Consider the following 65,082-nt stretch of genomic DNA (forward strand, 5'->3'; position numbering starts at 1 on the left):
AATAAATCTATTATATCCCATGTAGCTTAATAGGTTGGCTTGTCACCTTGTCAACTGGAGGTTCTGAAATCTTCTGGGATATGGATTGTTCATTGCTAGATTTAAATTGCTATACCTGGACATATATATATATATATATATATATATATATATATATATATATATACCTGGACATACGGTATACAAAAAACAAACACTGAGGTTTATATCTATATAGATGTAACTATGCAGTTGTTTGCGTATAAGTAAGCAAAAAAATAAAATGATATTTGGACCGCATTTAAATAAGAAATTCAATAATCCAAGTTTATACAATAATTATAAACTATAGCTAAATCTATCCTACGGAACACTAGAGCCTTTTTGAGAAAATGACTATTACTTCTGCTAGTTTCACTACAATTTAGATAACTTCTAATCCATATATGATGACGTTAATGCTTAGGTAATTTTACTGTGTTTAGTTGCAAGTATATTCGCACATCTAACTCCTTCCCACAGAAATGAAAAAGTTGATGAACTGTTCTCCTGTGACCTCCATATTAAAAACATTGCATTCAACAGATTTGATGTATCCCAGTGTATATATAGATACATTAAGAAATAATGTACCAACTCAAGACAATAACACCATCTTTTTTTGTCTCAACGTGTACACAAATAGTTCCAACCTTTTTGAAATTTGTATGATCTGCTGTTAATTAAAAAATGCTGTTAAAGTCATCTGGGCACACAAATGTTGCAGAAGACACTCAACCAATGTGGTTTTCGGTTAGCGCTAACTAGCCGTTGCTGAAATTACTTCCAACTCAACATGATCACCTCCAAAGTCTGCAGAAGCTATGAAATTCTTTTTAAAAACTGTTGTCAGGGGCACACTGGTGGGCTGTAGCTGCCTGTTTTGCACTATCAAAAGTGCTGTTTTTATGCATAAATGGGCACTTGAGCTAGCATCGATTAATATTGGAATTAGGAAGTTCAACTGATGTTCGGCTACCGGTTAAATTTGTGTATTAGTTATAAAACTTGGGTTTAAGCTCATGACTAGATGTTTTTTGATTCAGCTTCCACTTATAACATAGTCTAAAATTACTGCCTTGCCTGCAACTACTGCTACTCATGCACCAAATGCAGGAGAAATTTATTTCCAGCATTCTTTGTTGTTTCCTAATCTTAACCTTTACAATAGGCCGAATTGCAAAAAAATACATTTTTGTATTCATGTGGTTATGTTTCTTAATGTTTCTCTATTTGTTTATATGATATCACATAGCATATCAAAGAAGAAATACTAAAGTGTTGGTTACATAATAGTTTTTTATGTATGTGTCCGGACTTTTTGTTGTCTGCCTTTTTCCTTTGTCTTTGTGCGCTTTGTCTAGTTGCACTTTTGGACCTTACATTTTGTGTGATTTTTTTTCAATTGTTGCATAAATGATATATCGCTTTTTTGCCAGCTACAGCCAAGTTGGTTCAGTTTGAGTAATAAACCAGGCATTTCCAGCTAGCAACTTCAGCAGGTTATGAGCCTAGCTGCACTTTTATTGCGTTTAAAAAACTAAACTGCCTAAATCATGGATAATAATAGCTGGAAAATCGAGAAATTGAAGGCTGGCAATTATTCTGAATGGAAATTTAAACTAAAACATCTTCTCGTCCCAAAGGAACTATTTGAGTATGTAGGCTGATCAACAATGCTAGCAGATGACGCAAATGCTGCTGCTAAAGTTGAATACCGTAAGAAGGCAAACGCGGCTTTTTTCACATTGTGTTATTTGTGAGCAACAGCCTGTTATATTGTATAACTGAAACAGAAGACCCAAAAACTGTCTGGCTTAAATTGAGAACTCATTTTGAGCATGACAGGCTTGCTAGTAAACTATATCTGATGAAGAGATATTTCAGAACTATCATGAAAGGGGCACACTTATTGAACAACATATGAAATACATGAAGAACATAATGGACAAGCTGGCAGCCATAGCTGCGCTAGTAGCTAAAGAGGACCAGGTGGCAGCACTACTGGTCAGCCTACCCAACAGCGACTCAACCCTGGTAACTGCTCTTGACCTGCGGTCGGACACATTAGTGCTTGAAATCGTACAGCAGGCTTTGCTCAGCGAAGAGCAGAAATGAATAGAACATGACAAAACTAGCAGCAGCAAACTATCTAATACTTTGGAAGCTGCACATGCAGCACAGAAATCGGAGAGGAAATGCTATCGCTGTGGCAAAATCGGCCATAATTTACAACACTGCAAAAAATAAGCATGCACAACGCAGTGCTCACCAAACCAATGACAGTAATACGGAGGAGCTTGCATTCGCTACTCTCGATAAGATATCGACAACTCCTGACAAATGGTTGATCAGCTATGGTAGTTTCTCGACTCATGTTGTTATAAGTAAAACTCACAAGTTATGTTAGCAGAAATTACCAAATATGTCACTCTGTTACTTCAAACTCATCAGATAGTTTATGAGTTGGTAATATATTCTATTTTGCGAGAATATAAGGAGGGTAATAACTGAACACTGCACAGTGATTATAGTGAGCTAATATAAGTCCTGTAGTCAGGTATCTGTACAAGCAAAGTAAAAAAGGCATTCGCAAAGTTTAGTAAACTAAGAAGTATTAAATTTACCATAGACATTTAAATATTGCTGATGAGCCACCATGATGAACAGACTTTATGAACAATCTTCAAAGGATGATAACCTTAAAACTCTTGTACAAGTAGGGATTTAGTTAGGAATAAAACTATACAAGTACAGAATCAGCTAGGAGTAAAAGTGTACTTTTGCGTAATCAGCCAGATTGGTATAAGTGTACAAGCACACAATTCGTTAGGAGAGAAAGTGCACTTTTGCATCATCAGCTACAGGGGTCAAATGGTTATCACCTCCCCTTTTACTTTCACCTTCTCCACGACACTTTAGGACGACCAGGACAACTATGATGAGTATGATTACAATGGGAATGATAACTGCTATAGCTATCACCCATGGTTTAGTCTTTCCTACAACAATAGACAACAGATAACACTTCAATTCATCACATTCACATCATCTCAGTTATGGATTTGAAGGATTCTGCTTTTTAAAAACATGTCAAATCACTTCATGCTGTAGTTGAATTGTACTAGCTCTATGAGAAAGTACAGAAACCGTACATTAGGTCCTTAATGAGCTGATTATAGGATGGCAAACGGTGTAAAAATATAACTTTTAATGTCATTGTAACAAGGATTAGCGAAAAGGGATGCTCAATGGTAGATGCGAACCAATCAGCAAGAAGAGCAGCGCCGGAAAAGCTCACTAGCAAAAAGTAGAAACAGATTGAACTTCATAAAGCCTGAATTTTATGACCGTGTGAAACACAGTCTAGACTATTTTTCAACTTTCGTATGGTATACATAAATACTTCCGACATAGCATGTGAATTCTGCCTATGCTAAACATACTCATTTCTTAGGCTGCAAGTTTACTCTTCCGACTCTAATTGTATAACACTTCTATGCCAAATATACATCAATAATATCTTCCTGTTCAACACAGATACGATTTAATGCTTAAGTAACATATTTTAACCGCTCAACCTTTTTCTTCCTCATGCTGCATGTACACCTTTCAAGCTACAATAATTCCTGCTCCCCGTGTATACTAGCATTTAGCATCATCTCAAGTGTACAACAAGCAGCCTGTCTATAGTGTATATGTTTCAAGTAAGGCATATACATGTATATATAGTATAAAAGTCATGAGTATGCAGGGACTTGAATACACCTAGACTCAATGTACGCTGCTTAACATGTCATACTGCAACAGCGAGGAGTAAGCATGAACTGTATTATTTATAACATGAGTAGACTAGGAAATTACCATTAATGAACATTGCTTGACCTACAAAATATGAACAAGAGAGATAGTCCAGTTGGTACAACTAGAAGACACCCTGTACTAATAGTAACAAGGGTGAGAGATAGTCCAGTTGGTACAACTAATAGACACCATGTACTAATAGTAACAAGGGTGAGAGATAGTCCAGTTAGTACAACTAGTAGACACCATGTACTAATAGTAACAAAGGTGAGAGATAGTCTAGTTGGTCTCAACTAGTAGACATCATGTACTAATAGTAACAAGGGTGAGAGATAGTCCAGTTGGTACAACTAGAAGACACCATGTACTAACAGTAACAAGGGTGAGAGATAGTCCAGTTGATACAACTAGTAGACACCATGTACTAATAGTAACAAGGGTGAGAGAGAGTTCAGTTAGTACAACTAGTAGATACCATGTACTAATAGTAACAAGGGTGAGAGATAGTCCAGTTAGTACAACTAGTAGAAACCATGTACTAATAGTCATTAGGAACACAATAAGCTTCACTTATTGTTCACACAAAACTACATGCTCTCACTGACACCAACCATTTTTCAGCTTCTCTTTTGTTGACTGCAGCATGTAAAGGCCTGTCGTTGTCTCTACTGGAGGCGTGAACTCGTACAGAATAATCCTTGTCTGAGAGATGGCCTCCTCATCTCCCAAACTCCTAAACACTCTACATTCGAGGATGGAGTCATTTTGAAAAACAGCTACAAATAGAGGTGGTGTACTTTCTAAGGGTCATTCTATACTGTAAACAAAGTGTGCATCGGTCAAGGTTCTTACACTAAATAAGTAGCTCACAGACTCATGAGGTAAACTTGTGTCCTTTAACTATCCTCGCTCACTATCTTAAAGCTAATACCATAAAGTTTTTTGAGAGATTTGTACCTTTCGTAGACCAGAAGACAAACACACTCTAGCTCCACCCTAGCAATAAGCAATAAAAACAATTATTTGTATTATCAAGCCAATATTTTAGTAAAAACGTTCACAAAAGTAGTTTTATGGTTATTCATAAATCAGGGCATTAATTTTGATTATTAATGCCCTGATCAAAGGTACTCCCCATCAAACTCTACTATAAAACTGCAATCCAGAAGATGCAATACAGCCAAACTCTTATTCTCCAAATGCTATCCAATAAACGTCAAAGCTCACTTTTCTCTTTAATTAATTTCACTTTATTGGAGCTTTAACACTCATTCGTCTTAATGACCTTGATGACCTTAAACAAAATTTGTGTAGATTTCATCAGAATTATAATATTTTTCTAGCATTTACGATTGTTTTGTTGTTTTGGATGTTCTGAATGCCTAAGTGTTTCAAAATTAAAATTGATAAAACTTATTCGTGACTAAAATGCTCAGAATATAAATATGTGCAAAATGACATCATTAGTTGTTATCATTGAGATACTTGATATGGGCTACTGGGTTCAAGTTGAATCGTTACATGTTTCTATTCTGTCAATTTCTCTGTAACTATAGACAACATAATTACATTTTTGCTTGCTCTGAGTGTTTTAATGCCGATTAATATTTATCGATTTTAATTTTGAAACAATCTGGCAGCATCACCTCAAACATCAAAAACAATCACAAATGAGAGAAAAATACCGATCCGATGCTTTCTGAGAAAATTTGCTAAAATTTGTGTGCAAGTTTATCTTTAAGCAAAGTCTATTTTACAGCTCAAATACTTGATTTTATTTTACACTGTTGATAGTATTATTTAAAAAAGTTCTTTTCGGTATTATTGGGTGTTGCATTTTAGTAAGCAATTGGACTAATTCAGAAAGGTTATAAGTCACTCTATCTATAGATGTTTATGGCATCCTTCACAATGCATGTTAATCAAAGCTTAGTAGTTTCACAGCTTACATAATTACTTCAAACTGTTTCTGGTTAGACTTAGCACTGGTGTTTATAGAATATAGCTTCTTGCTATAAATAAAGAGTGACAGTTTTGTTGCTGCTCAAGTTGTTGTGATAAAAACCTTTAAAAACAGAATGAAAAAGGGAGAACCCAGCTGCACGGCGTCTCAAATTTTAGCAAATTAAACAAACGAGAAGTGGCATGATGTGGACTGATCACCTACAGCTTGCTTTCTGTCACAATAAAATAGAGTTATTACCTTTGTCACTAGTTATTATTATTAACACTTTAGTGACTAGAAATATAGTCTTTTAATTATGTTTATGAATTAAAAGTGACAAACGGGAGCTGGCAAAGCTACCCTGTAACCTGAAGCTCAACGGGAAGGATCATGTTTTTTGTCACATAAGGCAGGCCACTTACAGCTCACTTATTCTGACATGCATGTATATCCGCAACAGAATGTAAAATATTTCATAAGCCTTGAGAAGTCTGAAGATGAATTACCCATCTCCAATACCAACATTTTACAGTTTTTTATAGGATTTACCAAAAATAATCATTCCTTGTATTTTGTAAAATAGTCGTTCAAACCTAGCTAGTTGGGCTAATCATTGCAGCCAGGCGGAGTCAATGAACATGGGCTATTTGTAAAAATACTAGAAAGGGAAAATAAGTAGGCGAATGTACCAGAGCCATCTGTCCTACCTGTCATATTGTTGACGACAAAGCTGGCCTTATGTGAATTGACATCGGTACTGAGGACATCAACCTCATATTCAGTAACTCCGGGTGTGTTTCCATCAAGAACAACTGATTGAAGCCTAAACTCTATTCGTTCTGGGAAAGGATATGACAGAGCCTCACAAGTGAACTTCACTCTCATCTCTTCTATGCCAAAAACAAACTTACTGCGTTTGTTGTTTATCAGAGTGGCTTGTGGGAGGCCTACAATCGAAGATTGTTTGTGATGATAAGTACAGTATGTACATATATATCTATATCAACATATATAGATATACATATACACACATATATATATATATATAAATAAAATTTATTCATGTAAAACCTTAGATAAAAAGCAACTTCATTACTATTAGTTTCATGTCTGTTACGCAGACAATCATCAGATAAAATTGTTTTGGTCCAACTGAGTTATATATAAGAAAGGTGTAAATACTATAACGACTGATAGCTATGTAATTGCATTTCGTAGTGTGTATTTAGCAGAATGTCGGCATGTGGAAGCTAGCTCATTACGCTTGTTGAGTGAGCTCATTTCTGGCTTTGTGAGGATGATATACTTTTCTGATATGCACAGGTTACAACGCTTAGTGGCTGGGTCGTATGGCCTTGCGTGTTGAATGATTTTCCATTTAATCGTATACGGTGTGTTCAGGCCTTTTAGCTGCCAGATGTAGTTACTAAGCTTTGTGGCAGATTGCTTGTCCTGGTGCCTGAAAGATGATATGTGGCCGCTGAATCGTGTCTTAAAGGAATTTTCAAAGGAAATTATTATTATTAAAGGAATAAAGGGTAGAAATTGACTACGTCAATTTATAGAACAAAGATAGAGCTACCTTTATAGAGTTTGACGTAGTCAATTTCTACCCCTCTATCTCAGCCGAACTCCTCCAATCAGCATTAAAATTTGCATCGAACTATAATAACATTACACCTGAGGACACAGACATCATCATGCACACCAAACAATCAGTGTTATTCAACGGAAATACAACGTGAGGCAAAAAGGGAGAAAACTCCCATTTTGACGTGACAATGGGGAGTTACGACGGAGCAGAAACATGCGAATTAATTGGTTCATTCTTACTACACGAGATCAGTAAAAAGCACAGCATCAACCTAGGACTGTATAGAGATGACGGTTTAGCAGTAACAAGATCTACACCCCACCAAGCCGAAAAACTAAAAAAAGACCTCTGCCTTATATTCAAGAAGCACGGACTAAACATCACAGCCGAAACCAACAAAAAAGTGACACACTTCCTAGACGTCACATTCGACCTAACAACTGGGAAATACTCACCGTACAACAAACCCAATAACATCTCGTCATACATCCACACTCAATCCAACCACCCACCCTGCATTATAAAGCAGCTACCTCAAGCAATCAACCACCGACTATCAGCAATCTCATTCGATGCTAGTGAGTTCAACCGAGCAGCACCACCGTACCAGCAGGCATTGGCAACAAGCGGATATACACACCAGCTGAAATTCACACCCCATGAAACCACTACACCAACTAAACAACACAGGCGACGAAGAAAAATCACATGGTTCAACCCACCATATAGCAGAAACGTGGCAAATAACATCGGTCAGACATTCATCAAAATATTAAATAAATCTTTTCCGAGCAATCACCCTCTAAGAAAGTTATTTAATAGAAACAACACAAAGATTGGCTACAGCTGCATGCCTAATATCAAACAAACCATCAACAATCACAATAAGAAGCTTTTGAGCAACACCTCGACGCACCCAGCAAACAACAAAACATGCAACTGTCGAGCACCAAATGAATGCCCTCTTGAAGGAAACTGTCTTAGCAAGTCGCTCATTTACCAAGCTGTAGTCACCGCAGACGACGGTAGCAAACCTACAGAAAGTTATATTGGCCTCACAGAAAATTCCTTTAAGACACGATTCAGCGGCCACATATCATCTTTCAGGCACCAGGACAAGCAATCTGCCACAAAGCTTAGTAACTACATCTGGCAGCTAAAAGGCCTGAACACACCGTATACGATTAAATGGAAAATCATTCAACACGCAAGGCCATACGACCCAGCCACCAAGCGTTGTAACCTGTGCATATCAGAAAAGTATATCATCCTTACAAAGCCAGAAATGAGCTCACTCAACAAGCGTAATGAGCTAGCTTCCACATGCCGACATTCTGCTAAATACACACTACGAAATGCAATTACATAGCTATCAGTCGTTATAGTATTTACACCTTTCTTATATATAACTCAGTTGGACCAAAACAATTTTATCTGATGATTGTCTGCGTAACAGACATGAAACTAATAGTAATGAAGTTGTTTTTTATCTAAGGTTTTACATGAATAAATTTTATATTTAAGCTCTGATCACTATTTGAGCACTATTTGGCAGCTTTAACACACTACTTTGGAATATATATATATATGTATGCATATATATATATATATATATACATGTAGATATATGTGTACAGGATACATGGATACAGGGCGGATAGCGCAGTTGGCAAGGTGTCGGGACAGTGATCATTAGGTACTAGGTTCAAACCCCAACAACTGCCCCCTTCTGGCAATCCTTAGACAAGACCCTTGCTTGTATAACATCTACAACCTCTATGATGAGTGCAATAACCAAAGCCATGCCGGCTCGGACGTCGCCCGATCAAACAAGATCAGGAAAATGGGCTACTGGTTCAATACGGATGAAATGGACTCGGACTGATATCACCGACCTCATGCAGTGCTACTTTATGAGTGAGCCTCAAAGGTGGGGCTATATGGAAAGGATGCGTCAACTGTGGATAAACATGTGCCCTGAATTGCCACTAACCGCTAAGCAACTTGTAGCTCAGAGGAGTAACATATTCAAGCGGCACCTCATATCAGAACTTGAGGTAGATGAAATTAGGGAACAGTTTACCCAAGTAACCTCAACCAACGAGGAGTGCATATCATCACACACTGTCACACATATACGATCTTGTGTTAACTCACAAGTTGAAGAAGACCTTGACCCAAGGTTGAAGGAGCTTGCGGAAAATATCATCAACAAGATGCCAGCTGCTAATGATTATGGATGCAGGGTACCACTACGGAGAGTTAGCAAGACTATACCCAAGGAGCTGTTAGAAGACATTAACTTGGCACTGGAGTCGATCTCAACTAAACCGATCAGTGAGACTAATACCTTAATCTACAGTATGGCAACCGTCGTTTTGGAGGAGATGGGTATTAATCCACTGTCAACAAAACTTCAAGCCATTCCATCTTGGCAGATGAGGCTACAAATTAAGATCAAGGATTTGCACAAGAAAGTTAGTAGGTTCAGTGAAAGATCTAACCACTGTTTGGAGCGTCCAAAAAGGGAAGCCACAATAGAAGCTCTAGAATCTGCCAAACAGCATCTAGTAGCACTCTCGGCACGACTGAAGCGGTACACCAAAAAGCGGGATAACAAGAGAATGAACAAACTGTTCATCAATAATCCATCTAAAGTGTATTCTCAGTTCAAAGGTGAACTGGGGAGGTCAATGTCAGATCCTCCCTGATCCAGCACCTTAAAGTTCTGGAAGGAAATCTGGGAGAAAGAGACAACTCATAACACCACTGCAAATTGGCTGAAGAGGCTTAAAGAAAGTAACCAACACATTGTGGCTCAGCAAGGACTCACCATCAGCGAAGTGGACATCAAGTGCAGAGTGCAGCGTATGAAGAACTGGGCAGCACCTGGCCATGACATGATTCAAGCCTTCTGGTTGAAAAAATTGACATCACTTTACACTAGAATGGCTAAGCAGATGGAATGCCTAATAGAAGAAGGCGACCATCCGGAATGGCTGACCAAAGGACGAACTGTACCTCTGATAAAAGATCCAAAGCAGGAGCCGATTCCCAAAAACTATCGACCAATACCGTGCTTGCCCACCACCTGGAAACTGCTTTCAGGAATAGTTGCAGACAAACCAGAAGAGGATGGCATCTCGCTCAGTCAGCTCACTACGAAAACCTCTGTCTTCACATCTCTCAAGCGGATAGTTAGACAGATTATTCCGTAGAAGGAAAGCCGTGTTCCGTCAGCCAATAGTCGGTGGCTGTCACTATCCTTGAGCCAGTCCTGCACGGTTCCTGGCAATCGATCAAATACCTGTTTATTGATCAGATTGGTGGTGCATCCGGTGTCTAGTAGGAACTGGATGGGCCGCCCCTCCACTTTTCCTGAGAGGAAATAGCTGGTGGAGGGCGGTCGGCTGAGGGCTTGCGCCCTAGTGGTGTCTTCCAGGACATTCTTCGTGAGACCTGGAAGGCTTTCTTTCCGTGATGGGGCGAGGTCAGTACCTCGGGCCATCCCATGCCCGGAGCAATTTTGCTGTTCTCGTGATTGCCTCCCTTAAGGCGGAGAAGGGGGTCAGCCCTATCGCTTTTAATGCAGGCTACCGCCTGTCCGGTCCAGTGGAGATGTTTCTCAGTGTCTGGGATGGAGGAAATTTGGGAGTCACCCTCCGGCGCTTCGGGTTACGTCCCTGCCATTCGCATGAAGAGGCGTAGGCAATATCCAGGACAGAGGGCTGTCCAGAATAATCTCATCCAAAGACTGGTAATAATTCCGTGTCACCACAGGTCCTTCCTGTACACGAATTCTCCTTGGCCTAGTCCTTGCTGGTTGAGAACAGCCATCAGCCGTCGTATAGTCCCGCGAAATCCTAGTATATTTCCGTGTTTGCTTGGTCTTGGCACAGCCAGTAGTCGGAGCTACTGCTGTGGCCGTCCTTCATTTTTCGAAGCCAGTCTGGTGTGGCGAGGGCAATTCTTTGGTACATGCCCCGGTTGGCCACATCTCCCTGGATTTGGAGATAGTCATTTCCGGCTTGTACAGCGTCCGCCAGCGTGGGCGTAGGTATGGCCAGCAGATGTCTCTGCCGGGCAGGGTCCCTCAGCAAGCTGCAGAAAGTCTCCATAGCCATGCTATTTCGGTGGCGATTCGGCAGGTCCCCGTACGCAATGCGCACCAGCCTTTCCACCCACCTCCATAGCATGCTCCTGCAGCGTCGTCCCTTCCTCTCGCCGAAGGGCGTTGAGCTGGCTCAGCGCCTGCCTAGCGGATAGTCCGAGCCTTGCCCAGAAGGCATTGAAAATGACCTCCTGGTCCTCGGCTCGCCCACAGTTCTCAGCCTGGTTGGCCAACGCTTCCCGGAGGTGCAATAAAGTTGCCCCTTCCGTCTACTGGTTGGCGTCGGCTACTTCTGTGAAGCGAGCAATAAAGTATTCCACATCTCCTTTCTCAGTATACTGGAGAGTCCTGAAGCGCGGCGCCCGTTCCTGAGCTCTCGGCATCAGCAACACCCGCTCTAGTGGCACGACTAGTCGGTCGGGTCCCGGGTCAGCGCTCCTGGCTCTCCTGTTAACCATGTCTGGCTCCTAGTAGGTTTCTGCTCCTCTCCCATAGCAGTGCCTCTGCTGTGTCCGCGGCTGATGGTTTCTTTCTGGGTTTCTTCCCGTAAAAAGTTCTTCCAGTAGAACTACACCGCTTCTTTAAGCAAGTCCCGCCGGATCCCTTAGTAGGTTCCTGCTCCTGAAGCAGTGCATCTACCGGATCCGATTGGCAGGCTTTTCGCAGCTTTTCCTGGGTTTCTTCTGGTCGAAAGTTCTTTCAGTAGGAGCTTGCTGCCTTCTCAGATAAGTCCTTTTAGTAGGTTTCTGCTCCCGGAGCAGTGCATCTATTAATCCTGTAGGGCTTTCCACAGCTTTCTCTGGGTTTCTCCCAGTAGGAAGTTCTTCCAGTAAGAATGGTTTTGCCATTTTTCAAGCAGCCCTAGTTTATCCAGAGTCCAATGATCCAATGCAAGTTCTGTGGTAGAGTTCTTGGGATTCTACCAATCCCACTGCTGCCACCAGTGTAAAAGTTTTTGCAACCTTTACTTTCCTCCACTAGTACAAGACTCGTGCATGAGTACAATATACATATATTTCTGCTTAGTTCATGAAGGTGTACAAGAAAGAATCAAGTAACAGGCAATAAACAGGCCCAGAACAGCTCTGCTCTCTACTGCAAAGGTTCGTGCTTATATAGCTGCTAAACTTCACCCTTGTTCTGCTTGGTTAGACCTGGCATGGCTTGGCCCAGTTTGGTACCGAGTCGGTACGGCTCTGGCTTGGCTGTAGCTTGACTCAACTTGGCTGTACATCGGCTTGGCTTGGCTAAATGTATGGGGGCGCCATCAACCACACTATATTGCAGCATATGTACAGAGGCCCTCATGTAACTAAACTACAGCATATGTACAGAGGCCCTCAGGTGCTACGAACTACTTACATATAGCCAAGAAGTAGTTAACAAGAGCCACTGTGCCATTTATTAAACTACATATTTTCTGCCACAACAGATTCAATTGTGTTAAGGAAGACACAGCTAGTCTTTAGAATTTATTTACACTCACCGCCCTGACATTTGGTACCTTGCAGCATGAATTAAATGTAGCCCAAAATTGGCCCAAAGCCCTTGTCTTGGCAACTAAAAGGTATAATAATTTTTACTTACTATTGACTGTGAACCTCTCACTCAAGAAGGATTTGGGGTACCCCCTTACAGTAGCCTGACAACGGTACTCTCCACCATGCTTGACCGGGTTGAAGTCTTTAATAGTTAGAGTATAGTTGGCTCCAGTATGTGCCAGGCTAGATATTACTGTGTCACTAGTTAACAAGGGTCTCCACACTCCCCTCGTCTGCCTCCCGAGGAATTGCCTAAGAAAGGCATAAGATTTAGACATCTGCTAAGTAAAGTGAACCTCATTTTCTATACTTTGCTAAATGTGAGAGAACAGAACAATATAATCTTCCTCCTGAAAGTGCAGGGTGGTAACTCATAATATTTGCCTGAGCAGGCCCACTTTTTTATTCCAATGTGTGTTCAATCCTTTACAAAACAAGTATGATGTTTACTTAGCTTACTGCAAGCAGAGGCTGCGATGTTTTTAAAAACATTGATGCACAAGCAATGGCTCTATGATCTTGGCTAGAAGTGTCAGAGTCCAGTGGCAAGGAAACTTTGTCTACTTGAGACATGTCCAGTTACAAAGAGTGGTTTAAGGTTGGATGTCATTCCTGTCACCACCAGTAACCAGATGTCATTGTTGTCACCACCATTTTTAAGAGTTGAATCCGCACCAGATGTTTGCAAGTCAGGCATTCTACCCTCATTAGGTCACAATGCTTGGGGCACAAACAAGGTTCACAATTCCACCTAGCAAGGTGCCCAGACAATTAGCTACAGTATACTTCTGATTCGCCATTTGTTCGCAGATGGATAGGAACATTACTATGCAACCTTAACATATAGATATTCTCATTGATCACACATATAAGATCTTTCTAAAGAGTAAAATCTTTAGTGTTATGCTAATGTGTTGTCAAGGGTAACTGCTGACTTTGAAAGATTAGTTTGTTCAAATTTATCAAATTGTGTTTGTTCAGTTTCATAAACAAAACCTGGCATAAATGTTAGTGTTACAAAAAATTCATTTTTACTCTGACACAAAGTTAGGGCATGATTAAAAAAATGTCACTGAATGCATAACTGCTCAAAACTAAAAAATTAAAAAAATGGATTATAACTACTGCTTAAAGAAAAATCAGAAAAAGGATGACAATTCCCAAACAATAGCAATTTAAAGAACACGCTAGGCATACCAATCAACGCTGAAGATGTTTATGTAAGAGATGTCACTGGGTGTCATATCTACTGAGCAATAAAATTGCTGCTCAGTTCCATAGGCATTTCTGTCGAGATCTTTGTCCGCTGATACATTCAGCACTAAAACACAGGAGGGCATAATTCAACTACACTAGCATGTTCTCACAGCCAAAATGAACTTTAATGTTATCCTGCTTATCAGATTGCCACTGCATGTAATGAGCATGTAATTACTCATTTACAACTACCCCGACAGGAATGCACAGAGTGAGGATGGAATTTGTAGTGCTTCTCTCTGTCTAACAAGCTCAAAAGTTCAAAAATTAATCAGCTGCAGTTAATGGCTCCAAATACAAACAATTAGAAAATTGAGACGAGTGCCAGAGTTTTCATAGGTAAAGTAGTCCTAACATTTATTATCATTTGGTGTTTGTGAGATGTAACAATATTTGTATATGTACATAGTGTATATATATATATAAATATATATACAGGACAGATAGCGCAGTTGGTAAGGTATCGGGACCGTGATCATTAGGTCCTCGGTTCAAACCCCAACAACTGCACTTTTCTGGTGGTCCTTAGACAAGGTCCTTGCTTGTATAATGTCTACAACCTCTATGATTAGTGCAATAACCAAAGCCATTCCGGCTCGGGCGTCGCCCGGTCAAACAAGGTTCGCGCTGCCTGTAGCTGAACCAGGACAAGGCAGTGAAAAATGGGCTACTGGTTCAAAACGGATGAAATGGACTCGGACTGATAACACGGACCTCATGCAGTGCTACTTTATGAGTGAACCTCAAAAGTGGGGCTACATGGGAAGGATGCGTCAACTGTGGATAAACATGCGCCCTGAATCGCCACTAACCGCTAAGCAACTTGTAGCTCAGAGGAGTAACATAATCAAGCGGTACCTCATATCGGAACTTGAGGTACATGAAATTAAGGAACAGTTCACCCAAGTAACCTCAACCAACGAGGAGTGCATATCAACACACACTGTCACGCATACACAATCATGTGTTGACTCACGAGTTGAAGAAGACCTGCACTTGGACCTTGACCCAAGGTTGAGAGAGCTTGCGGAAAATATCATCAACAAGATGTCAGCTGCTAATGATTATGGAAGCAGGGTACCACTACAAAGAGTTAGCAAGGCCAGTCTGTCTGTCAATCAGTGAGACTAATGCCTTAATCTACAGTACAGCAACCGTCATCTTGGAGGAGATGGATATTAAGCCACTGCCAACAAGGCTTCAAGCCATTCCACTCTGGCAGCTGAGGCTACAAAATAAGATCAAGGACTTGAGCAAGAAAGTTATTAGGCTCAGTGAGAGATCTAACCACAGTTTTGGAGCGCCCAAAAAGGAAAGCCGCAATAGAAGCTCTAGAATCTGCCAAACAGCAGCTAGTAGCACTCTCGGCACGACTGAAGTGGTACACCAAAGAGCGGGATAACAAGAGAATGAACAAACTGTTCATCAATAATCCATCTAGAATGTATTCCCAGTTCAAAGGTGAACTGCAAAGGCCAATGTCTGAACCTCCCCGATCTAGCACTTCAAAGTTCTAGAAGGACATCTGGGAGAAAAAGACTACTCATAACACCACTGTAAATTGGCTGAAGAGGCTTAAAGAGAGCCATCAACACACTGTGGCTCAGCAAGGACTCACCATCAGCAAAGAGGACATCAAGTGCAGAGTGCAGCGTATGAAGAACTGGGCAGCACCTGGCCATGACATGATTCAAGCCTTCTGGTTAAAGAAATTGACATCACTTCACACTAGAATGGCTAAGCGGATGGAATGCCTAATAGAACAAGGTGACCATTCAGAATGGCTGACCAAAGGACGAACTGTACTTCTGATAAAAGATCCAAAGCAGAAGCCGATTCCCAAAAACTATCGACCAATAACGTGCTTGCCCACCACCTGGAAACTGCTTTCAGGAATAGTTGCAGACAAACTGGGAGAGCACATGAGTCACTATATGACCAGTGCTCAGAAAGGAATTTGGCGCAACACCCGAGGAGCAAAACATCAGTTACTGGTAGATCGGACGGTCTGTCAAGACAGCAGGAGAAGGCAAACCAATCTTGCCATGGCTTGGATTGACTACAAAAAGGCCTATGACTCAATTCTCCAGAGTTGGATACTTGAGTGCCTCAGTATGTACAATGTTCACCCTGCTCTTGTGGCATTCATCAAAATGTCAATGACCAAATGGAAGACGGAACTGGAGGCTAATGGCAAAAAGCTGGCGAGTGTAAAAATTAAGCGAGGCATCTATCAAGGTGACTTCTTATCACCGCTGCTCTTCTGCATATGCCTAAACCATCTAAACAATATGCTGGAGGACACTCAATATGGGTACCAGTTTAAGAGTGGCACCAAGATCAACCACCTCTTCTACATGGATGACATCAAGCTGTACGCTAACAAAGAAAGGTACATTGATTCGCTAATACACCTCACTCAGGTATACAGCAAGGACATCGGAATGACCTTCGGTATTGAAAAATGTGGAAGGATAATTCTTAAGAAAGGCCATTCTATGCTCACAGATGGCCTGAGAATGCCAAATGGTACCATCAAAGATATAGAAGAAGGGTACAAGTACTTGGGGATTATGCAAAGCAACATCAACCACGAAGCCGAGGTACGTCACAAAGCCATTACCGAATACAAGAAACACCTTCCGCAGGTCTTACGGAGCCAGCTCAATGCCAAGAACCAAGTCATGGCAATAAATACCTACGCACTGCCAGTAATAAGATATCCATCAGGCATAATAAAGTGGACTGAGGAAGCCATCAAAGGAACAGATATAGCAACTTGTAAACTGCTGACCATGCATGGAGCACTCCACCCAAAATCTGATACTACTAGATTGTATCTTGATAGGAAAGATGGCGGTAGAGGACTCAAAAGTGTACAGCAGACAGTAAAAGAGGAGGAGCAAAGCATCAAAGCATATGCAACCTCCATGGCCATTTCAGATAAGTTGCTAGCTAAATTTCAATCGGCTGCTCTTACAACGGACCTACGCCCTGATGATGAGGAAATTGACTGGCACACGAAACCTCTTCATGGTGCTTACCACCAACAAATATCTAAGGTTGGTGATCTTCACCAGACATATATGTGGCTGAACAAAGGAAACCTAACGGCCAATACAGAGTCGCTAATCATGGCAGCCCAGGAGCAAGTGCTCCCAACAAGGCAACTCCAAACGAATATCTATCACACTAGAGATGATCCTAGATGCAGACTGTGCAAAGATGCACCTGAGACCATCCAACACATCATCAGTGGATGCAAGCAGCTAGCAGGAAACGCATACACTGAGCGGCATAATCATGTCGCAGGAGTTGTGTATAGAAGTCTATGTGATGAGTATGGCCTTAATAAACCACAACACTGGTGGGAAGCTCCTGGTAAGGTCAATGAAAATGACCGCGCTAAGATCCTCTGGGACTTCTACATCCGAACTGACAAGCATGTTCTAGCAAACCAACCAGATATAGTGGTGGTAGACAAGGAGAACAAGAGGGCTACTATAACAGATATAGCAGTACCCAATGACTACAATATAGCCAGCAAGGAAAAAGAAAAGGTAGAGAAATATCTCCCTCTGGGAGAAGAGATTGAAAAATGCTGGAATGTAAGAGCAACTGTAATCCCAGTAGTCATTGGGGCACTGGGCGCAATAACACTGGCGCGTAAAATTTGGTTTGCACAAATACCAACAACAATCAACTCAGGTGAGCTGCAAAAAAGTGCGCTACTGGGAACAGCTAAGATCTTGAGGCGAGTGCTCAAACCCCCAGGTCTCTGGTAGGAGACCCGAGTTAGAGCAGAATTTACCACCCATACGGGGTATCCGGGGTGGGGAAACAATTTTTATATATATATATATATATATACTATATATAAATACTGTTACATCTCATAAACACCAAATGATAATAAATGTTAGGACTACTTTACCTATGAAAACTCTAGCACTCGTCTCAACTTTCTAAATGTTTGTATTTGGAAAATTGTATATATATATATACTACTGAACGTCTGTCATTGCTTGGGTAATAAAAAAGTGTTTGTACAGACAAAATATTTTTATTTAACGTATAATAACAGCTACAATTCTAACTTTTAAACTTCATATTATAAGAAAATTGTTCAGTATAGCTCTAATAAATTTAGAGATAAAATAAAAAACTGGAAAGGTTTGCAAATTTTTTCAAGAAACCAACATTTAAATTTCATATCATGAGAAAATGTTTTGTACAGTTGAAATAAATTAAAAGAAAACTATAATAACTATAAAGCTGTTTAAATATGAATGCAAAATAATTAACAATTAATGGTTAAATAAAGTTTGTTTTGCTACGATTACCATAAAAAATTAATTCGTATACAACTATCGTAAAACCTCTATTTGAACGCCACCTCCAATCGACCGCCACCTTGAGAGAAGGGTTGAAAAATAGACCGGCACTCTCCAATTGAACGCCACCTCCATTTTACCCACACTTTTATACTATTTGATCTTTATGAGCCCATAATATTAGCTGATCAGTAGAAAAGTGTCTAAAAAATCGTATTATTAATGAATTGTTATTATCAAATTAACAAATCAATAACAACTAATTCTCTCGTCCAATTTCAAAGCTTTTTGTTTGTTTTCGTTAAAACTTTGAACGCAAAACTCTAGAAATAATCAATAACGGTCTCAGGCTAGTAGTAGTTCTCTATTTAACGCAATCTTTGTATCTTCGCAATATAAGTATGATTCGTTTATGTCACTTGTTCATAAATATATATTTGTATCATTTGATAGACTAGAAATTCCCCTGTCATACAGCCCACGACCAAAGTGATAATGAAAAAAAGAAAGGGTACTGCTGGTTGTTGAAAAAGTAGTTGTCAGCAGGAATTGACAGAGTATAGTGTAAATGAGAGTTGTTCGAGATGATATAAAATAAATTTGAGGGAGCACGACTCCAAAAAGGTGCAACGAACAATTTATTTTTGAGGTAAATTTGGGTTGAAACCAGGTATATGAGTAATTGTTGATATTACAGTTGTATTTGGTACTGTAATATAAATAGATATATAAAGGTGAGAAAGTTATATTTTAGAAGTGTAAGTATAGAAAAATGTTAGGAATGTTGTGAATGGAAAGTATATAGGGAATGTAAAGTTGTACATAAAGTAATAGAAATGGAATAATGGTATATGATATATAATAATGTTGTAAATAAATTTATGTAGGCCCTATATAATTATATGTAAAGTATTTTGTATACGAACTAATAACAAAGGAAATATATAATAATAGAAATATAGAAAAGGAAACATAAAGTGTTTCGAAAAAGGTCATATAGAAAATAATAAAAGTAGTTTTGTTAGATAAGTGCAGTGTTCTGTTAAAGGTCGCGCAGTCTAGTCTCCTCTTTTTTACGTTGTAGGATTTGGTCATTGATAGCTAATCGGGTGATGCGCTCCTTTGGGAAGTCGTTAACAACTAAGTCATTAATGTTTCAAACTCGAGAAGGAAGAGTATAGCTCATATTGGAAAAAGTTTGTTTCCTGTTATTACAGTAAAATATTGAGAGTTGGTTTGTGAGTTGATGAATTACTAGTAACTTTAAGATCTTGAAATTGGATTTTACTGAAGGTGTGCAAATTTTTCAGTTTCCCTAATAATAGGGAAAAGTATAGTTCAGTAAAATCTAATCTCAAAATCTTAAAGTTACTATTCTCAATATTTTACCCTCGTAACAGGAAACAAACTTTTTCCAATATGAACTATTATATACTCTTCCGAGAGAGAGCAACAAACGATATTCCAGCGGTAATTTCGGCCATAGACTGGTGAAATGCGCACGGCTTTATGGTTCTACTATCTGTCGCACGGCTTTATGGGCGTATTGTTAGCCGGTCTTAATTTTGATTAAAAAGGCTTGTCAGGTTTTAATGACAATTTTACGCCAAATTAATCTGTTTAGTTATGTATTATCCGATCAGATGGGTAAGTTTTAGGATATTGTCTACACTTTTCAAAGACTTGGTAACATATTTAAATAGGTTTACATGTGTTTTGTATCATTATTACACTTAAACGACTCTACACAAGAAAGGTTAAATTTTTGGATGGGATTTCGGTACAAGGGTTTGGGTACGGCCGTTGATGAATAATTTTCGGGAATTGTGTGCACATATGCATTTATCATAAAGCTCCCAAACACTCGTTTTGCTTGTGTTTGGTCGTGGGATTATTATTGTATAATTTATAAATATGCAGATTTATAGCATGTTATTTAATAGCATCCTTGCGGCTATCTCAACACTGCTTACGATGGATCGATGCTCATAATTCCACTTCTACTGCACATAGAAAGCTAGTTTTGGCTGCAAACTGTAGCAAACATATAAAAGAGTGCAATGAGTTTTTATTCAATAATGTTAAGTCTAGATATAAAATAAAAACATGTCTTCAAATTTAGAATGCAATATAAATTGAAAATGCCAGTAAATTGCAAAGAAGAACACAAGCATATCATCGCAGCTCAATTGCAAGCAACGGATATCAGCTGGTAGAGATATTTCCCGGTTTCTCGATGCACATTTTTTAAGAGATCTTTGGCAAGTTAGAGGTAAGTTAACAGATTTATTGCATCCAAAAGGTTTAATATCGCTCCACCAAAAATGGAGCAAAACATAGGTGACATTCGCTTCGCCCGTAATAGGGCTAAATTCATCTTCCGAAAATTTTGACGAGCCATTTGACAAATAGACCGCCAGCCTCTATTTAAACGCTGCCTCCAATTGACCACCACTATAACAGAAAGGTTGACAAATAGAGCGCCATGGCGTTCAATTGGTTTTATTATTTCGTTATTTGGTTTACGGTATATGATTTTAATACTAGTTTTAGTGTTATTATTGAAAGGCAAAAATGTCATATAGAGTGGTATAGAAACCCATAGTAATTATTTAATGCAATGACCCCTGATAAAAATCATCAAAATTTTATATATGTACGTATATACAAACCCCAAACCCAAATTATTTAACTTTTAATATATTAAAAATTAGTAACAAAGTAATACATGTTAACCTTAGTAACCATAGTTTCCTACAGTAACTTTAGTGTATTCAGAAGATATGATTTGCAAGAATTCGTAACATTATAAAGTACTACATATACCGGAGAGTTCTTACCTTCGAGACAGACGTATAACGTAAATGTTAAATTTAGCATCAATGAATTTAGCTTATTAAACACATACTTGAAGCTAAGTTTTATTATGTATTTTAATAAATTTCGACTTTCTCATTGACTGAAATTTTATCATTTATCTGTTTGTCGGTTTCATTTTTGCTATAACTTACAATGAAAAATACTAAACTGAGATAGCGAGCATCATATCTTTTTCAGTAGTTGTGGGAGGGATTTTGGAAGCGTATCGGCACTATAGTTATTTCCTCGTAATCAGTACATCGACTGCCAAATGTTAATTTAGAGAGAAATTTTTCTTGATATCATATGGCGAAATAAGTCAAAAAGGTTTTGCCCTAGTATGGCGAGGATGACAAACCTCGTGTTCCATATAGTAAGGCAAAAAACCTTATAAGAGGGGCATCGTAACCCGAGGACGCACTGAATAAATTAATAATAAAAAATGCACATTTGGCATGTGCAATCGTGAAAAGATACACAATATATGATGAGCTTTGGATGTGATAAAAATAGCTTAGTTTTGTGGTTACATGCGCTGGTTAGTAGACTTGTGGTTACGTGCGCTGGTTAGTAGACTTGTGGTTACGTGCGCTGGTTAGTAGACTTGTGGTTACGTGCGCTAGTTAGTAGACTTGTGATTTGAATGTTGGGAGTCCAAATCCAGTATGAAGATGATTTTTCATTGCTATAATTTTCTTGCTATTGCTGGACAGACGAATCACAGACAAACACAAATTTTTACAGATATATACATAATACCTTACAGGATGATATTAGACAATGAATTAAAAAATTCGCGAGCTGGCAGGTAGACAATTTCGCGAATGGTTAAAATATTAATCAGAATAATCAGGGTTGTTGCCTCTTTGTTTAAAAACAATGGGGAGAATAACTACTACATAAAATTAAGAACTAGCCGCCAGGTGTAGTCAGTAAACATAGTTGAGTTCCAAATTTTTTGTAACCAACGATGAGGGTTAAAATTGTACCCATTGCCAATGTATTCATTTCTATACAAAATTATTAAAAGTTGCCACACTTGTCGTCATTGAAATTGTCTGCAAAAGCGGCTCTTTCAGTTTTCCACTGGGAAATTTCCTCCAACAATTTTTAATACTGAAGTTGATGAACTTGACAATGATGATTTTGATTCAGACATTATTGTATGTACACATGTATATGTTTTGATTTTTGGATACGCTTACATATAGAATAGAAGTCAAATAGAAAGTTAAATGTGTGCTATAAACATGTGAAGGCTTTGTAATGGATTAATCTATTTGCGTATGTGTTCCTTCGCAAATAAAATAGTCCATGAAAATACAGGAAAAGACAACTTTCGTGAAATATAACTCCGTGAACATTACTGTGCTGTAGGATATACATATAATATAAATATTATATATATATATCCTATATAATCCAATATATGTAGGTTATATATATAATATAAATGTTGTATATATACCTTACATGTCAAATAAACCCTAGTAAACTGTCTCACTATTGATTGGGTATTACGATAATCCCACGACCAAACAAGAGCGAAGCGATTGATTGGGAGATTTATGATAAAGGCACATGTGCACACAACTCCCGAAAAATTATCCGTTAACAGCCGTCACCAAACCCTTGTTACGAAGTTACGAGCAGGACAACTATGATGAGTATGATTACAATGGGAATGATAACTGCTATAGCTATCACCCATGGTTTAGTCTTTCCTACAACAATAGACAACAGATAACACTTCAATTCATCACATTCACATCATCTCAGTTATGGATTTGAAGGATTCTGCTTTTTAAAAACATGCTAAATCACTTCATGCTGTAGTTGAATTGTACTAGCTCTATGAGAAAGTACAGAAACCGTACATTAGGTCCTTAATGAGCTGATTATAGGATGGCAAACAGTGTAAAAATATAACTTTTAATGTCATTGTAACAAGGATTAACGAAAAGAGATGCTCAATGGTAGATGCGAACCAATCAGCAAGAAGAGCAGCACCGGAAATGCTCATAAGCAAAAAGTAGAAGCAGATTGAACTGCATAAAGCCTGAATTTTATGACCATGTAAAACACAGTCTACACTATTTTTCCACTCTCGAATGGTATATATAAATACTTCTAACATAGCATGTGAATTCTGCCTACACTAAACATACTCATTTCTTAGACTGCAAGTTTACCCTTCCGACACTAATTGTACAACATTTCTATACCAAATATACATCAATCATATCTTCCTGCTCAACACAGATACGATTTAATGCTTAAGTCACATATTTTAACCGCTCAACCTTTGCCTTCCTCATGCTGCAAGTACACATTTCAAACTACAATATTTCCTGCTCCTCGTGTATACTAGCATTTAGCATCATCTCATGTGCCTGACAAGCAGCCTGTCTGTAGTGTATATGTTTCAAGTAAGGCATATACATGTATATATAGTATAAAAGTCATGAGTATGCAGGAACTTGAATACACCTAAACTCACTGTACACTGCTTAACATGTCATACTGCAACAGCGAGGAGTAAGCATGAACTGTATTATTTATAAGATGAGTAGACTAGGAAATTACCATTAATGAACATTGCTTGACCTACAAAATATGAACAAGAGAGATAGTCCAGTCGGTACAACTAGAAGACACCCTGTACTAATAGTAACAAGAGTGAGAGATAGGCCAGTCGGTACAACTAGAAGACACCCTGTACTAATAGTAACAAGGGTGAGAGATAGTCTAGTTGGTACAACTAGTAGACACCATGTACTAATAGTAACAAGGGTGAGAGATAGTCCAGTTAGTACAACTCGTAGACACCATGTACTAATAGTAACAAAGGTGAGAGATAGTCTAGTTGGTACAACCAGTAGACACCATGTACTAATAGTAACAAGGGTGAGAGATAGTCCAGTTGGTCTCAACTAGTAGACATCATGTACTAATAGTAACAAGGGTGAGAGATAGTCCAGTTGGTACAACTAGAAGACACCCTGTACTAATAGTAACAAGGGTGAGAGATAGTCTAGTTGGTACAACTAGTAGACACCATGTACTAATAGTAACAAGGGTGAGAGATAGTCCAGTTAGTACAACTAGTAGACACCATGTATTAATAGTAACAAAGGTGAGAGATAGTCTAGTTGGTACAACCAGTAGACACCATGTACTAATAGTAACAAGGGTGAGAGATAGTCCAGTTAGTACAACCAGTAGACACCATGTACTAATAGTAACAAGGGTGAGAGATAGTCCAGTTGGTAAAACTAGAAGACACCATGTACTAACAGTAACAAGGTTGAGAGATAGTCCAGTTGATACAACTAGTAGACACCATGTACTAATAGTAACAAGGGTGAGAGATAGTCCAGTTAGTACAACTAGTAGATACCATGTACTAATAGTAACAAGGGTGAGAGATATTTCAGTTGGTCTTAACTAGTAGACATCATGTACTAATAGTAACAAGGGTGAGAGATAGTCCAGTTGGTAGAAGTAGTAGACACCATGTACTAATAGTAACAAGGTTGAGAGACATTCCAGTTGGTCTTAACTAGTAGAAACCATGTACTAATAGTAACAAGGGTGAGAAATAGTCCAGTTGGCACAACTACTAGACACTATGTACTAATAATAACAAGTGTTGAAGATATTCCAGTTGATACAACTAGTAGAAACCATGTACTAATAGTCATTAGGAACGCAATAAGCTTCACTTATTGTTCACACAAAACTACATGCTCTCACTGACACCAACCATTTTTCAGCTTCTCTTTTGTTGACTGCAGCATTGTTGACTCAACTGGAGGCATGTCCTCTATCAAAATAATCCTTGTCTGAGAGATGGCCTCCTTCCTTCCTAAGCTTCTAAACACTCGACATTCGAAGATGGAGTCATTTTTAAAAACAGCTACAAATAGAAGTGGGTGTACATTCTATGCGTCATTCTATAATGTGAACCAACTGTGCGTCGGACAAGGTTCTTACACAAAATAAATAGCTCACAGACTCATGAGGTCAACTTATGTCCCTTAACTACCACCACTCACTGTCTTGAATTTGATACCATGGAGTTCTACAAGAGTTTTTGACCTTTCATATGCCAGAAGTCAAACAGACCCTAGCTCCAACCTCAAACAATAAAAAACGGTTATTTTGTTTTTTCGAGCTAAGATTTTAGCAAAAGTGTTCACAAAAGTAGTTTTATAAATGATTAATAAATCAGGGCATTAATTATTGGCTATTCATACCCTGATCAAAGGTACTCCTCATCAAGCTCTACTATCAAACTCCAATCTAGAGGTAATTCAGCCAAAGTCTTATCCTCGTCTTCATGAACTTACATAAAATTTGAGTAGATTTCAGCAGTTTTGATATTTTTCCATCATTTATGATTGTTTTGATATTTGAGGTGTTTTGAATGCCAGGATGTTTCAAGATTCAAATCGATAAAACTTGATAGTGACTTGCTCAGAATACAAGGATGAGCAAAATAACATCACTAGTTGTTATCATGGCAATAGTTGATATGGGCTACTGGGTTCAAATTGAATCGTTACGGTGTTTCTATTCTGTCGGTCTCTTTGCAATTACAGACATAATCACACTTTCCCTTGCTTTGAGTGTTTTAATACCGATTGACTTTTATCGATTTTAATCTTAAAACAACCTGGCAGTCACATCTCAAACATCAAAAACAATCACAAACAAGAAAAAAACACTGTTGCTTTCTAAGAAAATTTGCTAAAAATTTTGTACAAGTTCATTTTTAAAGGTTGATTTGCAACAAAATATACATTACAGTAATTTAGTATCAAAAGTTTCACCATGTCTTACTCTGTTGTGTTGTAGGTGCAAAATATGTGAAAATGTGATTACAAGCTCTTAAAAGCTCAAGAACGAACAGTTAATCGCAGCCATCACAAACACGCCGCATGTTTGAATCCCTTTCCAAAACGGCTCAAATGGGATGTAGTTGAACAAGATGCGCTTCTATTCACCCTTTCATGCAACCTCATTCATCGAATTATTTTTACAAAAAATTAGTTTAATTTTTTAACCTTAGCTCGAAGGAGTGCATATCATCTTCTGATAAGCATTAAGAGCCTGTTAGTCACTTGAAATAGTCGAAAAATGCTGCAGAATGTTTTCGCGTTATTTGGCAGGAAGTATGGGTCACCTGATCAGATTATGACTAGATGATTAGACCATGCTGAAACGAAACTGTAAAGTAGCAAGCATCTATATTTGATAAGGGCTTTCCGGTAAAGTGTTCGTCATAAACTAGTGCTACGAGGCGTTTTATATTAGGTGTCAAAACAATAACCAAGTCGGGTTGAATATGTCATCAAAATAAAGGATTCCAGCCTACGGCCTTTTTTTTTAACTGTTCGTTTTTGAGCTTTTAAGAGATTGTATTCACATTGTAACATTACGCCACAGCAGAGTAAGTCATGGTGAACTTTGTGATACCAAATAACTGTAATGTAAATTTTGTTGCAAGCCAATCTTTAAGCATAGTCTATTTTCACAGCTCAAATGATGGCATTTTATTTGTACTGTTGATAGTATTATTTAAAAAAGTTCTTTCCATTATTATTGGGTGTTGCATTTTACTAAGCAAATAGCTGTACTACCCGGCGTTGCTCAAGTAATAAAATAGTCTTTGGGCAGAAAATTTATTTGTATTTAACATATAACAATATTTTCTATTCTAACTTTCAAACTTGATATCATGAGAAAAGTGTTTTGTGTAATTGAAATAAATTAAGAGAGAAAAGAAAAACAACTGTAATGGTTTTCAAGCTTTGTCAAACAACTGTAACTTTAAAACTTCATAACTTAAAATAAGTGCTTCGTTGAAATATAATAAAAGAAAAAAATAAAAATGTAAAAGTGTTTAAATGTAAATATGAAACCATTAATAAGTAATGGCTAAATATAATGTTTTGCTACGATTAAAATGAGAACTTATTTGTTATACAATTATATGATTTTAGTTCGTTTCAGTGTTGGCATGCAAAAATTGGCATGCCAACACTGAAACGTGTTGGCATGCCAATTTCTTCGATATTTTTACGATATTTTTGCATGCCAGTAATAAGCTCAACAATAATCCAAATACACCATTCAGCAGTAAGAGAACTAAGTGTTGATGAGGAAAAGAAATATCATTCGTATTGGTTAGTAGCATATTGCTGTAGCACAGTGTTAACAAGATTGCTCAAATATTGGCATGCAGAACTATCGTAGGCTATAGACGTACATACAGTGGTATAGAAACCCATAATAATTATCTAATGCAATCACCTCCTGTTAAAAATCACCAAAATCATCATCATCATTAAAAATAGTAACAAAACAATATGTTAACCTTTACATGTTACAATGACTTTAGTACATTTTGTGGTTATGATCTGCAAGATAATATAACATTACAATGTACTATGTGCAGAGTTCCAAAATTCAAGACAGACATTTAACATAAACGCTGAATGTAACTTAAATGATTTTAGCTTACTAAACAATACTTGACAGAGGTTTTGATATATATGTATTTTAGTAAACTTCAAAGTTTGAACTAAAATTTTATCGTTTATCTGTTTTTGAATCGGCTTTTACCATAACGGATAATGCTGAACTCGCCATGGTTAGCAACGTATATCTCTTAATAACGCATATAATCAGTACACTAAGTGCTAAATTTTAATTCCGAGCGAAATTATTGTTGATATCTGCTGACAGAAAAAATTTGCCCTAACAAAAACTATTGAAGAAGCATCGTAATTCCTAGAGTTAGGCAAAAAATATTTCATAACAGGGGCATCGTAACACATAGGCACAATGCTCAAATAATACGTCATTTACTGTGTGCATATGCTATACGGTATATGATGTCTTTGAACAATACGCCTTGTATAGCTCAGTAGTAGTGGATGTGGATTTGCAACTTACGGATGCAATCTATCTGAGTTCAAATTTATCAGATTGCGGAATTTTAATTCCAAGATTTTAATAGCTATAGCTGGACATACACAGACACGCAAACTTAAAAAAATATATATAGATATTAAAATAATTCGGACTAATTTAGAAAGGTTTTAAATCGCATTATGATTAATGTTTATGGCATGTTTTACAATGTATGTTTATCAAAGCTTATTAGTTTCACAGCTTATATAATTACTTCAAACTGTTTCTGGTTAGCCTTAGCGCAGGCATTTATAGAATATAGCTTCTAGCTATAAATAAAGGCAGACTGTTTTGTTGTTTCTGAGGTTGTTTTCATGCAAAATCTTTAAAAACAGAATGGAAAAGAGAGAACCTAGCTACAAGTCATCTCAAATTTTAACAAATTAAACAAAGGAGAAGTTGCATGCTGTGAACTGATTGCCTACTGCTTGCTTTCTGTCACAATAAGATAGAGTTATTGCCTTTGTCAGTAGCCATTATTATTATTACTTTAGTGGCTAGAAATATCGAGTTTCAATTATGTTTGTAAATTAAAAGTGACAAACGGGAGCTGGCAAAGCTACCCTAAAACCTGAAGCTCAATGGGAAGGATCATGTTTTTTGTCACATAAGGCAGGCCACTTACAGCTCACTTATTCTGACATGCATGTATATCCACAACAGAATGTAAAATATTTCATAAGCCTTGAGAAGTGTGAAGATGAACTACCCATCTCCAATACCAACATTTTACAACTTTTTATAGGATTTACCAAATAATCATTCCTTGTATTTTGTAAAATAGTTTTCAAACCTAGCTAGTTGGGCTAATCATTGCAGCCAGGCGGAGTCAATGAACATGGGCTATTTGTAAAAATACTAGAAAAGGAAAATAAGTAGGCGAATGTACCAGAGCCACCTGTCCTACCTGTCATATTGTTGACGACAAAGCTGGCCTTGTGTGCATTGACATCAGTACTGAGGACATCAACCTCATATTCAGTAACTCCGGGTGTGTTTCCGTCAAGAACAACTGATTGAAGCTTAAACTCTATCCGTTCTGGGAAGGGATATGACAGAGCTTCACAAGTGAACTTTACTCTCGTCTCTTCTATGCCAAAAACAAACTTACTGCGTTTGTTGTTTATCAGAGTGGCTTTAGGGAGACCTACAAGCAAAGACTGTTTGTGTTGATAAGTCAGTATGTGTTAATACATGTACATATACACATTTATATATACATATACGCATGTGTATATATATGCATGTATATATATATATATATATATATATATATATATATATATATATATATATATATATATACCTTATATATATATAAGGTATATATATATATATATATATATATATATATACCTTATATATACCTTATATATACCTTATATATACCTTATATATATATATATATATAATTTAATTCTGGATGGTCACCTTATATATATATATATATAAGGTGACCATCCAGAATGGCTGACCAAAGGACGAACTGTGCTTCTGATAAAAGATCCAAAGCAGGGGCCGATTCCCAAAAACTATCGACCAATAACGTGCTTGCCCACCACTTGGAAACTGCTCTCAGGAATAGTTGCAGACAAACTGGAAGAGCACATGAGTCACTATATGACCAAAGCTCAGAAAGGAATTGGGCGCAACACCCGAGGAGCTAAACATCAGTTACTGGTGGATCGGACGGTCTGTCAAGACAGCAGGAGAAGGCAAACCAATCTTGCCATGGCTTGGATTGACTACAGAAAGGCCTATGACTCAATTCCCCATAGCTGGATACTTGAGTGCTTCAGTATGTACAATGTTCACCCTGCTCTTGTGGCATTCATCAAGATGTCAATGACCAAATGGAAGACGGAACTGGAGGCTAATGGCAAAAAGCTGGCGAGTGTACAAATTAAGCGAGGCATCTACCAAGGTGACTCCTTATCACCGCTGCTCTTCTGCATATGCCTAAACCCTCTAAGCAATATGCTGGAGGAGACTCAATATGGGTACCAGTTTAAGAGTGGCACCAAGATAAACCACCTCTTCTACATGGATGACATCAAGCTGTACGCTAACAAAGGAAGGGACATTGATTCGCTCATACACCTCACTCAGGTATACAGCAAGGACATCGGAATGACCTTCGGTATTGAGAAATGTGGAAGGCTAATTCTTAAGAAAGGCCATTCTATGCTCACAGATGGCCTAAGAATGCCAAATGGTACCATCAAAGATATAGAAGAAGGGTACAAGTACTTGGGGATTATGCAAAGCAACATCAACCACGAAGCCGAGGTACGTCACAAAGCCATTTCCGAATACAAGAAACGCCTTCGGCAGGTCTTACGGAGCCAGCTCAATGCCAAGAACCAAATCATGGCAATAAATACCTACGCACTGCCAGTAATAAGATATCCAGCAGGCATAATAAAGTGGACTGAGGAAGCCATCAAAGAAACAGATATAGCAACTCGTAAACTGCTGACCATGCATGGAGCACTCCACCCAAAATCTGATACTATTAGATTGTATCTTGATAGGAAAGATGGCGGTAGGGGACTCAAAAGTGTACAGCAGACAGTGAAAGAGGAGGAGCGAAGCATCAAAGCATATGCAGCCTCCATGGCCATCTCAGATAATTTGCTAGCTGAATTTCAATCGGCTGCTCTCACAACGGACCTATGCCCTGATGATGAGGAAATTGACTGGCATACGAAACCTCTTCATGGTGCTTATCACCAACAAATATCTAAGGTTGGCGATCTTCACCAGACATATATGTGGCTGAACAAAGGAAACCTAACGGCCAATACAGAGTCGCTAATCATGGCAGCCCAGAAGCAAGTGCTCCCAACAAGGCAACTCCAAACGAAAATCTATCACACTAGAGACGATCCTAGATGCAGACTGTGCAAAGATGCACCTGAGACCATTCAACACATCATCAGTGGATGCAGACAGCTAGCAGGGAACGCATACACTGAGCGGCATAATCATGTCGCAGGTATTGTGTATAGAAGTCTATGTGATGAGTATGGCCTTAATAAACCACAAAACTGGTGGGAAGCTCCTGGTAAGGTCAATGAAAATGACCGCGCTAAGATCCTCTGGGACTTCTACATCCAAACTGACAAGCATGTCCTAGCAAACCAACCAGATATAGTGGTGGTAGACAAGGAGAACAAGAGGGCTACTATAATAGATATAGCAGTACCCAATGACTACAATATAGCCAGCAAAGAAAAAGAAAAGGTAGAAAAATATCTCCCTCTTGGAGAAGAAATTGAAAAATGCTGGAATGTAAGAACAACCGTAATCCCAGTAGTGATTGGGGCACTGGGCGCAATAACACCGGCGCATAAAATGTGGCTTGCCCAAATACCAACAACAATCAACTCAGGTGAGTTGCAGAAAAGTGCACTATTGGGAACAGCTAAGATCTTGAGACGAGTGCTCAAACTCCCAGGTCTCTGGTAGGAGACCCGAGTTAGAGCAGAATTTACCACCCATACGGGGTATCCAGGGTGAGGAAACAATTTTTTTATATATATATATATATATATAGTCAGTAGTCATTGGGGCACTGGGTGCAATAACACCAGCGCATAAAATGTGGCTTGCTCAAATGCCAACAACAATCAACTCAGGTGAGTTGCAGAAAAGTGCGCTATTGGGAACAGCTAAGATCTTGAGGCGAGTGCTCAAACTCCCAGGTCTCTGGTAGGAGACCCGAGTTAGAGCAGAATTTACCACCCATACGGGGTATCCGGGGTGAGGAAAGAATTTTTTAATATATATATACATATATATGCGTACTAGTTGCACTACCCAGCGTTGCCTGGGTAATAAAAAAGTCTCTGGACAAAAAATTTATTTGTATTTAACATGCAACAACATTTGCCATTCCAACTCTCAAACTACATATCATGAGAAAAGTGTTTTGTGGCCTTTTGTGTGGTTGAAATAAATTAAGAGAGAAAATAAAAACAACTGCAAAGCTTTTCAAACTTCATATCATGAAGAAAATGTTTTGTGCCTCTCTTTTTTGAAATAAAAAAGAGAGGTCCTCATGTAACTATATTACAGCATATGTAGAGAGGCCCTCATGTAACTATACTACAGCACATGTACAGAGGCTCTCATGTAACTATACTACATCATTTGTACAGAGGCCCTCATATAATTATACTACAGCATATGTACAGAGGCCCTCATGTAACTATATTACAGCATATGTACAGAGGCCTTCATGTAACTATATTACAGCATATGTACAGAGGCCCTCATGTAACTATACTACAGCTTATGTACAGAGGCCATCATGTAACTATACTACAGTTTATGTACAGAGGCCATCATGTAACTATACTACAGCATATGTACAGAGGCCCTCATGTAACTATACTACAGCTTATGTACAGAGGCCCTCATGTAACTATATTACAGCATATGTACAGAGGCCCTCATGTAACTATACTAGAGCTTATGTAGAGAGGTCCTCATGTAACTATATTACAGCATATGTACAGAGGCCCTCATGTAACTATACTACAGCACATGTACAGAGGCTCTCATGTAACTATATTACAGCATATGTACAGAGGCCCTCATGTAACTATACTACAGCATATGCACAGAGGCCCTCATGTAACTATACTACAGCATATGTACAGAGGCCCTCATGCGCTACGAACCACTTACATATAGCCAAGAAGTAGTTAACAAGAGCCACTGTGTCATTTATTAAACTACATATTTTCTGTCACAATGTTTATTAATTCTAAGATTCAGCTGTGTTGAGGAAGACACAGGTAGTCTGTCAAATTCGTTTACACTCACAACTTTGACATTTCGTACTTTGTAATGTGAAATAAATGTAGACCAAATATGGCTCAAAAGCTCTTGTCCTGGCAACTAAAAGGTATAATAACTTTTACTCACTATTGACTGTGAACCTCTCACTCAAAAAGGATTTGGGGTACCCCCTTACAGTAGCCTGACAACGGTACTCTCCCCCATGCTTGACCGGGTTAAAGTTTTTAATAGTTAGAGTATAGTTGGCTCCAGTATGTGCCAGGCTAGATATTACTGTGTCACTAGTTAACACATGTCTCCACACTCCCCTCGTCTGCCTCCCGAGGAATTGCCTAAGAAAGGCATAAGATTTAGACATCTGCTAAGTAAAGTGAACTTCATTTCCTATACTTTGCTAAATGTGAGAGAACAGAACAAGATAATCTTCCTCCTAAAAGTGCAGGACGGGAACTCATAATATTTGCCTAAGCAGGCCCACTTTTTTATTCCAATGTCTATGTAATCCTTCACAAAACAAGTATGGTGTTTACTTAGCTTACTGCCAGCATCGGCTGTGCTTGTTTTTAAAAAGACTGTAGCACAGGTAATGGCTCTATGATCTTGGCTAGACATGTCTGAGTCTTATGGCAAGGGAATCTCAATGACTGGAGACATGCTCAGTTGCAGAGAGCAAGTTAAGGTTGGATGTCATTCCTGTCACCACCAGTGGTCTTTTCTGATGTTTGCAGGTCAAGCGTTGTACCACCACCAGGCCGCAAATACTGTTTTCATGACGCGCATGTTTCAGTCATTCAGTAAGAGATCCGCATCATGCAAACCGCAAAAATGCCCAAGTTAAGCGAGTTTTGTTATTCGAAAATCTTTATCAAATGTTTCATGTTTCAAATGATTGAAACAGCACTTGCGAGTGATGTGCATGATGTGCATTAAATGTCGTACAGATCATTCCATTTTAAACATTTTCCCACTTTACTCATTTTATTTCGATTTGAGCAGTTCCAATATCCAATATTCTGAATGCTGCTAAGCTGACAAGACTGCGATGCTAGCACTTGACCTATGGGGGTCCATAACTAGTGATGCAGACTTGCCGATTTACAATTCCTCGTAGTAAGGTGTCCTGACAACCAGCTAGAGTATACTTATAATTTATCACATTTTCGCAGATGGATGGAAACATTACCATGCAACATTAACACAATGATCACGCATATAGGATCTTTCCAAAAAAAAATCTTTAGTGATGTGTTAATGCGTTGTCAAGGGTAACTGCTGACTTTGCAAGAGAAACAAAGTTACCAAGACATGAACAGAGTTGATAAAGGCTATTATCATGAACTTTTGATCGTGTTTGCTCAGTTTTATAAAAACAACCCGTCTTAAATGTTGCAAAAATCTCATTTTCACACTAGCACAACATTAAGGCATGATTAAAAAACTGTCACAGACTTAAAATTGAAAAATTAATAAAATAAGATATAACTACTGGCTGAAGAATCAAGAAAAGGACGACAACTCCCAAACAATAGGAATGTGAAGAACATGCTAAGCATACCAATCAACGCTGAAGATGTTTACGTAAGATATGTCACTGGGTGTCATATCGACTGAGCAATAAAACTGCTGCTCAGTTCCATACGCATTTCTGTCGAGATCTTTGTCCTCTGATACACTCAGCACTACAACACAGGAGGGCATAATTCAACTACACTAGAATTGTTCTCACAGCCAAAATGAACTTAAATGTTACCCTGCTTATCTGACTCCCACTGCATGTTATGGGTACGGACAAAATTACTCATTTACAACTACTCTAACAGAGATGCGCAGGATGGAATTCGTAGTGTTTCTCTCTGTCTAACAAGCTCAAAGGTTTAAAAACTAATCAATGGCAGGTAGTAGCACCAAATATAGACATTGAGAAAATTCAGATGAGTGCAACAGTTTTCATAGGTAAAGTAGTCCTAACAATTACCATAAATTTTGTGATGGTGGGATGCAATGTTATATATATATATATATATATATATATATATATATATATATATACACCCGCTGTTTCGGCCATGCGCACAAGTACACACGGGTACGCACATTAATACAGGTATATGTGTATTCGTGTATACGGGTACACGGGTATACGTGTGTATGTGTATACGTGTATACTTGTATACGTGTATACTTGTATACGTGTATACGTATATACATGCTACAGACAGTACTGTTTTGGCTATTGAAGCCTCATTAGTGCAGCTCAGAGCAGGCAAGGGACACAAACCCTATTACCAATGAGAGTTGACTTCCTGCCATGAAGCAACTAAGTTGCTTCACAGACTTTAAGAAAGTCAATGCGCTGACACCAAACAATATATATACACTAGCTGTACAACCCAACGTTGCCCAGATAATAACAAAGTCTTTGGACAAATATTTATTTGCATTTAATATATGCCAACATTTGCCCTTCTAACTTTCAAACTGCATATTATGAGAGAAGTGTCTTGTGTAATTGAAGTAAATTAAGAGAGAAAATAAAAACATAAAACTGTAAACATAAACATAAAAAATAAACTGTAAAGGTTTTCAAACTTTATCAAACTACTTGTAAACTTCATACCATGAGAAAAAATTTTTGAGCAGGTCAAATAAATTAAAAAATAGAATGATTATAAAAAGGTTGAGATGTGAATGTGAAATAATTAGCAAGTAATAGCAAAATTAAGTCGGTTTTGCTACGATTACAATAAAAGATGATTTGGTAATGATACAATTAATACGAACTGAAAAAACAAAATAAAAACTCTGAATATGGAGAATTCATAATAACAATTCTTGCATAGACGTGTGTGTGTGTATAAAAATGGTTACTGTTCTACTAGAAGCTATCCATCAAAACTTTGAATACGATGATACTGGTACGTCTCGATACCGGTACAAATGTAAAAATGAGATATTGTACTATCTTTGTCTGAGCGATTGGAGAGATAATGTCGAGGCTCTTCCCACGGCCACAATATATTTTTCTGCTGGAAAAAAATTGGTTTTGACTCCAGATATAGTAATTGAACCTTAGGAAAAATATTTCTCAACAGGGGCATTGTAACGCGTGGGTGCAGTGGTAAAATAATCAGCGTGCTCCAAAGTTATAGCTGGAAAGACGCACATACTAACACTGAGAAATATATATTTATACATGTATATATATAGATATATATTATTTATATAACATATGTTATGTATTGTGTATATATACATGTATACATATAATAAATAATAGCCTACATGATAGTAGTCAATGGATTTAAAATTTTGCGAGTTGGCAAGCAGACAATTCCACGTATGGTTAAATTTTGCAAATAATCAGAGCTGTTGGCTTTTTGCTTACAGGTTGACTTGCAACAAAATTCACATTACAGTTATTTGGTATTAAAAGATTCACCATGTCTTACTCTGCTGTGTTGTAGGTGCAAAATATGTGGAAATGTGATTACACACTCTTATAAGCTAAAAAATGAACAGTTAATCGCAGCCATCACAAAAAGGCCATAGTTTGGAATCCCTTTATTTTGATGACATACTCAACTCGATTTAGTTATAAAACCTTTGCGTAAAAGAAAAAGAGAGAATAACTACTACACCAAATTAAAAACAAGTCATCAGCCATAGTGAGTAAACGGCTGAGTTCCACAACTTTTTGTAATTATTGACGGGGTTAGAATTGAACCAATTGCCAATTCATCGCAATTCTTTACCAAATTATTGAAGGTTGTCAAGATTTTTTCAAAATTTCACATGTTGTCAAAAGTCGCTTTTGCAGTTTTTCACGATGAAATTACTTCTGTAAACTTCTAATACTAAAGCTGATGAAATTGAAAATGAGCATTTAGATGAAGACATTATGGTATGTATAAGATTTGCACGTACAACTACTTATGGTGTAGGAAATTCAAAAAGAAAAGTTGAACAAGTGCTCTGCGCATGTGAAGATTTTGCACTCTGTCGTTAGCTGGATTCAGAAATCAATTTATTCACGTATGTGTTCCTCCGCAAATAAAATAGTTTGCGATACTGCATGAAAAGGCAACTTTGGGGGAATGTAACTTTGGGGATAATACTGTCCCGTAGGGCATATGTAATATAAATATATGTCAAATATACCCTGTTGAGCTGTCTCGTTACTGATTTGGTATTGCGATAAATTAAACCATTACTGTCACGAACAACTTTTATTGAATTTTTTAAGTAAATCAGACACGCTGATTCCGATTTTGTACTCAAAATAAAGATTAGTCCACTAACCTTCAAAGTCATTTAGGCTTTTTTAAAGCGTTTCAATATCCGTTTCGAAAACAACACAATCGGCATTACAAGCTCCGCCCATAAATATGTGACGAAACCTAGCTTTTTCAGAAACGGAAGTTCGGAATGTTTAGTCCGATTTAAAATAATAGAGATGGGTGTCTTAAAACCCATTATTATCTAAATCCAGCCTGTAAAATAATTTCAGCTTTTTATGAAAGGGATATAAACTATTTAAAATTGCTCGCAGCTTGTTACATGACGTTTAAATGGGCTGGACGCCGAGAAAAATAAGCTCAAAAAGCGCGGTTTTATCACAAGCTAGCGTTGTTATCGCGCTTTTTAAATATGCAATGCTAAATAGCTTATCTACCTTTCAGAAAAGACTGATATTATTTTTAAAGCTGGATTCAGATATTAATAGATTTTAAAACACTCATCTCTATTATTCTAAATCGGTCTAAACATCTCTACGTAACTTCTGTTCCTAAAAAGCTAGGTTACGTCAAGTATTTATGGGCGGAGCTTGTTATGCCGATCGTGTTGTTTTCGAGACCGATATTAAAACGCTATAAAAAATCCTTTATTACTCTGAAAGTTAGTGGCCTAATCTTTATTTTGATTACAAAATCAGAATCAGCATGTCTGATTTACCTAGTAAATACGATAAAAGTTGTTCGTGGCAGTTATGGTTTAAAAATGATGTACAGTGAAACACGGATAACTCAAACTTCAAGGGACCGAGCAAAAGTGTTCCAGTTATTAGAGCGTTCAAGTTATCATGACAGTCATAAGTGCACGTATTTATCAGTAGATACATGTACATATACAAACTATATATCAATCAAAAGCATAGATTGTTTGTTGCAAGTTAAAGGGTCTCTCGTGTGAAGTTTTAAATATTTTTAATCAGAAAGTATAGATATTTTACTATCACTTGAGATTTGTTTGTCGCTTTAGGTAATGTGACTGCCAGGACGTTCTCAGATTAAAATTGGCAAAACTTGATTGCGGTTAAAACGCCCAGAAAAAATACATACGTATTTTTCTACCGAGCGTTTTAACCAAGATCAATTTTGCAGTAAGTCAGTTATTACAAAACTGCTTTACTATTAAAAACCCATTATCAATTTTGCCGATATTACTTTAAAGTTGTCCAAATTTTACCTCGCTTTTCTTGCTTTCGGAGGGCTTATCGCTAAGCGGATGTTTGGTAAAATTTAAGTTTTGCAAACCTTTAGAAAAGTCGTTAATGAAAATATTTGCCGATATTGGTAATAACGAGGCCTAAGAACTACTAAAAGTCGATGTTTATCGCTATGGCTTGGAATAAAGTGATATTCTAAAGCGATAGTAACAACCGTCTTGGTAGCCGTTTGGCAAAAAACTGCTTGAGTTAACGGAGTTTCGGTCGAGTTATCTAAAGCCATTTATCATTGCGTGGGAACGGACCAAGCAAATCCATTCAAGTTAACCATGTGTTTGATATATCCGACGGCGATTTATCTGAGTTTCACTGTATATGAAAGTGTTCACATTTAAACCGCTTGTGTATTTAGTAGCTACCAACCAGGATCAATCCAATGTATGTAGTACCACTCATCGGGGAATGCAGAGCAGCAGTAGCGCCCGCCATACTCTTTCTGCCAAGGAATCTTTCCAGTAACAACTGTACACATGAATGTTGGGTCAACTGTATAGTCGCACACTCTCGTATCATAGCTGCCTAGAAAATCACACGAGTCTACAGTCAGTTCAGTTCTCAATTGGATGCCAGAAATAAAAGTGAGCTTTGAAAAAAAAAACATTAAGACAAGAGAGACACAATGGAAACTGGTGAATAAGACATACCAATTACATAGTATTCATTTCTGAGGATTGATCACAAAATCGATGAGCTGAGGAGTTGAATCGGTGTGGATGGTTACACATGATCTAGCAAGTGAAATGAGCAGTTCAATAAAGCACATGCCAACGAGCACCCACCCCAACATGCCAGCATGGTCAATACAGCAGTACCTTTCTTCAGCTAAAGATGTACAATAGAAACGCTAGTTTCCATGGTTACACGTTGGCACGGCGTAGCAAGACGTAGGGGCACACAAAAGGCAGGACGAGTCAACGGTAGATAGAGAATGAGCTAGCCGTACAGGTTTTGTGTCAGCTAATGTAAAACACTCAAGTTAGTTTATTTACAGACAGTTTGAGAAGTCTAGAGATTCTGTTACAGAAGACAAATACTGCTATATTAGTCAAACTAACACTCCGCTACAATTGTCCAATCATCCAGAATTACACGAAAGGACAACTCAAGGACTATGGAGCTGAGTGTTGGTTGTATACTGGGAGACTGAGAGCTTCACCATTGTTAGGCTGCACTACTTACCTTCAGTGTAATAACTCTCCTCTAAAAGTAACTTTAGATATTTAATATTCTAAAGGGAAAATACGAAACAACAATTATAGACATACTGTCAGCATACAATGAATCTTGGGTAATATCTTCATTTACTTGAGTGAATAAAATCATTAAAGCATCACAACAATGATTTACAAGTTATAAATATATCCTTAAAGGTTGACTTGCAACAAAATTCACATTACAGTGATTTGGTATCAAAAGATTCACTATGTCTTACTCTGCTGTGTTGTAGGTGCAAAATATGTGGAAATATGATTACACGCTCTTAAAAGCTCAAAAACGAACAGTTAATCGCCGCTATCACGAAACCGCCGTAGATTGGAGGAATCAGTTTATTTCTCTGACCTAATCAATCCATTTGGTTATTGCCTTGATACGTGATGTTCTCACACGAATTGAAAGGCCAATAAAAGGCTCAATATAAAACTTCTCGTAGCACTAGTTTATGACACACGCTTCGGGTTTTACCGAAGAGCCCGTATCAAATATAGATGATCGCTACTTTTCAGTTTTGTTTTGTCTTCATCCAATCGTTTAGTTGTAATCTGATCATGTGACCCATACTTCCTGCCAAACAGCACAAATAATTTCTGCAGCATTTTTTGATTATCACAGGTGATCAACAGGCTCGTCATGTTTATCAGAGAATGATATGTAGTCTACTCCTTCGAGCTAAGGTTAAAAATTAAACAAATTTTTACGGTAGCTTATAAGATGTAGGTACTGAATGTGACAGCATTACAATGATGATGAAATAGACGCGTAAGAACAATAGACATGGTTTTATTGAATGCGTGAAGTATATTTGTGAAAATATTTCGACGAATGAGGTTGCATGAAAGTGTAAACAGAAACCATCTCGTACAACTATGTCTTGTTTGAGCCGTTTTGGAAAAAGATTCTAATCTACGGTAGTTTCGTGATGGAGGCGATTAACTGTTTCTTTTTAAGCTTTTAAGAGCTTGTGATCATATTTCTACATATTTGCACCTACAACACAGCAGAGTAAGACATGGTGAATCTTTTAATACTAAATAACTGTAATGTGAATTTTGTTGCAAGTCAACCATTAACAGAAGAATCACTGGCTGACAGTATAAGCCGCGGAAGGCAGAGCCCGGTTGACAGGGTGCACAGGAGTCTACATAACAATGCAGTGGGTATTGAGAGTGTTGATCTACATATATCAAAACAATGGCATAGCTATTCTAGGCCTACATGTTTGTTTTTCAATTGGCTGGCTAGCAGAGGCTACCTTTCCTGCTAATAAGGAAAGCCAGCTCTTGAAGTTGTATGGCATACTATGCCAACTCGGAAAAAGTGGGAGGATGTCATGGACATGAGTAGAAAATCATTTATTTGGAAGAAGAAACTGGTCGATCTTTAACTAATAGTATACAACAATGTGCTTAGCATTTTGTCAGTCTATGAACTTACCTGGGTCTGTGCACTACAATCAAGGTGACTTTATCAAACTTGAGTTACGTATGGTTTTCTGACAGTATGGACGTCTGCTACTGATTACACTTATAAATGAATAAAACTAATAAAGGTGACTATAGACATGTGTAACTGCAGCGTATGCTTTTTTGAAACATATCAAGCTTTTACATGAGAGTGCTGGCTAATACCGTGGATTCTCTTCTCTCTATTATAAAAACTCGTAAAGATGTAGAAATAAAAAGACAAAATAAGTCGCTAAATTTTTAATAAATGTTTTGTCGAGATACCATCCTGTTCAATAATCTTGGCTTTTACAGCAAACCGAATGGCAGCCCATGATGGCATTACTAATCATGTCAGCAATGGCATATTAGTCATGCCGACAAAGGCATGTTAGTCATGTCAATAATTGATTGTATCAACTCAAGCTAGTTGAACATTCTATAGATAACTAAACACTCAAAGCCAAAGTAACTCATGACATTTGAATATCTGAATAAATGGAAGGAATGACACAAAACAGGTAAACAGATAGATGCAGCTGTGGGCGGAATGTGATTCAGCTATGGGAAGCCAGTGAGTATCTTGTCTATGATGGCTGATTTTAAAGGAAAAGAAAGCTTGCTCTTCTACCAAAAAACAATTGTAGATGTTTGATTGTGTTGAATGTCCTAAGTGGCATGTAGGTAAAAGCTTCCAGCCTTTTTCGACTGTTACTTCAACTCCACTGTAGCAATTCTTGGCATCTTTTTGATCGGGAAAAGCCAACTTTTCAGAGCTCCAAGAAAAATACGCTAACGTAAAATGTAAAGCGTTCGAATAGCGCCCACTTCACCAAAAATTTGTATGAATCTAGCGATCACTGGATGGAGTGACAAACTAGTTGGAGAGCCAAGAAGTGCGTAGTAAAAATATCTATTATTATCTCCTCACTGATAGTTTTATTTAAGCAGAAGACTTACTCAAGGTTATGGAAGGTCACTCAAGAATATTTTTAAATGCCTCTGACAACTCATTAGTGAGCAATTTATAAAACTTCAAAAATGCTAAATTAGTCGATTCAGCACCAAGGCTTGTCAGCGAAATACCAAGTCATTGGCAAGTTGAGGTTTCAACGTAGTGATCCAACCAAATAGCCAGTCGCTGAAAGACTACAGATAGTACAAACAGATGTTTTGGCATGCTTATATGGCTATTCCAAAATGTTAAAAAGCAGGCGTACAAAAATGTATGTTTTCAAATTTAGAAAATACACTTTGAGCAGTTTAATAGCTTTAAGCAAATGACAGGCTGAAAGTGGATGATCCTAACTTCGTCTCAGTTCAAATCCTCAACTTGTTAATGGTTACAAATTATAATTTTTGTGATAACGCAAAATAGTATGATGACTGACTGGGAAAACAATCCGAGCTATTGGAAACTAGAAAGGCTCCGAGAAAGAAGTTGAAAGCATTGCAAGTAGGGAGCGAGCCAACAGCAAGTGCTAGTGGAAACTTCCATGCTATGATAAAGTGATTTCGCAAGCAAGAATGTGATGAGTCAATAGAAGTGGAACTGCAATGATTGGACAGCTACCACCAAAGGAATAAAAGAATGATAATTCTGTCAACACATCCTCTGGTTGCTCAATCAAAACAAAACAGCAAATCCAAAAATATATATCTAGGTCGGTGTTGACCGAGTCCTGGCTGAACGAGTGACAATTGAATGGGTTAAGAAAAACAGGATTGTTAACAATGGATGTCCTTCACCCTGATTGTTAGTAACAATCAGAGATTTGCTCAACATTCAAATAAAACTTTTGTTTTAACGAAAAACTAAATCTAAGTTGGTCTGAAGCCTTTGTCTATGTGTCAAAATATGATGTAATGAGCCATACACTGAATAGTTGTATGGGTTCATCTTCAAAAAGCCTACAATACTAATATAATTCATGACTTCATGATTATGCTTCTCATCCAATCACCTTTTACAAGTACTTCTAGACCAATAATGTATTGTCTATAAAGTTAGTCTAGTACTACATTGTAGTACTGATCACTAATGACAACGTCTGATAACATGTCAAGTAGTTATCTCTCTTCGGCCAAAGCCAGAAACATCACTGATCTTTGGCATTATCAATGCGAACAATGTCAATGGCAAAATGAAGTTTAGATATATATACATTGAATGAAAAAGTACTGGAGACTGGGACCTTGAATTAACCTGCGTTCACTAACAACTCAATTTGCATCAGGGGTGAGGTAAAGCATTGTAGAGAGTTATTAGCCAGTCATATTTAATCACTTTGTGATAAACTGAGGTCAAGGTTTAGCATTCTAGGATTGCCAATATTTCTCTAATGAGTATCAGTACAGACCCAAAGCAATCTTTGTAAACAGTTGAATACAAACTGTGGGGCAGTTTGGACAGTTTTTTAGGGTTAGATGCATTGTAACCAGAAAAAGCGAAAACACTAAACAATTACTCTATAAAACATTCTAACTAACGACCGCATTCAACAGCTTCAGTTTCCATCAGATCAATAACATTCATATAATCATGTATGTCTCATCCCAGCAACCAGAAGTACAAAATCATTCCATTATGCCGCCTTTAACTGTGTCAAAGAGTTGAATAGCCTTACAAACCTTTTTCAAACTGCTAGAAATTATGAAGGATGATTTGCATAGATATCCGATCATATCTCACCTCTTGACAAATAGTTTCACTGAATCAATTGGGTATGAGTTAGATCGAGTTGGACCAACTAAATGATTTACTCAACTGATAATGTGCAATGAAGAGTCTTTGCTAAGGTACAATGCTCAAACCTTCCACAGATGAAGCAGGACATCAGCTGCAAATGAGTGCATGTACATGTATATCAATTAACAATATCAGGCCATTGCTTTATCTTGGAGGCTGACAAAACAGATTAGTCCAAAACTCGACTGCTCAGATGTTTACAGCAAGACAATAGCTATGGAAGTGAAGAATCCAACTGAGTCAACTGCTGTAGATGGCCCAGCGGTTAGCTGAAAGTTTTTCCAGCATCGGTGCCAAGAGAAGTCATGAAATGGCAGGTGGCTTGTATGAAATACAAGCTATGTCAGATGAAATACTCAAAACATGTAATCAGTAAGCCCATGTTTTATCACAGCCATTAACAAGTGAGGGCCGACATATTGTAAATAGTTTCTGTTTGTAAGCTATGACAAACAGTCACAAGTGACATTGTAACAAAGGTGTTTGGTGAAGGTTAAAAACTTCAAAGCGCACTCGTTCATGTGTCATCCTCTAATTGATCAAGCAATTGCCGTACCATGTCAACTGCATACTGTTGAAAGGGTGTGTAGACGATAACTCCCAAGTTTAGGGTATGCTCATCGAAAACCCCATTAGGAGAAAAGTATTTTTTGTTTATACATTTTTGTATACATTGTTTATGCCCCTGAAGGATGCCGTACAAAGGTCAAAAGTATCCATAAACAAAACTTATACCAGGCATCGACTGATTCATATTAAACTGTGTTGAGCAACCACACAAATCAATTTCCTCAAATGCCCTCAACAATAGCTATTGTGAACACTTGAATCACATGCCAATTTTCATTACAACATTCATAAGTTGCCTTATCAGATTACTAAATGTGGACTCGGATTTAGGATGGGCTTCGTTAGGTCCTCCAAAAAATACCAGGATGTTTCAAGATAGATGTTTCAAAATAGATGTTTCAAGATTAAAATTCAATAAACTTAATCACGGTTAAAGGGCTCAGATCAAGTGAAAGTGCAATTATGATGTCTACAGTTGTAAGGAGATTGACAGACTAGAGACGCTTAAAGCTACAACATGAATGCAATAGCCAATATTAATTATAGCGACTAGTGATTTCATTTTACAAAAAAATTTTTCAAGCATTTCAACCGCGATCAAGTTTTGTCGATTTTAATCTTAAAGCATCCAGGCTGTCAGATTGCCTCATACATCAAAAGCAATTGCAAATGGTAAAAAAATACCGATGCTTTCTGATGAAATTTACAAAAATTGTTTGGAAATTCATCTTTAACCTTCGAAATGGCCAACAAGAGCAGTAAGCAAAGCTATCTTGGGTGTAGGTAATGTCGTAGGTAAAAACAGCATTGCCCAACATCCCCCACATAGGGCAAGTGTCAGGACTGAAGCAAGTGCGTATGTATTACAGCTGTATACTGCTGACCAACCTCACCTCTAACACAGAGTAGCATTAACAGTAATGTACTGCTGCACTGAAGTCATGGCATAACCTGAACTGACACCTATTATAAGGTTATGGAGCAGTTACAGCTCTAGTAGATTGTCATCTTCAATTACATTACCAGTTCAACAAGCCAGCAAGCTTTCCAAATGTTTAGCTTCCAGGAAAAATTAATGCTTGACATTTGCAGCCAGATCAGCTAACCTCTCTTGAATGAGTGTCTGCTATCAGCCCATCAGCGCTGCCACCAGCGCAATGCATGTCTGCTGTCAGCCGTCTGCCTTTAGAGAATTGACAACAAGTAAAGCGATCAAATTGTTAAAAAATGAGATCATCAAACAAGTGATGTGGATAGTAGCTCCATCACTGCTTGAGCAATACTTTCAGTCTCCTCAGCTTTCATGTGATTCCCAGTCAGACAATAGAACAGGAAATGGCTGTTCCGTTGACTTCACAGCGAGTGACAGTGTTGCCATGGATGACTCTCCTCTAATATGTTTTCAGAAAACTGTGATACTGAGAGAAAAAAGCTTGAACAATCACGAATGACCTTCAAAATTAACATCCAACAGCAAACTGTCCTGAAATGACCAATCCTTGATGCAGGTTACTGAATCAATTTTACAGAAGACCAATCGTTTGGGACACCCAACAGGTAGAATTTTTGAGTGGGCTTTGTGAAGTTGGAAGCGCAAGCAATCAACTAGAGAACCGATTCTGCTCAGCCATAAATGAAGTAGCAGCGGATATTACAGTGTGTGAAAGCAATCCACTATTTGACTTATTATGCCAGGTAACCTCCTTTCAACTCTGCCAGCCAGCTTCATTAAGGGTTGAATTGCAACAAAATTCACATTACAGATATTTGGTATCAAAAGATTCACCATGTCTTACTCTGTTGTGTTGTAAGTGCCAAATATGTGGAAATGTGATTACAAGCTCTTTAAAGCTCAAAAACGAAAAGCCGCCGAAGATTGGAATCTCTTTATTTCTCTGACGTAGTCATGAAATTTATTTATTGTCTTGTCACGTGATGTTCTCACGTGAATAGAAAGGCAAATAAAAAGCTCAATATAAAACTTATCGTAGCACTAGTCTATGACAAACACTTCGGATTTTAATGAAGACCCTGTATCAAATATAGATGCTCGCCACTTTACAGTTTTGTTTCGGTTTGGTCTAATCGGCAAGTCGTAATCTGATCATGTGACCCATACTTCGCAAATAATTTCTGCAGCACTTTTCGATTATCACAAGTGACCAACAGGCTCGTCATGATTATCAGACAATGATATGTACTCCTTTAAGCTAAGGCCTAAATTAAACAAATTTTTACGGTACGTTATAAAATATCAGTGCTAAAAGTGACAGCATTACAATGGCGATAAAATAGATGCCTAAGAACAATAGACATGGTTTTATTGAATGCGTGAAGTATATTTGTGAAAATATTTCGACGAATAAGGTTGCATGAAAGTGTAAACAGAATCCATCTACCACAGCTACGTCATATTTGAGCCGTTTTGGAAAGAGAATCCAAACTACGGCAGTCTCGTGTGGCTGCGATTAACTGTTCGTTTTTGAGCTATTAAGAGCTTGTAATCACATTTCCACATATTTTGCACCTACCGCATAACAGAGTAAGACATGGGGAATCTTTTCATATCAAATAACTGTAATGTGAATTTTGTTGCAAGTCAACCTTTAAGGAGGAACAAAGGTCATTTCCAACTCGATTAGAACAAGGCTAGAGCATACATTATTATGGTCCCATAATACGTCACAAAAGGATAAGAGCAATAAACAATTTCAAATTACTGAGATCAAATTGCAATGCCTGCATATAAGACGACTAGGACAAGTGCAGGCCTTAGTACTTAGTCTGGTCTTTATATCGATTAATTAATGCATGGATAGTCCTAAAAATAAGTCTGTCAGCTAGATATCCCAAATACCTGTATTTGCATGCATACTCCAGGATTCCTATGAGCTATGCTTTAGCATAAAGCTAAACTACATCTGGTATCGATAAAAAAACCATGCTGGTAATAAGATGCATACCAGCATCTTTCGTTGGTGATAAGGGAAACATACAAGCAGCCTTTGCATTATAGTAACTACCGTGTTCCCCTTCGGACTATGTCTAAGATGGTAACCAATAGCGCCTGGGATTCGGCCAGCACATCATAAGCTTGCTACAGACATGACAGTACTGCATCTGTCTATCGATAGAGGTTGTAGGTCAGCCTAATTTATGTACGATCTTAATAAACTAGCAACTTTTATTATTGCACAAGCAAACAAAAACAAATTTGTTTATGATGAATAGTTACATGTAAGAGCGCTAACTTTTCATCAGTTAGTAAGTATATACCATATGAATCAACATTGCGTATACAATACAAAGCGTTTGTGAGCATGATTGCTGCATGAGTGATAATGAAGCAATTGCATATTGTGTAGTTTCAGTATTGCCTATTTAAATCGTTGATTATATGCTTATACACTGGTGATACGTGTAAAAGAAGGCTGAGTCACTGTCAAAAATTTATTGACAGCTCATTATATTCTCTTAATTTGGATATCCTAAATTTTTGCGCTCAGTGTGTAAAGATGGGTGTGTGCCTTCCTAGGTGTAAGCAGCGGTTTAAAAATATTCATACTTATTATTATTCAACTAAATTATCACAGAGACTCTTCTGATCAAATTATGAGAATAGCGAGTAAAAAGATAAACATGCTAAGTAGATTTCTCACCAAACTTCTCAATCGATCCATCAGTTAAAACACGCGACAGTCTGTTATCTTCTGCATCTCCTCCCTCAATACATGTGTATTCAAGTTCTTCATTTGTCATCAATACGCTACTTGATAGAGATATCCGTGGGCCGACATTTTTCCCAGCTAAAAATGATGAAAGCTGATGCTTAGTATCTGGTCTCAAGGTTACAAGCAAATTTAGCTAGCTATTAAACATGTCTATCAAAATGGATGTCTACAATAACTAATCTTCAATACAAACTGGTATTTCAACACTTATTTACTCTATAACAACAACGTCAGGGCTAATAAATTGCTCTAACGAAATTCGTGTAATTATTTAGTTTACAGTAAATGACTAAATGGTTTAAGTTTTTTAAGCAACACTTTTACCAATATTGCAAGTAAGTTAGCAGAAATATTTCACAAAATTATCTTCGTAGCGGTACGATTGCCATTTGATAAATATAGATACCGAGGAGTAGTATAGTGAGAGCAGATCTACACATTTGTGCACTTAAAGTTGGATTTTGGGTACATTTTAGCCCGAGAACCTCGGAGAATGGTGTTGTCTGATGGAAAGTTTGGGGGGGTAGGTGTGTGAGTGTTGGGAGCTAAGGTTATGAAGTTTGAGAGGAATTGTGGGAAGGATGCGGTGCTGGTCGAGAGGAATTGTGGGAAGGATGAGGTGAAGAGGGCGATGGTTTCGGGTTTCGATGCGATGGGTTTGGGGTTCGGGTGTCGACGAGTTGAGCGATCGATCGTCGAATGGTTGGGGTCGGGTTGGCGACCGGTGGGGTGAACGGTGTTATGTCGTTTCGGTTGAATGAACGCTGATGTTGGACGAGTTCGGGCGTGTCTATTCGTGGAATCGGTTAAGTCTCCCTTCGTTATAAAACTCTTTAAAGATGAGTAATAAAAAAGGGGAAAGTCGAATGAATTATTCATTAGGAAAAATTTCTTTTGAGAAGACATGAAGAGTCTTTATAGAAAACTAGATGATATAATTCAAATTTCTCCAATACTATTTATTAGTTTTGGATTTTTTCCGGTTAACGGTGAATTTTTACGAAATTTAATTCAATTTGAACATAACCCCTCGGATTGTTCTTATGGTATAGCTGGTTATGAAATTATTCAAAGGTTGGGAATTACTGAACGACTTGTTCAATGGGCTAATCCATCTTCACGATCAGCGAGATATTGTGTAGGCAACTCAGCTCGTTCAAACTTTTGTGGATGGAGATCAATGCCTATTAAGTTTGTTTGTTATCATCCACAATTCGAAGAAAATAATGGTAGATTTACAGCTCCAATTAATTCTTCCACTACTCGATCCACCATCAGAACTACACATACATCCAGAATTCCTACCACCACCACAACTACACTCGCTAGTACAATTCCTACTACCACCACAACTACACTCGCTACCATCATTCTAGCAAGTGGAATCACAACTCTTCCATCATCTGAAAATCTTAAGGAAAATATAACTAATACCCCTCCAAGTAATAAAGAAAGAGGCTATGGAAATGAAAGTTTTTCTGTAGACAAATTACAGGATGTCGAAATTTTTTATCATAATCACATACTGCTGCTAAAGTTGTAATCTAATTTTCATGCTTTCCTAAATTTTTATTCTACAATGAAAATGATATGTGAATATTGTATTGATTTTATTTTAATAATAGTATCTTAAAATATACAATAAAATATAAATTCTCCATCTTTGGAGATGAAGATTTTATTTCTAAAGGTTCTATTGATTTGCATATATATTCATTCAGTAAAAAAAAAAATCTTTTTTTATAAATACTAATTGTCAGTTTTCTGTGGAGATGAAGAGCTTGTCACTTCAGAATATTGTAATTCTTTCTTATCGAGAAAGAAGTATGTGCTGCTTGACTCGCTTTTCTCATCATCTTCTTTTTGTTTTGCATCATCACTGTTTAAATATATAAAACATTGAGGAATGAGAAAGGATGAAATAAATGGATAACTATATATCTTTGGTTTTAAAATTCTCAAAATCTACTTACCAAAATATACATTGAGCTAAGCCATCGTATACGTCTTGTCCACATGTGCAGGAAGGTAATCTGTCTATAGGATAATCCAATGGTAAATCCAATTGCAACTCCGTTTCACTATTTTGAGAGTTTGTTTCTTTCGAGATGTTTTTTTCATCACTTTCCTCACCATCTTCTTGATACCTGTTTAATTTTTTGAAAATCCATTGAAAATTGAGAAAAGATGATGTATATAAAATGAATAATTATAAAATAAGAAATATAAAACTTTAGAATTGAAAATTTCAAAATGTACTTACCAATGTACACATTGTGCTAATCCATCATATACATGTCCACATGTACAGGAAAGTAGTCCGTGTGTACAATATTCCCATGGTGTAGCCCAAATTTGAACACAACTATCTGTACATTTCCCTTCTGACATTTTACCCTTCTCAGAATTCTGTTAGCTTATGAAGAGTGTTATGATAATAATGATTTGTTCTCGATTGCTTTTATAAAGTTGAGCATCTGTAAAACGCTTGAGTGAGTTTAATGAAAATTTATAAATAGATTACAAAACATTTCTCTATGCTTACAATTTCGCGAAAATGAATTTCGCGAAATTACACATATATATTATATAGTCAACTTTCGCGAAATTGGATTTCGCGAAATTTCACATTATATATATTATATAGTCAACTTTCGCGAAATTGAATTTCGCGAAAAGTGAATTTCGCGAAATTGGATTTCGCGAAATTTCACATCATATATTATATAGTCAACTTTCGCGAAATTGAATTTCGCGAAAGTGAATTTCGCGAAATTGGATTTCGCGAAATTTCACATCATATATATTATATAGTCAACTTTCGCGAAATTGAATTTCGCGAAAAGTGAATTTCGCGAAATTGGATTTCGCGAAATTTCACATCATATATATTATATAGTCAACTTTCGCGAAATTGAATTTCGCGAAAGTGAATTTCGCGAAATTGGATTTCGCGAAATTTCACATCATATATATTATATAGTCAACTTTCGCGAAATTGAATTTCGCGAAAGTGAATTTCGCGAAATTGGATTTCGCGAAATTTCACATCATATATATTATATAGTCAACTTTCGCGAAATTGAATTTCGCGAAAGTGACTTTCGCGAAATTGGATTTCGCGAAATTTCACATCATATATATTATATAGTCAACTTTCGCGAAATTCAATTTCGCGAAAATCTGTTTGCTATTTTCGCCTCATTAATTCCTTTGGACACACCCATCATTCTTCAATTCACTATATAAGCATTGCATGATCTGATGGAATATTCTGCCTCATTAACCATCTCTTGATGCCTACTTATATTTGAGAATTTGGGTCGATCGAGCGTTGATACCATAAGGCTTGTATGCTTCAGCTAGAATTCGGTTAGTCGGCTACTCGCGATTAAGTTCGTTGAGTGTCGCTGTTTTCAGGGGCTGTTGTGTGGACAAGCGCCTTGGCATTCGACCTGATTGTTTTCCTAGGTTTACCTATGGAATTCTCCTGTTTGGTTTGGCTTAACCATTCCATAACAGCCTCTCGACCAGTAAATAGATGAAGATGATGAACTAGTAAAGAGGCATACATGGATTAATATGTGGATTATTTTGAGGATAACTCCAACTCAGCGTGAGTATATCAATATATAAAACTTATATCAAAAATGTTACGTTATTGAATCATTGGCTTTGCCGTTTCCGGTTAGTGCATGCGCACGCAGTTCTGTTTTTATCCTCGAGGATACGTTACACGTTTTTCTAATGCTCTTGTATTGTATTCCTTATTCACATGTACTATTGTTCGTTATTCATAATATACGTTCTACAGCATTAACTACACACATATTCAACAAAAAAAGTAAATAACATTCGGTTGTATCTTTTACCAAGTTTATTTCGATATAAAGTATATATGTATATTCAATTGTAAAGTATAGAAAAAAATTTTATGTCAGTTCTTCTAGTAATTTAACAATTTGGGAAGTTCCTTGAATATGTACATTGTCAATACCTTCATTTTCTTCGTTATTAAGACTTTTACTAATTTTTCCATTCCAATCATATCTATCTAGTATAGTTTTTCGAACTACATGATCTCGTGTATCTTTTTCAGAAATTTTTAGCATAACTGTTAGAAAATCTTCTATTGAACATCCTCTGCTCCAAAATATTGCAAAGAGAAGACAGTAATCTCCACATGTTGTTGAAAGAAAACCTTGGAGTAGAACATCATTCCATTTAATTAACTTTATTCCAGAAAGTTTTAAGATTTGAGCGACATCTGGATATGTTGAAGGATCTCGTCCTGTTGAATCGAAATAATTAATTTCGGATTTTGTTCGAATAACTCCTATCCAGTGTTCTCCTGGTTGATAAGAATAGTGTGTGTTAAAAATATATATTCCTTCATTCGATAAATTCATTTCTTGCACAGACAGCAAAAAAATGATTATTAGTCATGTGATCTTGGGAAAGAACATCGAAAATATTTGCTGTATTCATCCTTAGAATATGCTTCCACCACTGAGTCGAACACTAAAGTCAGAAGCGATTTCCATCATTCCATCTTTTTGTATATATGTATTAAGATAGACATTTTCTGGTGTTGCAACCCGAAAACCGATATCGATTGTTAGTGAAACATGTCTCATTAAATGAAATCCTTCGGATGAGAGATCTCCTGTCAAATCGAAAGCGTATATTGCAAGTCCAGTTTCATATTCACTCAGTCCAATTCCACTTCCTTCAGAAGAAAGATCTTTTCCCATTGCATTTAGAAGTTGTACATATGGTCGAGTATACATTCTATTTACAAAATTTGGAGTATATCGTTTTCCAAAAGGTAGTCCATCAATTTGTAGTTCTACATGACTCACATCGTAATGACCAAATTTGAAAGGATTACGATTGTATGATCCATTTTCTCCATCGTGTGATGAAAGTGAAACAAGTATTAAATTTGGTCTAAGTGTGTTATCAGCAATTTTTATTTGAGTATGGGTTAATCCAGTATTCACATTATAAGATCTGGTGTATACCCGAGAAAGAGGATACTTTGCATTAACACCATTAAGTAGTTTTTCGTTATGTAAAAGCTGAATTGTTTGGTTGATTTTTAATTTTCGAAGATGAAGTACACATTTCGTCAACTTTACTTTTCCCCCTCCTCCAGGAGTAGCTGTTGCTGCCATCAAACAATAACTTGGTTTACTTCGGTCTAGTTCTAATTTACAATTCAATCCTGGAATTAGATATCTTTCCTGTTGAAAAATGCTAAGATGGAGTCGTCCAAAAAACTCAAATGAGTTTGAACCTCTAATAAGATTCTTTCTTGCTGTAGCCGCACTATTATCGAATTCCGCACCATCTTTTGCAAGATTATCATCTTGAAACCATCCTTCTGCTTTTAATTGGTATTGTTTTGCTTCTCTGCTATTATTGAGAAGGGTTTCTATGAACGATCTCATAGGATAATCACTTGAATGTTCAACAACAGATCCATTAATTTTGAATGTTGCTGTTTTGATTATCGAATGAAAAAACGCATCCCCTGGTACAAAATTTACATTAGCAGCAGTATTGTCTAAATTGGAACCATCGTCCTTGACTACTTTTCCTTCGATTTGCAAATATGAATTACTTAAATCGATATAGTGATCTACATCTCCAGGTATTTCAATTTCAATTGGCCCATATTCACTGAGACGTGACGGAGCTAATTCACTATAATATCCGCGCTCCACCGAACTATGTGTGCCTGGAACATCAAATATACCCAAACTTTCGTTTATCGTAAAAGGAGAACCCGATATTTTTAAACCTGTTGAACCAATCTCTCCAGAACTCATCTTTCACTATTGATGTATGTCAATGAAATGAACTAAAAAATATTGAGATAATAATATATAAAGCATTTTAAAATTTTAAAAAATATTTGGAGTGGCTTTTCTCCGTCGTTTTGCAGGTTTGCTACGGTTATTTAATTTTCTTTTCCCAGGTTTTCTAACTCTTGGAATTACTACTTCATCTGTTTCTTCTTCTTCTTTTGGTCTCTCTACCATGTTATTAAGATAATTGGATTCAGCATCTAACCCTTTTTTCCCTAATGAGATAGCCGTTTTTTTTGCTAGAGGCGCAACAGCTTTCGCTAATTTTTTAAATATTCCTGATAGTCGTCCATTTCCCATCACTCTCTTTCCTTTATATGGTGTCAATCCGCCATTTCCTGATTGATTAGACGTGTAATATTGAATGTAAAAGTTTTTTGAGTCTTCTGGAGTATATGGAATTAATATGGAATTCATTGTTTCTTTCTGAAATGAACCGTTAGTATAACCTTCCCTCCATCAAATGGTACTTTTTCTCCATCATCACTTGTTATAAGGGTCTCTATCACATCAGTAGAAATTTTATCCACTTCAACGTAATGCGCTTGACTGAATTCTGTATAAACTCGAGAGAACTTCTTTCCACTTACTGGGACAACTCGTAGCAATCGTACATTTGCATCTCCAACGAGTCTGTTACTTACAATTGATGAATATACGTATAATGATGTAAATCCATAGTTGATATCCGGAGATGTGATGTTTCCGTGTTTTCCCACATTATAAGTTATCTTCGGATCTAATCCTAAGATATTTGCGAAATCTTGTGAAAACGAAACCTGAACACTCGAATCTCTTACATACAACATAGATTTGTTGGATATTTTGTCGTATTCGAATTCTATAGTTGGATGGAGATTGAAGGGTTTTAGAACATCATGAGTTCGTTGAATTACTTCATCTATATCTTCGTATCTTCCATTTCCAATTTTTATGTCGAAACGACGAAATCTCCCATTAAGTTCCGCTTTTGTGATGCTTATTATTCCTTCTACTACATTTGGCCAATTATTTAAAAACGATATATCTTTTAGAGCAACTTCCCATTGTCCTTCTGTAAAATCTACATATCTGGCTAGTCTAACTGTAAAGTTTGAATTAGTATTTTTAGGAAAGTCACTAAAACTAGCATCAGAAGGAAGAGTTACGAACTCCGACATTTTCAATTCTTTCAATGAAGTTCAATTGCTTATCATCCTCTTTTATTTAACGAAATCTCTTTCATTGACCCAGCTATTGAATGAATCAGGATATCCCATCCATTTAACTAGTATTTCCTTTGTTCTTCCTCGTTTCCGAGATTTGAGAATTTTCTCAATTCGAAAAAATGCGGGTTTTTTTACTTTCTGTAGTTCATCTTCATAAAAAGTTCCATCAACCGGTTCGTTTGCTAAATCACGTAATTTATAGATAATCGGTCTTTCAAAATCAAGCACTTCTGTAATTTGAAAAACTTCAACTGTCCAATTTATTGTGAAACCTCTTTCGAAAACTGTTCTAGCTTTACTAATACGAACGTAATCATCAATATTGAATTTGGGAGTACTGTCAGAACTATATTCTCCATTTTCATAAATCCTATTCCAGATTCTTTCTTGATTTTCATAATTTACATCATTCGGTTTTATTCCTAATGTTGTGTGAATAGTATTGTTATATGCTTTTACCATTTGTGGTAAAACATCAATATATCTACGATCATCCGAATATGTCATGAATCTATACATCTTCACCCGTAATGTTTTGTTGAATCGTTCTATGATGGAAGCTTTAATTGTCTCATTCTCAGATGTAAACCATTTTACTTTATTTTCTTTCAAAACTTTTTTGACATCTCGATTATTAAACTCTTTTCCTTTGTCTGTTTGAAAAACTCTATAATTAGTTCCATCCAATACTTTTTTTAAGGCTTTTGCTACCAATATACCTGATTTGTTAACAAGAGGCTCTACCCATGCTTTTCTTGAAAAAACATCAATCATTGTAAGTAAAAATGTAATTCCATCATTTTCAGCTCGATGAGATCTAACATCCATTAAATCAGCCTGTAATTGTTCACCAACTCCTGCAACAATTGTAGGTCTTCTTCTAAATTTCGTTTTTATTTGTTTGTGTAACGTATAAGCATCTTCACCACTTAACCAATCTCTAACTTCTTGTTCGCTTTCTTTTCTCCGAAGTGCTTCATTCAGTTTTCGTGCTCCACCTAATGAAGATGGTAGATCCGGGGTATAATAGAATTCATTTAGTAAGTCGTCCATTTTCCTCTTGTTCCTACATAAGGTTTTCGTGAAGACGATCTATTCGAATTGGATTTTGATTTATTTGATAAATTCGAGTTCGACTCCTTGATAATTTTTTCAAATAAGTTATATTGTTTCTCAAATGAACTTGGAGAAAAGGGAGAAGATACAATTGAACTATCTTTAACTCGAATCTTTCTTTCAAGAAGATTTCGTAAGTTCTCAGGTTTAATCTCTCCTGTAGATCCTGTTATTTTCCCGGTTAAAGAATCATAATTTCCAGACTTTTTCAATTTTTCCAGAAGATTTTTCGCTTTAGTTCGATCCTGAATCGAACCGAAGTCTTCAACTATTGAAGAAATGGAATAAGATCTAGAAGAATTTGACGATGGTTCTTCTTCGTTTAACTTCGGTGGTAATAATGTGTCTTCTTTTTTTGGCGATTCTTTTAAAACTGTAGAGTCTTGAGACGAATTATCTTTGGGTAATTCAGGTGTATCTTTCTTTAGAGTTTCTTTTGAATTTTGTGGAGCTGAAGGTGTTTGTGACATCATTGAAATCGGATTTCGAATAGTCGGAGACTGTTGAATTGGATAACTCCGAATTGAATTCATTTCATCTAAAAATTTTTGAAGTTCAGCTGCATACAAATTAACTTTGTTATAGTCTGAAATAGTGTTATCGTTATTAATTTGACGCATCCTATCTCTGGTCTTCTTAACCTTACTTACTCTTGGATTTTCTAATGGATTGAAACGAAGTGACGAACTATAGCCATCATTGATAATTTTTGAATCCTGTTGACTTTTAAATTGGTTCCTTTTGTACTCGTCTTCAGAAACCAAAAAAATTTTTTTTGTATACTTAGGAAAGCTCATCTTCCTGCTGAATGATTAATACAAGTTGAGGGATGGCTTTATAATCCGTTTCAATAATCCTTTTCCGTTTTGCAAAATCTTTCGTTTATATTTAAGAGGTTTGTTTTCATCGATAATATTCATCAACTCCTTTTTATGTTGACTCAGAGAATGGTATTGATTTTTCGTTAAAGGTACATTCCCATATATAATATTTTTAACAATTTCAAGTAATGTTCTAATTACTTCTTCTTTCATATGAGGTAAAGCAGAACTTGCAAGTTCATCGGTAAGACTGTTCAGTATTTGCAGAATTACTCTGTTTTTTTTCATTCTCTTAGAAAGTGGAGAATTATCCATGATAACTTAATTATTTTCTTCTTCGTGTTTTAAACAATCCTCCGAGCAATGGTTCAACTAATCCTGGGAGTATAGCACCCGCGATCGGACCTAGTAAAGCCGATAAAAACCCTCCTTTTTGCAAAAGTTGTTTCTTTTCCAAATTCGATGTTCTAGGACTAATCAGTCGAGCGATGTTTTTACTTTGTCGACTCAAAGCTTTATACTGAGCATCAGTTAGTCGTTCTTTTCTTTTAATGAGTAATTTCACACAATCAATAATTGCTAAAATTAAATCCGTTTTAGCATTTTTAATAATCGATTGTTGAGAAGAAATAGAATCTCCAACTAGAGATAATAAAGTTAGTAAATTTCGTTGAATTCTTTTTGTTTCAGCCATATCTATGTGATAATTTTAGTGATGTTATAGTAATCACTCAGAGGAAGATACAGAAGTGGTATGGTGAATATTTAAAGAGAACTTGGAATATATACTTGTTTTATTTAATTATGGAATACAAATCAAAATCGTTTGCTTAATTAGGCTTATAAATAATCATAGGCGTAGAGTCAACAGGAGGGAAATTTCCCATAATTCTCATTGTATTATCGGTTTCTTGTCGGAGGTCCAGTCTCATGAAGGAATATGGTGAAGATGTTGCATCTCGGTAGGATTCCTGAAAATATTTAACTTGTCCAGGAAAAACTTGTTTTCCTAAAAATGTGATTGATGTAGAATCCCTGGGGTTTTTTCCTATAAAAAAATAGTGACTATTCAGCGAAATTGTTCTAAGTTTACCAAAGAATAAGTTTTGTGTAATAGTAAAAATACTAATATTTAGATGGTGACTTTCTCGAGTATACAAATTGTTAGCCATCTTGATATTTGATGATAATTCCTCCATTAGATCATCAATGATCATCCATCTATTTTCTCCATCTTTGGGAAAAGTACTCGGATCTTTCAATCCTTCATGAAATTCCACTCCTTTCATATCCTCAAAAGCTTCCTGCCATATTCCATAGCAATATATAATTTCGATTGGAGGAGGAGTAGATATTAATTGAGATTGTTCAATCAACCGTTTAACGAGTTGAGTTTTTCCTGATCCTGTTGGTCCTGTTATCATAGATGTGAAAGGAGAATGTAACCTCACATCAATTGATTGTAGTCCGTCTTTCTCCATGTTTTGATAATTACTAACATTTGAAGTTTTCATTTAAACTAATTATAATGATGAGGAGATGTTTCAAAAATCATACTTTCATTATTCACAAGATTTTGAAAAAATACTTCTACATAGTTCACAGTAGCATTCATATTTTCTCCTGTAATCCGAATAAAAAAATATTCAATCAAAGATGAAGCTACAGTTATTGCAATTAATATTAAAACCACTCCAAAAAATTGAAGCAAACTTTGTCGAAGCGGTTTTGATGTAGATTTAGTGATGTTATCAAAATGATTATGTAATAATACAGCCTCTTCAACTAATCCATCTGTTTCATCTTTTTCTTCTTCACAAGAATTGTAAACTTTAGAATTATCCTTATGAATAGTTTCCATAATTTTATATTCCTTCTAGTTGAACTTCTCAATGATATAATGTTCATATATATAAAACTCTTAACTTATAAATAGTGAATGGACAGTTAATCGATTCCACGAATAGACACGCCCGAACTCGTCCAACATCAGCGTTCATTCAACCGAAACGACATAACACCGTTCACCCCACCGGTCGCCAACCCGACCCCAACCATTCGACGATCGATCGCTCAACTCGTCGACACCCGAACCCCAAACCCATCGCATCGAAACCCGAAACCATCGCCCTCTTCACCTCATCCTTCCCACAATTCCTCTCGACCAGCACCGCATCCTTCCCACAATTCCTCTCAAACTTCATAACCTTAGCTCCCAACACTCACACACCTACCCCCCCAAACTTTCCATCAGACAACACCATTCTCCGAGGTTCTCGGGCTAAATTGTACCCAAAATCCAACTTTAAGTGCACAAATGTGTAGATCTGCTCTCACTATACTACTCCGAGGGATACAAACTCTGGTAAGGTTTATCCGTGCTATTAAGAAATAGATGCAGAAAAGTACACTAAAACTAAACAAACATATAAGTGATATATATAATATAAGATAGATATTTACCGGGATCTTTGACTATCGCAAAAGATCTAAGTTCTTGGCTTAACAATAATCCAAACACACTGTTCAGCAATAAGAAAACTAGGTATTGATGACGGAAAGAAATATGATTTGTATCGGTTAGTAACATATTGTTGTAGCGCGGTATTAACAGGATTGCTTAATATATGTATGCGATATTGGGACGTACAAAATCTGAACTCAGAGGCTTGGTATTATCTCCACTGCAAACGGTGCCCTTTTACTATTTTGAACCTCAGAACAACTACTCATTCATGAGATGTTGTACACTCTAGAGTCTAGAATGATTAGTACTCTAGAATGACATAGTACTAGACTAACTTTATAGGCAACATCTTATTGGTCTAGAAGCAACATTGTAAAATGTAATTGGTTGAGAAGTATCATCATAAAGCTGTAAAATATTTTACGGCTGGATGAAGATGACTAACGAAAGCGAAACCCTCAACCATACCTGCCAACTCTCACGCATTGGGCGTGAAACTCACGCAATCACCCCAAAGAAAAAATAGAAATGCGTGAGATTTTTGCCCCAATTTCCACAATTTTATATATACTATCATCGATACATCAATTGCCCCAAAACCAAATCTCACGCAATGCCCCACTCGTAGGTTGACAGGCCTGCCCTCAACACATGTTTTTAGTAGTAATATTTAGTGATAAAATTTTGAAAAAAGGAATGCAATGTCTTTATTTGCAGGCAAGATTAATAATTCTATGAAAAGTCTGGTTTTATTTTAATATAAAGAATGAAATAAAAGATCAAATGCGATGCACTATTTGGCTATCTGTGTCTTCGGGAAATTCACGCGGGAAACATAAATAAACAATGACAATACTTATGACGATACATTGAAATTTCTTATCAATAACATGCATGACTGTGTAGAATACAAAAACAAAATAAATTGGACTAGAATTTTTGTGTGATTATAACCTAGCAGATGAGCCTCTGGCTTGCCTTGAGAGATTGTAGCTTTTATAGCTTTTGTTTAAAAGCTGCGATGTTTTGTTTTATTCAAATAAGCCTTTTACTAACACGGGCTCATAAATCACTAATTTGCTAATGCATTGTAACTCTGTCTTAATGTTTTTATCATGTTTTGTTGTACTTGTTGAAGTTTTTTCATCAAGAAGCAAGAGCTGAACGAGATCCTTCATTTTAATCCAAGTCACTGGCTCGCAAAGTTTGCTCATTCATCAACTAATGGCAGCCTTTTTGAATGTCAACAATTGGCCATGCAAAGGAAGGATTTCGAATTAATCGTTGTCACATTCTTACACAGTGACATCCTTGGTCACATTAATTTATTATTAATGAAAGTCTGACAGTTTAGACCGCAGCTTCACTAGAGCCTTCCATGCTATTCTACCAAAGGAAAATTTCTTATTAAGCTAGCAGCTGTGCCGTAATTGGCATAAACAAGCCAAAGCTATTTTAATTTTGGAGCTAGAGTTTAAACATTGTGCTATAATAGCCTTCACAGTTGGATGTTATACATGTAGCTTTTAAGTAGTATCATTTCCATTTTGCTGAGATCATGATGAAAATTCACAGGGCAAAATGATGTTGCAAACAGAGCAATATTATAAAGCGATCGATGCTATTGGTCACACCGCACTCTGTTGGTTTCAGCAGAGAACAGCGGATTGGCTTCAGCCCTTCTATTAAGCCCAGCGGATTGTTCTATAGAAACTGTTAGCTTTGGCAAAAAACAATGAGTTCGTTTCAGCCACTTAGTGATTAATGCAACAGGTTGTATTATAAGTTTCGTTGAGCTAGGTGCATAACAGTAAGCTCAGGAGTGAGAGTTATCTTTTCTTTCCCTCTTGCTACCATGTTAACAGAAATGTTTGCAGGAGTTGCTACAGTTCTTTGATAAAACTTGAAGACGTGTAATTTTTGATGCATATCCCAAGTTGTTCATAGATTAATCCAATCCAGCACTCTCAAAGAAAATTTATTCTTGTTTTTACAACTGTTGCATAGTTACATGTTTGTTCAAGCTATAGCATCTACAAAAATTCATGAATTAAATGTCTTTTGAAGCATTTCAGATTTTAGTGTTATGTACATTGGCTAATATACATGTATGTACAATATTTTATTAGCCTTGTTTCTAAAATCTGTTAATTTGTATCCTTAGTTAAGATTTACTTTCTCTTAGAATTTTTGATACGGTATTTTTATCACTTGTTGATCTGCTGTCAAATCTCTGGCACAATATAATGTATAATTATTTTTAACTAATCACAAAAACCAATTGTTTGCAATACATAAAAATAACCTGCACATATTATGTATTAGAACTGAGACAACTCCTAATTTGGACTAGATATTAGCCAAACGATAGTGAAGATAAGCATATACATGTACATTATGTCAAGCCATGACATCAGCCCCATATTGTAAGTTAAACTACAATACATATAAAACATTCTATTGCAGTGCTATCTTTAAAATCTGTCATTTTCAGATAAACAGACCAGAAGCACTTGTATGTCTGTGTTGTTTAAACTGAGCAGTAATACATTCTGAGGGCACAAAAACACTGCTACTCTGAAGTATTTTGTAAATAAGGAGTGTGAACAAAACATGCTAATCACTCATGACTGCTTATTTGAATAAGATGGAGTTTTATACCACAGATACATCTCAAGTTAGTCAAACCATTTTATAAAACATGTATGTTTCATGTGAGTTGAATTGTTAAACTTTGAATCAGTAAATGATTTATAGTTAGAGAATATCTGCTAGTCATTTGTGAGACTCAACCTTGTACTGTAGCCATTGAACCAATGGGCTGTGAATTACTCGACTAAAAGCTAAAATGTTTAATGCAATGCATCATAGAATATTAGTTAAAATATCCATAAGAAAAAGAACTTCTTTTAAACGTTAGCATGCTATTTGTTGATACAAATTTATGCAATTATTTAATGAATTGAAGAACCAGATTTCATTTTCCATTGCGCAAAACTTTGGAAGGTGTGTATAGTTGTACTGAGTGCTTAATATTAACACCTTATAGAGCTGCCTTCCAGCAAAGTAAATGTTTTTGTAGTGATGCTGTAGTTTATTTACACTGTGTAGACCCATAAAAACCAAAATAATCTTGTAAATATTTTAAGGTAATGATTGACAGTATAGCTTGTTTTGGCTAAGCCATTTTGTACTTAGATCAAACTAGAAGTTACCCCTTGTTGAACCGAGCCCATTTCCAATGCTTTGAAGCAGTCTGTGCATTTAGTATTTGTACGGGTAAAACCTTTCTACATGGAAAAGCTAAAAATGATTTGCTATGATGATACATGTATGTTAAAGCAAATCCAGTTGCCCGGATCAAAACTCTTGTCAGTATAATGCTGTTTATTGTCAGAACTATTTGCTTTTTACAAACCAGTGTTAAATTTGCTTAAGGCGGCAAAATTGTACTTTCATATGCTAGTTTGATATGGTTAACACAAATTATAGGCATTTAAAAAAATACCATACCATTAAATGTTGTGCCCTGCCTCAAAGTGTAAAAAGTAGTATAACAACAGGTCAGTTGGGTAATAAGAGCTTTAGGGTAATAAATAGTTAGAAATTTTATTTATATTTATTTTTTAAATGGTAATAATTTTATTTTTTCTTATATTACTAGTCGAATACCCAGCATTGCACGGGTATTAGAAACAGCATATAAACAGTGACAGGTAATGTAGTCGCTATTGGCTAATTTGAGTAAGTTAGTATACATATGGCTAAACTTACTAATAAGAGCCGTGAGAGCAAGCTTCATTGATGTTGCGCGTAACACAGAGTCGCCCTGCATACTCTAACCTCGATAATGACTATCTGCCGCTTGAATCTATTATATCCCATGTAGCTTAATAGGTTGGCTTGTCACCTTGTCAACTGGAGGTTCTGAAATCTTCTGGGATACGGATTGTTAATTGCTAGATTTAAATTGCTATACCTGGACATACGGTGTACAAAAAACAAACACTGAGGTTTATATATATATATATATATATATAAAAAATTGTTTCCTCACCCCGGATACCCCGTATGGGTGGTAAATTCTGCTCTAACTCGGGTCTCCTACCAGAGACCTGGGAGTTTGAGCACTCGTCTCAAGATCTTAGCTGTTCCCAATAGCGCACTTTTCTGCAACTAACATGAGTTGATTGTTGTTGGTATTTGGGCAAGCCACATTTTATGCGCCGGTGTTATTGCGCCCAGTGCCCCAATGACTACTGGGATTACGGTTGTTCTTACATTCCAGCATTTTTCAATTTCTTCTCCAAGAGGGAGATATTTTTTTACCTTTTCTTTCTCTTTGCTGGCTATATTGTAGTCATTGGGTACTGCTATATTTATTATAGTAGCCCTCTTGTTCTCCTTGTCTACCACCATTATATCTGGTTGGTTTGCTAAGACATGCTTGTCAGTTCGGATGTAGAAGTCCCAGAGGATCTTAGCGCGGTAATTTTCATTAACCTTACCAGGAGCTTCCCACTAGTGTTGTGGTTTATTAAGGCCATACTCATCACATAAACTTCTATACACAACACCTGCGACATGATTATACCGCTCAGTGTATGCGTTTCCTGCTAGCTGCTTGCATCCACTGATGATGTCTTGGATGGTCTCAGGTGTATCTTTGCACAGTCGGCATCTAGAATCGGCTCTAGTGTGATAGATTTTTGTTTGGAGTTGCCTTGTTGGAAGCACTTGCTCCTGGGCTGCCATGATTAGCGACTCTGTATTGGCCGTTAGGTTTCTTTTGTTCAGCCACATATATGTCTGGTGAAGATCGCCAACGTTAGATATTTGTTGGTGGTAAGCACCAAGAAGAGGTTTCGTGTGCCAGTGAATTGCCTCATCATCAGGCCGTAGGTCCGTTGTAAGAGCAACCAATTGAAATTCAGCTAGCAACTTATCTGAAGTGGCCATGGAGGCTGCATATGCTTTGATGCTTTGCTCCTTCTCTTTCACTGTCTGCTGCACACTTTTGAGTCCCCTACCACCATATTTCCTATCGAGATACAATATAGTAGTATCAGATTTTGGGTGGAGTGCTCCATGCATGGTCAGCAGTTTACGAGTTGCTATATCTGTCTCT

At 37.0% G+C, this 65,082-nt stretch overlaps 1 protein-coding gene across 2 annotated transcripts; it reads right to left on the reverse strand.

Annotated features, from left to right (window-relative positions):
* Positions 1–2,509: 2,509 nt before the first annotated feature.
* Positions 2,510–60,235, reverse strand: LOC137404267 (uncharacterized). Of its 2 annotated transcripts, XM_068090445.1 has the most exons (9): positions 59,951–60,235; positions 48,398–48,544; positions 39,939–39,959; positions 39,123–39,278; positions 14,211–14,334; positions 13,060–13,265; positions 6,475–6,714; positions 4,434–4,598; positions 2,510–3,020 (listed from the first exon to the last, which is right to left on the reverse strand). In XM_068090445.1, exons 1-9 carry the CDS (start codon positions 60,075–60,077, stop codon positions 2,848–2,850), a joined length of 1,359 nt encoding a protein of 452 aa, XP_067946546.1. In that variant the 5' UTR covers positions 60,078–60,235; the 3' UTR covers positions 2,510–2,847. The 2 variants fall into 2 exon arrangements, with proteins under 2 accessions (XP_067946546.1, XP_067946547.1); XM_068090446.1 differs by lacking the exon at positions 59,951–60,235 and having other exon boundaries at positions 39,939–39,969; positions 48,398–48,864.
* Between the last annotated feature and the right edge of the window lie 4,847 nt (positions 60,236–65,082).

Source organism: Watersipora subatra, chromosome 9, assembly GCF_963576615.1.
Source record: "Watersipora subatra chromosome 9, tzWatSuba1.1, whole genome shotgun sequence".
NCBI classification, from domain to species: Eukaryota; Metazoa; Bryozoa; class Gymnolaemata; order Cheilostomatida; family Watersiporidae; genus Watersipora; species Watersipora subatra.

Excerpts from the sequence above, each read along its gene's own strand:
- LOC137404267 (XM_068090445.1), bottom strand. The coding sequence starts at position 60,077 with ATGTTACTAACCGATACAAATCATATTTCTTTCCGTCATCAATACCTA. Across the intron at positions 48,545-59,950 it reads TGCGATAGTCAAAGATCCCG|CTGGGAAAAATGTCGGCCCA; the intron begins GTAAATATCTAT and ends CATCATTTTTAG. Across the intron at positions 3,021-4,433 it reads AAAAGAGAAGCTGAAAAATG|GAAAGACTAAACCATGGGTG; the intron begins GTTGGTGTCAGT and ends CTATTGTTGTAG.